We start from the raw sequence: 72,089 nt of genomic DNA on the forward strand, positions 1-72,089 counted from the left end.
GGTTAGGAACTGGCAGTCGACGTGGTTCTACTGCCAAGACGTTGCCTGCCAGAATGCCTCGACAGGGTTGCCTCCTTTTAGCTTAGATCATCCCGCTCCACCTAAGCAGCTTGCGCTCACGAAGGCGGAGAAGATCGACATCCAGTCCCTCATCGACGCACTCGTAGACGTCGTCAGAAGGGGAGTCACCGGCATAGATTTGCTGGAGACTTTCCTTGGTCGGCGCATACAACCACTGCAGGCTCGCGACCACGCCATGTGGCACTACACGGGGACCGCAGACTCCACTCGGACCAACGTCTTGAGCGTGACCGAGGAGAAGGTGGCGTCATGGGTGCTCCAGATCACAGGCGCCTGTGAGAACCCCAGAGGGTCTCGGCGAGTGAGGGCGTTCAGCGCGGACAATCCTCCTCCGAACCAGGTGAGTACCGTTTGTCGAGTGCACGTATCTGTTTTAGTTTCATTGCTTTCTTGAATCTCTGCCTGTCATTTGATGTCACCGACTGTATTTCACGCAGAAGTGGACCAACTGGTTTTCTCATGTCTCGAACGGGAACCCGGCCGAGGAGGAGGAAGAAGGGAGCCAGGAGGGCAGTGTGGAGAGCGGCGAGTATGTCTTCGATAGTGGGGAGACGGAGGAGGAGTCTGGCGAAGAAGAGGAGGAAGACGAACACCAGGACTCGCCGCCTCCGCTGCCAGAGCACCGGACCAAGCGCCGACATGAACCCGCGGTTCCCTCGGCCCCTCCGGCATCTTCGAGTGCTCCGCCTGCTGCTCCCGTGGTTCCGAGTGCTCGGAGCACCAAGAGGGCTAGGGACGTTGCTGTCGAGTCCATGGGTCAGCCTTCCAAGGTGGCCAAACCAAGTGGGTCTACACCTAGGAAGGCTTTGCCGCGGATAAGGGTCGTCGTTCCTGTCACCTCGACGTAAGTGTATTGTTCCTCTAACTTCCTCTGATATACGATTGGACTGCTGTTTTATTGGTCGAATGAATTTCACTCGAGAGGGTTGCCACCTCTACCACCTCTCCGGCGCATCAGGAGGGTGATCCCATGGACGCGGACAACGTCGTCTCGTCCCAGCCAGGTGCGTTGTAGCGATTCCGAGAGTTTTATATTATCGCATCGCGGATTCTGTCTTTGGCCTTGCCCCTTTATTTTTCTGATATCCCGCACCGTTCGGTCTGGCAGGGGCGATTTATGTTTATGAGGGTGACCAGGGGAGACCTGAGCAAGCTGCAGAGCCTGTCCTTGAGGCTGCCCCGCCAGTTACTGCTCTCGCCGCGGTCGTGCCGCCGACTGAGGCGATGCCACCGACTGAGGAGGCGCTGGTGGTTGCTGAACCGACTGGAACGGGCCTTGGGATTCCTAAGGAGCCTCCAACGATGTCGGGCCCGTCAAATGTCGAGTTCAACATCGAACACCTCCCGGAGGTTCAGGTGGGAGCGGCCAAGGGAGCCATGGTGTGGGCAGAGCTGATGGCAGGAGAAGCCAAGAAGGCGTACGACTCCATCGCCTCTCTGTACCAACGAAGTTTGGAGCTGCGGGACGATATCCGAGTAAGTAGTCTAGTAAGTATTTGTTTTTCTCTTGTTTCTCTTGTAACCCAGTGGGTGTGCTCGGAGACCGTATGATGTTTACAATGGGTTCGCTCTGAGTGAACCCAGTGGGTGTAGTCCCCGAGACTTCTGTCAAGTGCTTGCACCGGCAGTTGTCTTTATGCATATTGTCTCTGACTTAGTCATATTCGTAAATAATATGGTCGACTGCTAACAGTTGGAGCACTCGGAGTGCACCTACTGTAAGAGTCTCCGAGAGTAATTTTACTCAGGTCGGGTGGTATTAGCCTTGTAGGTGTAGGTGTTGTCATGAATCTCAATAGGGCGGACCTGTTTGAGTTGCATGCCAGTGGGGTCACTCTCAGTGAACCCACTTGGTGTAGTCCCCGAGACCGCTGTCGACTGCTTGCGTTGGCAGGGGTCTGAAGAACTTAGACTTGGTATTGTTGGATTTGTCTGATCGTCTCTTGGCGCTGACTGGCAGAAAACTTGCGAGATGGGGACAGCATATGAGACTCTGAGGGCAGAAAAGGTGCAATTTGCTCGTGAGCTGGATGCGGCACTGATTGCAATGGCTGGAATGAAGGAAGTGCTGGCGGAACGAGAGAAGTCGTTGGAGCAGGCTCGTGAAGAGAACAAAGCGCTGACTGCTGAAGTTGAGAAGATGGGGAAGCAAAGGTCCACGCTGATGGGACAAATGGATGTGCTGAACAAACGGTATATAGTGCAGGAGAAATACGTCAGTGACTCGGCTCGGCAGATGAAGACGCGTCTGGGTGGTAAGTCCTGTTTTTCTGAGTGCTTGTGGTACGTGCATTACACTCGGTGCTGATTGTTTGCTTGCCCTGTGTTTGCAGATTTTTGCATGGACGCTGAAGCTGAAGCAGCTGACGTGGAGCGGTCGATTTGTGAGAACATTCCACTCAGCGAGGATGCCAATCGAGACTTGCTCGCAGCGCATATTCGCGTGGGCAAAGTTGGTCCTTTCATCGGTCGACTGAGAGAAGTCGTCTGCCGGATCGACAAGGAGCTTTGGCCGGAAGATGAGTCGCGGCAGGAGATGGAAAACTTGATGAGTCGACTAGAGGAGGTCCCCAACCGAGTGCAGTCATGGAAGAAATCTGCGGCTCGCTGTGGTGCAGACGTTGCTTTGTCCTTGGTCCGAGTGCATTGCAAGGAGGTGCACGAGGAGAAACTGAAAGCGTTGAAGGTCGCCAACACGAAGAAACTTCGATTCGAAGACTTCATGGAAACCTTCCTTGAAAGTGCCACCCGCATCGCCGACGGAATCGACCTGGACACCTTCGTGGAGCCCTCCAGTCCTGGCGCCAATCCAGATGACGCGTAAGAAAACTTTATCCTCGGTATGCCGAGTGTTGATTTGTAAGAAACTTTGGCCACTGCTGTTGGCCGTGACGTTCTTTTTTCGGTGTGGGTAAGCTTGATCCACACCGAGCCACTATCTTTGTTTCAACCTTGAATTGAATCCTTTGCTCTTCTGTTGCAATTTTGACTTGAGTTTTTGTTTGGCGTTTCTTGGTGAAGCCAAAGGCAAAACATTCGGAACATGTCAGTTGTCTTGACATCTGCATGAGCCTCATTGAGGGTCCGTAGAGGTTCCGATTGGATCTGTATGATCACCAAGTAGATTGGTAGGATCGCCGAGTGGATCGAGAGGACGTACTCGGAGGTCAAAGAGTACTTGGGCGATACGGGATCGCAGCTACGTTGTCGAGTGCGACTATCAGGTTGCACTCGGGGCGAGTTGGTACTGATGTAGTTGTCAGTTGTTTTGACGTCCACATGAGCCTCAATGAGGGTCTGCAACTCATGTAGTTGTCAGTTGTTTTGACCTCCACATGAGCCTCAATGAGGGTCTGCAACTCATGTAGTTGTCAGTTGTTTTGACATCCACATGAACCTCAATGAGGGTCTGCAACTCATGTAGTTGTCAGTTGTTTTGACATCCACATGAGCCTCAATGAGGGTCTGTTGAGTTCCCGAGTGTACCTGTAGGATACAGTCAAGGGCATGCGGGTGCTTAGGTGATTCTGGATCGCAGCTAAGTCCCCGAGTGTGACGTTAAGTGCACACTCGGAGAAAGTTAATACTTAGGCGATTCTGGATCGCAACTAAGTCCCCGAGTGTGACGTTAAGTGCACACTCGGAGAAAGTTAATACTTAGGCGATTCTGGATCGCAGCAAAGTCCTCGAGTGTGACATTAAGTGCACACTCGGATGAAGTTAATACTTAGGCGATTCTTGATCGCAGCTAAGTCCTCGAGTGTGACGTTAAGTGCACACTCGGATGAAGTTAATACTTAGGCGATTCTGGATCGCAGCTAAGTCCCCGAGTGTGACGTTAAGTGCACACTCGGAGACAGTTAATACTTAGGCGATTCTGGATCGCAGCTAAGTCCCCGAGTGTGACGTTAAGTGCACACTCGGATAAAGTTAATACTTAGGTGATTCTGGATCGCAGCTAAGTCCCCGAGTGTGACGCTAAGTGCACACTCGGAGAAAGTTAATACTTAGGCGATTCTGGATCGCAGCTAAGTCTCCGAGTGTGACGTTAAGTGCACACTCGGAGAAAGTTAATACTTAGGCGATTCTGGATCGCAGCTAAGTCCCCGAGTGTGACGTTAAGTGCACACTCGGAGAAAGTTAATACTTAGGCGATTCTGGATCGCGGCTAAGTCCCCGAGTGTGACGTTAAGTGCACACTCGGAGAAAGTTAATACTTAGGCGATTCTGGATCGCAGCTAAGTCTCCGAGTGCGACGTTTAGTGCACACTCGGAGAAAGTTAATACTTAGGCGATTCTGGATCGCAGCTAAATCCCCGAGTGTGATGTTAAGTGCACACTCGGAGAAAGTTAATACTTAGGCGATTCTGGATCACGGCTAAGTCCCCGAGTGTGACGTTAAGTGCACACTCGGAGAAAGTTAATACTTAGGCGATTCTGGATCGCGGCTAAGTCCCCGAGTGTGACGTTAAGTGCACACTCAGAGAAAGTTAATACTTAGGCGATTCTGGATCACAGCTAAGTCCCCGAGTGTAACGTTAAGTGCACACTCGGATAAAGTTAATACTTAGGCGATTCTGGATCGCAGGTAAGTTTTCTTTTTCTTTTTTGAGACCGGAGTCCACTACCGCGGAAGAACTTTGAACCTGCAGAAAACTCAATCTACTTTATATTATTTCGCCAATACTTGTTCTTTACATTGCTTCAGCCAACGGTCACGTGTAGAAGCGCTTCAGGAGATCTCCGTTCCATGATCGCGGCTCGTCTGTCTCCCTGTCGATGTTGTAGAGTCTGTATGCTCCATTGTTCAGCACCTTGGAGATGATGAAGGGTCCTTCCCAGGCAGGAGCCAACTTGTGAGGTCGTTGCTGATCAACTCGGAGCACCAGGTCGCCTGCTTGAAACGTACGACTCCTGACGTGTCGCGCGAGAAAACACCGCAGATCTTTTTGATAAATGGCTGAGCGAGTCAGTGCCATCTCGCGCTCCTCCTCTAGAAGGTCCACTCCGTCTTGCCTTGCTTGTTCTGCTTCAGCTTCGGAGAAGAGTTCGACTCGTGGAGCATTGTGAAGTAAGTCACTCGGAAGGACTCCTTCTGCTCCATAGACGAGGAAGAACGGTGATCGCCCTGTAGATCTGTTCGGGGTTGTGCGAAGACCCCAAAGCACTGAAGGTAGCTCGGTGACCCATGCGCCAGCGGCATGTCCCACCTCTCACAGGAGTCGGGGCTTCAAACCTTGCAGAATAAGTCCATTCGCCCGCTCTGCTTGTCCATTGGACTGAGGATGCGCCACGGAAGCAAAACCCACTCGAATACCTTGGCTTCTACAGAAACCTTTGAATCTGTCCGAGTCAAAGTTTGTCCCTTTGTCCGTGATTATGCTGTGAGGTACACCGAATCCGGAGATGATGTCCCTGACAAACTTGACGGCTGTTGAGGCGTCGAGCTTCTTGATGGGCTTGGCTTCGATCCATTTCGCGAACTTGTCGACTGCCACCAACAGATGTGTGTATCCCCCTTGGCCTGTCCTAAATGGACTGACTGTATCTAATCCCCACACTGCGAACGGCCAGACAAGAGGGATTGTCTTCAACGTAGATGTTGGCTTGTGTGACTTGTTGGAGTAGAACTGACAGCCCTCACATCGGTCGACCATATCTTTAGCCATCTCGTTTGCCTGCAGCCAGAAGAGACCAGCCCTGAATGCCTTGGCGACGATTGCTCTCGAAGAGGTGTGATGACCGCAGGTTCCTGGGTGAATATCTTCCAGGATTAGCTGCCCCTCTTCTGGGGAGATGCATCGTTGAAGAACGCCTGAAACGCTTTCCTTGTACAATTGGCCATCATTGACAGTGAATGACTTCGACCTGCAAACTATCTGCCTGGCCTGGACTTCGTCTTCTGGTAGTTCATGCCTCAGGATATATGCAATGATCGGCACAGTCCAATCGGGGATGACAGCAAGAATCTCCATGACCAGATCAACCACAGCAGGTACATCGACTTTAGTCAGATCTGTTGAACTCTTTGGTTGTACTGGTTCCTCTGTAAAAGGATCTTCTTTGACTGAGGGAAGGTGAAGGTTCTCGAGGCAGACTTCACTCGGGACTGGTCTCCGAGTGGATCCGAGTTTTGCCAACTCATCAGCTGCTTGGTTCTTCAGTCTCGGAACATGGTGAAGTTCTAGACCTTCAAACTTCTTCTCAAGCTTCCTCACTGCATTGCAGTATGTGGTCATGGTGGGGTTCCTGACGTCCCACTCTTTCATCACTTGATTGACCACCAAATCCGAATCACCGTAGACCATCAGGCGACGGACGCCGAGTGAGATGGCCATGCGCAACCCGTAGAGGAGAGCTTCATACTTTGCCTCGTTGTTGGAGGAATCGAAGTGTATCTGTAGCATGTACTTGAGTTTGTCGCCCTTTGGCGATATGATCACAACGCCAGCGCCGGAGCCATTCAACATCTTGGACCCATCGAAGAACATTGTCCAATGGGCCGAGTAGATGTGGGTCGGTTGCTGTTGTTCTACCCATTCTGCTATGAAGTCAGCCAGAGCTTGAGACTTAATAGCTTTCTTGGCCTCGAACTTGATATCGCAGTACAACATCTCCATTGCCCACTTCGCCACTCGGCCTGACGCGTCTCGATTGTGGAGAATTTCCGACAATGGAGCATCAGAAACGACAGACACCGAGTGGTCTTAGAAATAATGGGCCAGCTTCTTCGCAGTCATGTAGATCCCGTAGATAAGTTTTTGATAGTGGGGATACCTCTGCTTGGAAGGAGTCAAGACTTCGGAGACGTAGTACACTGGCCGCTGAAGTTTGTATGCTTTGCCTTCTTCTTCTCATTCGACTGTAAGAACAGTACTGACGACTTGATTTGTAGCCGCGATATACAGAAGAAGGGGCTCTTTACTGAGCAGAGCTGTAAGAACCGGCTGGGCCGAAAGTAGGACTTTGAGGTCGTCGAATGCGACTTGGTCTTCGTCTGTCCACTCGAAGGTATCTGATTTCTTCATGAGTCGGTACAGAGGAAGTGCTTTCTCGCCAAGTCGACTGATGAACCTGCTCAAAGCCGCTAGGCCACCTGTGAGCCGTTGAACATCGTGTATTCTGACCGGCCTCTCCATTCGGACGATGGTCCCGATCTTTTCGGGGTTGACATCGATCCCTCGTTCGTAAACGAAGAAACCGAGTAACTTCCCGCTGGGAACGCCGAATGAACATTTGGCGGGGTTGAGCTTGATATCGTACCTACGAAGGTTTATCGAATGTTTCTGCCAAGTCAGTCAGCAGGTCGGAACCTTTGCGTGACTTGACTCGATATCGTCCATATATGCCTCCACATTCCGACCGATCTGGTCGAGAAGGCATTTTTGGATCATGCGCATAAAGGTAGCTCCTGGATTCTTCAAACCGAATGGCATAGTGATGTAGCAGAAGCACCCGAATGGGGTGATGATGGCTGTTTATAATTCATCGGGGCCATACAGACGGATCTGATGATAGCCCGAGTAGGCATCAAGAAATGACAAGCGCTCGCAACCCGCAGTCGAATCGACAATTTGATCTATGCGGGGGAGCGGAAAATGGTCTTTCGGGCAGACCTTATTGAGATGCTTGAAGTCGATGCACATTCGGAGCGACTTGTCCTTCTTGGGCACCATGACAACATTGGCGAGCCACTCGGAGTGGTGAACCTCGCGAATGAAGTTGGCTGTCAGCAACTTGGCCACCTCTTCCCGGATTGCCTTCCTCTTGTGCGCGGCGGACCGGCGCAGGAGCTCTCGGACGGGCCGAGCGGTGGAATCCACATGCAGTCAGTGCCCAGGCAACTCCCTGGGTACACCTGGCATGTCAGAGGGTTTCCATGTGAAGATGTCCCAGTTCTCACGGAGGAATTGGGTGAGCTCGGCTTCCTATTTAGGATCGAGGGTGGTGGAGATGTTTGTCGGGGCAGCAGTGTCGTCCGTCGGGTGGATGCCGACCTTCTTCGTTCCTCCCACCGACTGGAATGCAGACTCTGAAGCTGGCTTCTTCGAGCGCATCAGGTCGGCGGGGTCGACTGTTTTCTTGTACTCGTCGAGCTCGAGGACGGCCATCTGCTGATCGGCGATTCTTGATCCCTGCTACAGACACTCTTCAGCTCGTTGTTGATTGCCCGTGATGGTGATCACGCCTTCCGGGCCTGGCATCTTCAGCTTCAGGTATACGTAACATGGACGGGCCATGAAACGCGCATACGCTGGGCGGCCCAGAATTGCGTGGTAAGCGCTCTGGAAGTCCACCACTTCAAACGTCAGCTTTTCCTTGCGGAAGTTCTTGTCGGAGCCGAAAGCGACGTCCAACATGATCTGGCCGAGTGACTTGGGCTTCCGTCCAGGGACGACTCCATGGAACTGCATGCTGCTCTCGCTGAGTTTGGACATCGGAATGCCCATTCCCTTGAGAGTGTCAGCGTACATGATGTTCAAGACGTTGTCGCCGTCCATGAGGACTTTGCGCAGTCAGACTCCTTCCACCACCGGGTCGACGACCAGAGTCTGTCTCCCCGGGGTGGGTACATGTGCCGGATGATCCGACTGGTCGAAGGTGATCGCAGTCTGAGACCATTTGAGGAACTTGGGGTTGGTAGGGGTGGCCATGTTCACCTCCCTGTTCACCAGCTTCAGTCGACTCTTGCTCTCAATGTCAGCAAAAATCAAGTGTTGCATGGACTTGGGGGAACGGATCCTCCTTATCCTCTTCATCATGTTCATGGTCCTTCTCACTCGGTTGCCCTTTGCTGAACCCCTGGATCAGGAGGCGACACTGTCGAGTGGTATGCTTCGCATGTATGGGGTTGCCCTCTTCATCCATCTTCGTATGAACCGGACATGGCTGGTCCAGGATGGGGTTATTGAACTGCTTCTTCTTGGGGGTGAACTGAGCCTTCCCTTTGCCCTTTAACTTGGCATTGGTTACGGCTGCAGCTTCTGCTTGCGGAGCGGTCGGAGCTTTCTGCTTCTGCTTCCGAGTGTTGCCCCCATCTCCATCAGCGACTGTTTTGTGCTTGCCGCTTCGGATGCGGTCTTCTTCTTCGCCATTTGCATAGCGTGTTGCTATCTCCATCATCTTTCTCATGGAGATGTTGCCTGTTTGGCCGAACTTCAGGTATAGATCCTTGTACCGCACGCCTGCCTTGAAGGCGCAGACTGCTTGATGCTCCGTGACGTTCTCCACCGTGTGGTATAGAGTTGTCCAACGCTGAATGAAATCTCGCAGGGGCTCATTCTGTTTCTGGACGCAGTGCTAGAGCTCCACGAGGCCAGCAGGGCGCTTGCACGTCCCTTCAAAGGTCCTGATGAACACTCGGGCCAGATCTGCCCAGCTGTAGATGCTTGAGGGGGCCAACTGGTTCAGCCACGCTCGCGCCGAGCCGTCGAGCATCAGAGGGAGGTGCTTCATGGCGACATGGTCGTCTCCTCCTCCGATCTGGACTGCTACTCAGTAATCATCCAGCCACGTTTCTGGCTTGGACTCCCCTGTAAACTTGCTAATTCCCGTCGCCAATCGGAAGTTGGGAGGGATGTCAGCCGAACGGATGGCTCGGCTGAAACACTCGGGACCAGAAACGATGTCCCTGCTTCCACTCGGATGGTCAATATCGTAACCATCGCGGTGGGCTCAGCCCCTGTCGACCCTCCGCTGGGCGATATGCCCTCTTGCATCGGGCCTTGGGTCGGAAGTGCCGCCGACTGAACGCCAATCATCATGATGTCGGGGCCCGTAGGGCCCACCCCGCGGAGGGGTGCGTGAACGGTGACGATCTTCGGGATTTATGGAACAACTGCCTCCTCTATGTCGCTGATGAGAACCAGGGCTATGAACTGACCGATGCGTATTCGCATGAACAGAACTATTGTAGATCCCGTTGTGCGACTGGGAGACCGCCGAATTTTGCTGTTGCACCGTATGCAATATGGCGCGGATTTGCTCGATTCCCCTGCTAGCCTCCGAATCAGTCGGCTGAAGGGAATCGGCTATCTTAGCAGCCGCGGCCAAGTTGAGGAGAGGTGTGCGGAACAGCTCCACGTTGCTCCATTGAGTGTGCCGACTGGCAGAACGGCGAGGCGGACGACGCGCGCCGGACGTTTCGCCAATCTCGTGCTCGTTCCGGCCAGCTTGACGGGGATTTTCATGGGAATTGGCCATGTGTACTTCTGCTGCAGGCCCGCGACCCGCGTACTCGGAAGGAAACTCAGTCGGAACCGAGCCCGAGCGCTGTTACGGCGGGGCAACCACAACTAACTCTAGAACCGCCACTTGTGAAGATGCGTTCTGGCGCGCCTGGGCGTGTTGCACCCAACGCTGGAGCCGCGGACGGCGGGACCGCTTGTTGCGGCGCGTGACGGCGGTGTAGGTCGACACCAGAGCCGACTGCTGGAGAAGAAGAATGCCGCGGGCGCTGGCACGGAAGTGTGTAGCCCCGCGACGGGGAAGCGCCTCGACATCGAGAGGGGCGTCCCGAAGCCATGTCGAATCATCGACGATGAAGGAGAGAGCGCCGAAGAGGATCTCGCGACCCATGCTCAAATCTCCACCGGACGACATGACGAAGTGATGTAGTCGCAAACTCGCCGGAAGTCGCTTAGACGCCTGCCCCATGGTGGGCGCCAACTGTCGTGGGTATAAGCCTGACAGTAGATGTGTAGGGTACGAAAAGGATGGGCAGAGTCCCAGCTACGGCAAGGTTGTATGAGTTCAGGCCCCTCTACGGTGGAGGTAATAGCCCTACGTCTCAGTGCTCTGGGAGCTTGTTGTCGAGTAGAATATGGAATACAATGATTTTCTAACCGCTGCACCAGCGGGGGAGGGTGGCTTATATAGACTGCGCTGCCCTCCACAACGGTTCTCGTATAGGGGTGGAGTAGTGGCGATTGAATGCGTACGCTACAGGTAACGTACGTCCTAAATGCTAATAAATGCACCGGGAAACGTATGACCGTTTCCCTCCAGGGGGGTTACGATGTTCCAAGTGGCATCCAGTCGGTTAGTTGGATATTCTCCGAATGATAGTCTCCGACTCGATGGTCGAAGACCTGTTACCGACTGGACGATGGGGACTCCTTAATTCAGTCGAAACTGACTAAGGGCCTTGTCCCTTATGAGGGGTATTCCTTGGGTAGGACTTACAGGGCAGGCCTATGACCCTACCCTAGGACTATAACCCCATCAGCAACTGCTAACATAATTCCAACAGACTTTCAGCATCACTACGATTGAGAAAGTCTCATCATAGTCAACTCTTTGAACTTTGTCGGAAACATCTTCGCGATAAGTCGAGCATTCTTAATGTTGACTTTTCACCATCACCGTATGTCTTCCTTTTAAAGATCCATTCATAGTTAATAGTCTTATGGCCATCAAGTGGTTCTTCCAAAGTCTATACTTTGTTTTTCATACATGGATCCTCTCTAGGATTTCATGGCCTCCAGCCATTAGTCAGAATCCGGGCCCACCATCGCTTCTCCATAGCTCGTAGGTTCATTGTTGTCCAGCAACATGACTTTCAAGACAGGGTTACTACACCACTGTGTGGCAGCAGTACGTGACCTTGTCGACCTACGAGGTTTCTAGTAACTTGATCTGAAGTCTAATGATCACTATCATTAGCTTCCACTTCAATTGGTGTAGGCGCCACAGGAACAACTTCCTATGCCCTGCTACACACACTGGTTGAAGTGATGGTTCACATAACCTCATCAAGTTTCCATCAAAACTCCCACTCAATTCTTTCGAGAGAAACTTTTCCTCGAGAAAGGACCCGTTTCTTGAAACAAACACATTTGCTTCCGGATCTGAGATAGGAGGTATACCCAACTGTTTTGGGTGTCCTATGAAGGTGCATTTATCCGCTTTGGGTTCAATCTTATCCGGCTGAAACTCTTTCACATAAGCATCGCAGCCCCAAACTCTTATGAAATGATAGCTTAGGTTTCTCTAAACCATAGTTCATATGGTGTCATCTTAACGGAATTACGTTGTGCCCTATTTAAAGTGAATGTGGTTGTCTCTAATGCCTAACCCATAAACGATAGTGGTAATTTGATAAGAAATGTCATATTATGCACTATGTCTAATAGTGCATGATTATGACATACGGACACACCATCAGACTATGGTGTTTGTAGCGACCCGACTCAAGACGAGTCAAGCCTCTGTGTTTCTGTGCCATCCCTGGATCAGTATGCTGGCACACACAGTACATCAATGTATATATCAATGTGCAATCACATGTAAATAGCGTAAAACTGATATATACCTTAAATATCTCAGCGGAAGCAGTCAAGGGACTGGAGTCCCAATAAACACCAACGGCAAGTTGAGTGTAGACCGTAACCCTGAATCGTACTCTTACTCGTCGAGGAAAAATATCTGCAACATAAGCGTTGCAGCCGTGTAGGTCAGCATATTGAATATGCCGGCAAGTCACATAAGAGAGGGGGAAAAATATAATCATCTATCTTTACATGCATATATGGCAGGTGGGGCTATAAGTTTTTAGCGAAAAGCAAGTTTTCTCCTACATCAAGAGAGGGCTAAAAGCAAAATGTTACTACTTTGTTGGTTGTTAACGAGATGGTTCCGCCAACCAATTCTCGTACCCGAGTTGTCAATAATTACCCTCATCAAATATATTTAATGGTGTGGAGAAATCCAGATAACTTCAGTTCCTTTGGCTCAAGTTGTCCATGACCGTGGACACGGCTAATCGATTAGGTTTGAATACTCTGCAGAGTTTTGCACACGTTCCCCACAAGATTTGATCGCCTCCGAGTATGTCCTCGCACTTCAGGGTGTTTGAAGACCGGATGATCAAAACATGGTCTTTCAACGGGTCCCTCTGAATCCTTGTCGGTGCCCATCCATTCCTACCGTTCTTCTATATCTGCTAGCACCGCCTGTCCAGAGTCGCCGCGTTGTCCAACCAAGCTAGAGCCCATAATGACTTGTGGCTATGCAGGTAAGCCTTGGGTCTTGAAAATATCCGTCCGTCTCTTTGAGCCTGGGTGAAGTTTTCCGCAGGATGTCATGGCCTCTCCAGCTTCCCGGGTCATCCACTGGGTTCTCCAGGGAGCCGATCAACCGTCCTTCACCCAGAGTTGCATTGCGTCCAAGGTCTTGAAAATCTTGTCTTAACCGGTCTTGATTATTTAATCAACCTCGCATCACTCGTGTTATGCACTCAACCGAAATCCCGTCTACTCAAGCATAGCAATATGAAATTTGTCGTCCCGGGGCCAAGTATCGGGGTTGTTGTGTGCCTACCACATGATACTACAATCTATACTAGAATTTCCAAGTACCTACTCAGCATGCAATTGGGCATAGGATGGTAGAACTACGATGCATAAAACATAGGTGATAGTATGATCAAAGTGACTTGCCTGGTGATGTTGACGAAGAAGAATTTCTCGAGAAATAACTTGATAGACTACTCGTCACTCTCCGATGAAATCTATATAACAAACATATCATTTACACAAGCACTCCTACTAGCAATCATTCTAGCAATCAAAACAAAAGAGAGAGCCAATAGGAATCCGAAAGAAACTTCAAATAAGACTAGGGAGTCTTCTACTACATCAAACACTAAATAGTTTTTGTCTGACAGAAAATAATAACAAGGAACTAAGATACAAATTTAACTAAGATAAAATAAATTATTTTTCACAAAACTATTTGAGAGTATTTCCAAACGGGATTTGAAACAGTAGAGAAATCAATTGCAAGTTATTAGGGAACTAGAATTGATTTCATGATAACAAATAAAATAAAAATAAAAACTTGTTGAGAACATACTGTTATCTAACAGAACACCAAATATAAATTTCTCAAATATAAAAGAAACTAATTTAAAAACAAATATAGAAAAAGAAATAGCTATAATCCTAAAAGAACTAAAACAGAATCTGTTTTGGTAAAAACCCCAATTAAAAAAAATGAAACTTAAAGTACTGAAAATATGATCAATAGGAAGCAGCACCAAAAAGAATCAAATTAAAAGCAATTTTTAAACTCCCGGAATAAGCAAAACAAGATTTAATTCAAATCTGATCTAACTCAATTTTTATAAATCCAAACATAGACGAATTATATATCTACAGAAACTGCATAAAATTTGTGATCCAACGCAAAAAGAATCATCTAATTTGGAGTTACACACTAATAGATATGAATTTTCTAAGATTGCAATTTTCTGAAAAAACTGCAATATGGGATTTCGTGGATCTCACCATGGGTGACACAGAGGAAGAACTCCGGCGAGGTAGCTGCTCCGGCGAGTTGGGGAGGTCGCCGGCAGGATGGGGAATCGGCGGAGGAGTAGCACGGCAGGGGGTGGGGCGTTGGAGAGGCTCGGCAGGGGTGATGGGGAAGCGCCACGAGACCTATTGTACTCCGTTCTTGACAGGAAGATGAGGATGGTGGCGCCGTGGCTTCGAGCATGGGAACGGGGCGTTTCCCGAGGGGAATGGAACGAGGAGGACGAGGGGATCCTTTATAGGTGGTGAGGAGGTGCTGGGAGGGAAGGAGATTCGCGAATTCTGGAAGGGGAGGATCTCTTGGTTCCTACCATGGAAGTTCCTGGTAACGTGAATGACTAGAGGAAGGAGAAGATACTAAACGGGCCAGATTTGGAAACTCCTTAATGGGCCACCTCTTTATTTCCTATTAAACGCGATTTCTTTCCTTTTTTTCAAAATTAGGAAACTAAAACGATAAAAGGGAAATCAAATCAATTCGGAATATAGAGTTTCTATACACTTAAAATTATCAGAAAAATAAAATCTAAATGATGGAAATTTTGCCACGGCCAAAATAAAAACTTAAAAAAAATATTTTTCAGAAAATCCCCTAAATGCTTTATTTCTTTTTGCAAATAATTACTCAAATAAATCTTGGGTGTCATGGCTCAAATATTTCAAGGAATATCCCCGGGTTTGGAGGGTCATGTTTCTCCTCTCTTTTTCTTGCTTGACAAGAAATGGTTCCCGACATTCCGTGAGTGAGGAAGAAACAAAATGCAAAACAAAATCGAAAGGAACTCCAATGCCACCTTGATTCAAATTCTTTATAGTTGAAGAAGTCATGCTATCTCCTCTCGCTGATTTTAAAAAAGATGAATTTGAATTCACAGGGAAAAGGGGAAAGTCATTTTATTCCCTCTCATTCAAAAGTTTTTGAAAAGTTTCAAATTTCACACAAGTTTCAATCACTCAAGAAAACAAACAAACAATCTAATAATTATTTTAACATTCCAAAATTTGGGATGTTACAAATCTGCCACACTTAAAATGAATCTCGTCCTTGAGATTCGAAGAGGCTAGAAAGAAAAGGTTAGGGTTTGGGGGTCTTCTAGCAATCCAATCTCCTGCAGAGTGGGATGCTACCACACTTAAAATGAGAGGTACTAGTCTCTCAAAATGCTTTAACGATCCTCTAGGGTTTTGGCAACTGACATCGCACAGTCTTCATATTAAATCCTTTGGTGATGCTCTCCCGTTGATATAAGTTTCTTCCGTCACTGGGTCTTCTTAACTAACAGTCTCGTGGTCAATTCTAAATAACAATTCGATGGTTCTCATGGTGGTCTACCATTTGTGGTTATCCTGCAGAGAGAGGGGTCTTGGTTTCATTCTCACCGTCAAATTTCCTACGCGTGACAACAAGTGCCATGTACATGGGGCGTTCCTTGTACCATTCTAAGGCTTAAACAAAAGCTTCAAAGAGCGTCGTCTCTCTATATGGGTAAGTCTCTCAGATTTACCATTCCGAATAGCAAGATAAATGATAGAGTAAGTCGTCATGGTGATCAATCCATTCCGCACCCAAATCATTTCTCTGTATAAGGTTTAGCGAATCTCGCATTCTAACACTTGGGCACCCTCACAAGCATTGCAGGATTTCTCTTGTCCACGAACGAAGTTCGGATAATCCATTGGTTCTCCAAGCTGAACGAAACATCTATCGTATCTTCACAACTCTCAGGTTTTCATATGCTCCTAAGAAAAAGTTTGCTGATCCATCATAGCTTCTTTCCATAAATCATATTCATTTAATAATCAATCCTTTATTACATCCTTAATTTATCCTCAAAAACTCCAATTCAAGAGTACTTTATTACAAATGCTGCCATCCACATGGTTCGGTATGGTCGAGCATTTCTGCCAACTTTATTCATCTGCCTCTCTTGGAGGTACTTTAGTTCCACTCGAACTTTTCGAGGTGTTCCTTGAAATCGTCCATCTTTTGCTTCATCATGGTGGTCATGAGCTTCATCTCCATCATCTCCGCACATACCTCACTCAGGTATTCCTGGGTATGACGGAGTCTTGCTTCAAGTATTTCTCCGATCTGACGTATGGCTTCCATGGCAGCTTCACGAACAGCATCAAAGAAGGTTGCTCGTGGTACATGTGAAATGAAAAGGTATTGCCCCCATAGTATTTGAACAAACTCCTTTCACATGGTGGAGGTGTACTTCCACGTACCAAAGTTCCACTCCATTTTCCACAAATGGGTAGCCTTTGTAGACTGCATCTCCTTCAAGATGAATGTGCTTCATCATGTCCTTCAGGATTTTCGGGTAATCATGATCACTGGTCAGGGTCATGATCGTTTCTGGGCCCTTGAGGAATGACTCGTAGAGGGTTGCCATCTGCAGGTGTCAGTAAGTAGGTACTCAGAGGAATGTATATGTCTCCTTGGTAATCATGGTACATTCCTACTCAGTGGATCCTGTGGGTTTACTGATTACTACCACACTTAAATGAATTATACTCATGCCTGCATAGACCGTATTTTCTCATATCCTCATAATTGTTCAGAGATCTTTGTTCGAAGAGAAACAATGCATACAGTTTCAACATAGACAATCATGAGACAATAAATTCCATTTATTCATGATGTTATTGCAATCTCAGGGACTTCTGTTACAAAAGAAATTCACTCCATGATCTCATGAAAAACAAGAGTGCTTGAGGTTCCACTTATTTCCACTGTCAAAACTTATCTACTCCATTTTAGCTTTCTTCCCTTGTGGACAATCACTAGCATAATGTCCTGCTTCCTTGCAACGAAAGCAAATGAGTTCTGACAAGTCTCGAGGCGTCTTAGTGTTTGCCTTTGCTCCGTGGGTTCCCGGCTTCCTTCCTGAGCACATGTATTTGTGGTGGCCAAATTTCATACACTTGTAACATCTGACATGACTCAGGTCTATGTCTGCAGAGATTTGGTTCTTCCGAGGGTACTTGTTCTTCTTTTCGGACTCCTTTATTTTGGCCAGTTCTTCTATTTCAAGTGGATCAAACTCCACTTCTTCCATCGGGAAGTTTCCCAGATACTCTTGGCTTCTCTTCGTGCAGTCCTGTGAATAATGTCCTTCTTCTCCACATGAGTAGCATGCATTGGAGAAAAATCTGTTCAGACCTTGTCCATCAGGGTCTTCAATATTTTTGTTCATCACAGGTTCTTCTAGAATCTTCCTCTTGAGGGTTTCCTTCACTGCATCTTTCTGCTGCTTGACAACTTGTTGCACCTTGGGGTAAATGTGACACTGAGCTGGGTAGTGGGTGGTTCCTTCACAAAGGAAACAAGTCACCTGACTGCTTGGGCACTCCTCAGCTGGGTGATTTTCTTCACAATGAGTGCATCCATCCTTGTGTTTTTCCTGGGTGTGTCGTATTTCTCCATGGATCTTGCATGCACAAGTCTTCTCCTTCGGATTATCATAGCACTTCTGAATAAGTCGGGATCTTAATAGAGTCTTCTTGAATTCGTCGCAAGTTTCTGCTCCACTAAATCCTTGTATGGCATGGTGCATTTTCCACCAGATTGCAGCACTTTGTGTAAAGTACTGAAGAGCGTGTTCCACTTCATACTTCCTTGAGATCAAGTTGCTCCCGAAGTGGTTCTCCATGTTCTGAATCCATATCTCAGCTTCCAGCTGGGTCATTGGTCCAGAGACTACAAGTCCAGCTTCATACTCCATCTGGTAGGGTTGAGGTTTTGGGGATGAGACGGGTAAGAGAGGGAGGGAGATACACACAATATTTTTGAGAATAGGTTTTATTTGTGGCCATTGGAAAACACACACCAATGACGGCTCACAAATCATCGCATCTAAGGTGGGTATACAACAGGGGTTTGGACTTCTAATGGTCATATAAATATTCGAACATTTCAGGGTCTTTGAATGCTTCGGGTCTTGGGAGTCTTCAATTTGTGTAGCTTCAAGTCCATGATGAAATCCTCGTTACTTTGAAGTGGGAGTCAGTTGATCCTTCACGAGGTCAAAGGGGTAAGGGGATTGTATAACTAGTGGAGGTGAGAGAGAATATTTGATGAAATCAGAAGAGATGAGAAGTAAAAGGTGTTGTTGAAAATAAAATTTTTGAGAGATCCTTTCCTAAGAAATTTCCAGTTTCTAGGGTCACGTCCTACAGTCAACATGGGCTCTGATACCATTTCTGTAGCGACCCGACTCAAGACGAGTCAAGCCTCTGTGTTTCTGTGCCATCCCTGGATCAGTATGCTGGCACACACAGTACATCAATGTATATATCAAAGTGCAATCACATGTAAATAGCGTAAAACTGATATATACCTTAAATATCTCAGCGGAAGCAGTCAAGGGAGTGGAGTCCCAATAAACACCAACGACAAGTTGAGTGTAGACCGTAACCCTAAATCGTACTCTTACTCGTCGAGGAAAAATATCTGCAACATAAGACGTTGCAGCCGTGTAGGTCAGCATATTGAATATGCCGGCAAGTCACATAAGAGAGGGGGAAAATATAATCATCTATCTCTACATGCATATATGGCAGGTGGGGCTATAAGTTTTTAGCGAAAAGCAAGTTTTCTCCTACATCAAGAGAGGGCTAAAAGCAAAATGTTACTACTTTGTTGGTTGTTAACGAGATGGTTCCGCCAACCAATTCTCGTACCCGAGTTGTCAATAATTACCCTCATCAAATATATTTAATGGTGTGCAGAAATCCAGATAACTTCAGTTCCTTTGGCTCAAGTTGTCCATGACCGTGGACACGGCTAATCGATTAGGTTTGAATACTCTGCAGAGTTTTGCACACGTTCCCCACAAGATTTGATCGCCTCCGAGTATGTCCTCGCACTTCAGGGTGTTTGAAGACCGGATGATCAAAACATGGTCTTTCAACGGGTCCCTCTGAATCCTTGTTGGTGCCCATCCATTCCTACCGTTCTTCTACATCTGCTAGCACCGCCTGTCTAGAGTCGCCGCCTTGTCCAACCAAGCCAGAGCCCATAATGACTTGTGGCTGTGCAGGTAAGCCTTGGGTCTTGAAAATATCCGTCCGTCTCATTGAGCCTTGGTGAAGCTTTCCGCAGGATGTCATGGCCTCTCCAGCATCCCGGGTCATCCACTGGGTTCTCTAGGAAGCCGATCAACCGTCCTTCACCCAAAGTTGCATTGCGTCCAAGGTCTTGAAAATCTTGTCTTAACCGGTCTTGATTATTTAATCAACCTCGCATCACTCGTGTTATGCACTCAACCGAAATCCCGTCTACTCAAGCATAGCAATATGAAATTTGTCGTCCCGGGGCCACGTATCGGGGTTGTTGTGTGCCTACCACATGATACTACAATCTATACTAGAATTTCCAAGTACCTACTCAGCATGCAATTGGGCATAGGATGGTAGAACTACGATGCATAAAACATAGGTGATAGTATGATCAAAGTGACTTGCCTGGTGATGTTCACGAAGAAGAATTTCTCGAGAAATAACTTGATAGACTACTCGTCACTCTCCGATGAAATCTATATAACAAACATATCATTTACACAAGCACTCCTACTAGCAATCATTCTATCAATCAAAACAAAAGAGAGAGCCAATAGGAATCCGAAAGAAACTTCAAATAAGACTAGGGAGTCTTCTACTACGTCAAACACTAAATAGTTTTTGTCTGACAGAAAATAATAACAAGGAACTAAGACATAAATTTAACTAAGATAAAATAAATTATTTTTCACAAAACTATTTGAAAGTATTTCCAAACGGGATTTGAAATAGTAGAGAAATCAATTGCAAGTTATTAGGGAACTAAAATTGATTTCATGATAACAAATAAAATAAAAATAAAACTTGTTGAGAACCTATTGTTATCTAACAGAAAACCAAATATAAACTTTCTCAAATATAAAAGAAACTAATTTAAAAACAAATATGTTTTGGTAAAAACCCCAATTAAAAATAAGAAATAGCTATAATCCTAAAAGAACTAAAACAAAATATGTTTTGGTAAAAACCCCAATTAAAAATATTTTAAAAAAAATTGAAACTTAAAGTACTGAAAGATATGATTAATAGGAAGGAGCAGCAAAAAGAATCAAATTAAAAGCTATTTTTAAACTCCCGGAATAAGCAAAATAAGCTTTAATTCAAATCTGATCTAACTCAATTTTTATAAATCCAAACATAGACAAATTATATATCTACAGAAACTGCATAAAATTTGTGATCCAACGCAAAAAGAATCATCTAATTTGGAGTAACACACTAATAGATATGAATTTTCTAAGATTGCAATTTTTTGAAAAAACTGCAATACGGGATTTCGTGGATCTCACCATGGGTGACAGAGAGGAAGAACTCCGACGAGGTAGCTGCTCCGGCGAGGTGGGGAGGTCGCCGGCGGGGTGGGGAATCAGCGGAGGAGTAGCACGGCAGGGGGTGGGGCGCTGGAGAGGCTTGGCAGGGGTGATGGGGAAGCGCCACGAGACCTATTGTACTCCGTTCTGGACAGGAAGATGAGGATGGTGGCGCCGTGGCTTCGAGCATGGGAACGGGGCGTTTCTCGAGGGGAATGGAACGAGGAGGACGAGGGGATCCTTTATAGGTGGTGTGGAGGTGCTGGGAGGGAAGGAGATTCGCGAATTCCGGAAGGGGAGGATCTCTTGGTTCCTGCCATGGAAGTTCCTGGTAACGTGAATGACTAGAGGAAGGAGAAGATACTAAACGGGCCAGATTTGGAAACTCCTTAATGGGTCAGCTCTTTATTTCCTATTAAACGCGATTTCTATGCTTTTTTTCAAAATTAGGAAACTAAAACGATAAAAAGGAAATCAAATCAATTCGGAATATAGAGTTTCTATACACTTAAAATTATCAGAAAAATAAAATCTAAATGATGGAAATTTTGCCACGGCCAAAATAAAAACTTTAAAAAAATATTTTTATAAAATCCCCTAAATGCTTTATTTCTTTTTGCAAATAATTACTCAAATAAATCTTGGGTGTCATGGCTCAAATATTTCAAGGAATATCCCCGGGTTTGGAGGGTCATGTTTCTCCTCTCTTTTCTTGCTTGACAAGATATGGTTCCCGACATTGCGTGAGTGAGGAAGAAACAAAATGCAAAACAAAATCGAAAGGAATTCCAATGTCACCTTGATTCAAATTCATTATAGTTGAAGAAGTCATGCTATCTCCTCTCGCTGATTTTAAAAAAGATGAATTTGAATTCACAGGGAAAAGGGGAAAGTCATTTTATTCCCTCTCATTCAAAAGTTTTTGAAAAGTTTCAAATTTCACACAAGTTGCAATCACTCAAGAAAACAAACAAACAATCTAATAATTATTTTAACATTCCAAAATTTGGGATGTTACAGTGTTCCAGGTGGCATGAGATGTGAAACATTTTTCACGTGAAACAATTTTCACTTTGTCTTAAACGTTTACCAAACTCGTAACTCAGATATATATGATTATCTCCACGATCACATTGTAGACATATTATCCTCTTGTCACGATGATCTACAACTTCACTCTGAAATTACTTGAACCTTTTTCAATAATTCAGACCTGTGTTTCATCAAGTAAATACACTAGTATCTACTCAAATCATTTGTGAAGTATGAACATAATGATATCAACTGCATGCCTCAGTACTCATTGGACTGCACACATCAAAATGTATTACTTCCAACAAGTTATATTCGTGTGCCATCTCACTGGAAAAAGAGGTCTTCAGTCATCTTGCCCATGTGGTATGATTTGCATGGCTCAAGTGATTCAAAAATCAAGTGAGTCAAACGATCCATCCGTATGGAGTTTATTCATGCGTTTATACCAACACGCATGGTTTGCATGTATTAAACGTTTCAAAATGAGTGAGTACAAAGATCCATTAGCATGGAGCTTCTTCATGCATTTTATACCAATATGACTCAAGCAGCAGCGCCACAAGTAAGTGGTACTATCATTACTACTTTGTATCTTTTGGCAACAACATTATGAACATGTGTATCACTACGATCGAGATTCAATAAACCATTCATTCTAGGTGCAAGACCATTTAAGGTATCATTCAAGTAAACAGAATAACCATTATTCCCATTAGACGAATAATCGTTTTGCCATTAACATAATCCAATCATGTCCATGCTCAACGCAAACACCAAATAAAAATTATTTAGGTTTAACACTAATCTCGATGGTAGAGGGAGCGTGCGATATGTGATCAACCTTGGAAACACACATATCGTCACCTCGCCTTTAACTAGTCTATGTTTATTCCGTAGCTTTTATTTCGCGTTACTAACACTTAGCAACCGAACCGGTATCTTATACCCTGGTGCTACTAGGAGTACTAGTAAAGTACACGTCGATATCATGTATATCCAATATTCTTCTTGTTGACTTTGCCATCCTTCTTATCTACCAAGTGTCTAGAGTAGTTCCTCTTTAGTGACTGTTCCCCTTATTACAGAAGCACTTAGTCTCGGGTTTGGGGTTCAACCTTGGGTCTCTTCACTAGAGCAGCAATTTGTTTGCCATTCAATGAAGTATCCCTTCATGAAACTAGCGGTTTCATAAACCATCAACAATTGATGCTCCCTTTTTGATTTCTACATTCGTGGTGTCAAACATCGCGAATAGCTCAAGGATCATCATATCCATCCTTGATATGTTATAGTTCATCACGAAGCTCTAGTAGCTTGGTGTCAGTGACTTTGGAGAACTATCCCTATCTGATCTGGAAGATCAACTCCCACTTGATTCAAGCAATTGTAGTACTCACATAATCTGAGCACATGCTCTACGATTGAGCTCTTCTCCTTTACTTTGTAGACAAACAACCTCGTCGGAGGTCTCATACCTCTCAAGAAGGGCACGAGCATGAAATCACAATTTCATCTCTTGGATCATCACGTATGTCCCGCAACGTTCGAAACGTCTTTAATGCCTTAATTCTAAGTTGTTCAAGCAACACGCACTGAACTATCATGTAGTTATCAAAAACATGTATGTCGGATGTTCACAACATCTACAAACCATGCTTGAGGTTCAACACACTAAGCGGTGCATTAAAGACATAAGCCTTTTGCGTAGCAATGAGGACAGTCCTCACTTAACGGACCCAGTCCGCACAATTGCTATTTCTATCTTTCAACTAAGATTTCTCTAGGAAGATATCAAATACCGTAGAGCTATAGCGCAAGTTACATAATTTGCAAAGACCTATTTGACTATGTTCATGATAATTAAGTTCATCTGATGAACTCCCACTTAAATCGACATCCCTCTAGTCATCTAAGTGATACATGATCCATGTCGACTAACCCGTGTCCGATCATCACGTGAGACGGACTAGTCGTCATGGTGAGCAACTTCATGCTGATCGTATTCAACCATACGATTCATGTTTGACCTTTCGGTCTCTTGTATTCGAGGTCATGTCTGTACATGCTAAGCTCATCGAGTCAACCTATGTGTTTCACGTGTGTAAATCTGGCTTACACCTGTTGTATGTGAACGTTAGAATCTATCACACCCGATCATCACGTGGTGCTTCGAGACAAGGATCCTTCGCAACGGTGCACACTTAGGGGAATAAGTTCTTGAAATTTTATGATGGATCATCTTATTATGCTACCGTAGTTCTAAGAAATAAGATGAAAAACATGATAAACATCACATGCAATCATATAGTGACATGACATAGCCATTATCATCTTTGCTCTTTCGATCTCCATCTTCGGGCATCGCATGATCATTATTGTCACCGGCGTGACACCATGATCTCCATCATCATGATCTCCGTCATCGTGTCTCCGTGAATTCGTCACGCCAACCACTATTACTACTACTATAGCTAACCGTTAGCAATGACGTAAAAGTAGTAAACACATGGCGTTCCATCTCATACAATAAATTAAGACAACTCCTATGGCTCCTGCCGGTTGTCATACTCAACGACATGAAAGTCGTGAATCCTATTACAAGAACATGATCATCTCATACATCACACATGTAACATCACAACTTTGGCCATATCACTTCACATGTCAAACCCTGCAAAAACAAGTTAGACGTCCTCTAATTGTTGCTGCAAGTTTTACGTGGCTGATTCGGGTTTCTAGCAAGAACGCCTTCTTACCTACGTGACAACCACAACGATGATATGCCAAAGCTATTTACCCTTCATAAGGACCCTTTTCATCAAATCCAATCTGACTAGAGTGGGAGAGACAGACACCCGCTAGCCAACTTTATGCACGGTGTGCATGTCGGCCGGTGGAACCTGTCTCACGTAAGCGTACGTGTAAGGTCGGTCCAGGCCGCTTCATCCCACAATACCGCCGGAAAAGAATAAGACTAGTAGCGGCAAGAAATTGACAAATCAGTGCCCACAACCTTTTGTGTTCTACTCGTGCATGGAATCCACGCATAGAAAACTTGGCTTGGATGCCACTGTTGGGGAACGTAGCATAAATTCAAAATTTTCCTACACCATATTCAGATCTTCCTATGGAGACACCAGCACCGAGAGAGGGGAGAGTGCATCTTCATACCTTTGAAGATCGCTAAGCGAAAGCGTCGCTAGAACACGGTTGATGGAGTCGTACTCGCGGCGATTCAGATCGCGGTGTGATTCCGATCTAGTGCCGAATCACGGCACCTCCGCGTTCAACACACGTGCAGCCCGGTGATGTCTGCCGCACCTTGATCCAGCAAGGAGGAGGAAGAGGTTGGGGATGACTTCCGCAGCACGACGGCTTGGTGTCGATGGAGAGACGAGGTCTCCCGGCAGGGCTTCGCCAAGCACCGTGGGAGAGAAGGAAGAAGAAGAGCAGGGTTGCGCCGAGAGAGATGGAAAACCGTGTTCTCAAAGGCCAAAAACCCCCGCTATATATAGGGGGAAGGGAGGGTGGCGCCCCCTTTAGGGTTTCCCACCCTAAAGGGGGGGCGGCAGCCCTAGATGGGACTGGAGGTGTCGGCCAGGAGGGGGAGAGGGGGGTGGCGCACCCATTGTGGGCCTTAGGCCCACCTGACTTAGGGCTTCCCCCCTTTCCCTCTCTAGGTGCCTTGGGCCCCTAGTGGGAGGCGCAACAACCCACTCTGGGCTGGTTCCCTTCCACCTTTTGGCCCATGTAACCTTTTGTGGCTGGTGGCCCCTCCCGGTGGACCTCCGGAACCCTTACGGTGGTCCCGGTACGCTACGAGTGACGCCCGAAACATTTCGGGCTTCCAAACCCATCCAACCTATATATCAATCTTTACCTCCGGACCATTCCGGAGCTCCTTGTGATGTCTGGGATCTCATCCGGGACACCGAACAACCTTTGGTAACCTCGTATAACAATTCCCTATAACCCTAGCGTCATCGAAGCTTAAGTGTGTACACCATACGGGTTCGGGAATCATGCAGACATGACCGAGACACTCTCCAGCCAATAACCATCAGCGGGATCTGGATACCCATGGTGGCTCCCACATGTTCCACGATGATCTCATCGGATGAACCACGATGTCAAGGATTCAATCAATCCCGTATACAGTTCCCTTTGTCTGTCGGCATAGAACTTGCCCGAGATTCGATCGTCGGTATACCTATACCTTGTTCAATCTCGTTACCGGTAAGTCTCTTTACTCGTTCCGTAGCACATCATCTCGTGACTAACTACTTAGTCACACTAAGCTCATTATGATGACGTTCTACCGAGTGGGCCCTGAGATACCTCTCCGTCACACGGAGTGACAAATCTCGATCTTGATTCGTACCAACCCAACAGACACTTTCGGAGATACCCGTAGTGCACCTTTATAGTCACCCAATTACGTTGTGACGTTTGATACACCCAAAGCACTCCTACGGTATCCGGGAGTTGCACAATCTCACGGTCAAAGGAAAAGACACTTGACATTAGAAAAGCTTTAGCAGACGAACAACACGAGCTAGTGCTATGCATAGGATTGGGTCTTGTCCATCACATCATTCTCCCAATGATGTGATCCCGTTATCAATGACATCTAATGTCCATGATCAGGAAACCATGATCATCTATTGATCAATGAGCTATCCAACTAGAGGCTTGCTAGGGACACGTTGTGATTTATTTATTCACATATGTATTACTGTTTCCTCTTAATACAATTATAGCATGAACAATAGACGATTATCATGAACAAGGAAATATGATAATAACCATTTTATTATTGCCTCTAGGGCATATTTCCAACATCTTTGTCTATGTATTTGAAGGAGGGTAAGTCATTGGCAGCCGAACTATCATCGGTTAAAGAAAGAGAAGAACTCGCCTCGCAAGCCAGAGTCCCTATGAGGTAACCAAAAGAAGAAGGTTTCGGCATTGGAGGCCAGTTCGGGGGCTACCGAGGGAGTACGGGACTAGGGGGTCCTTGGACCGCCTGCCTATTCTCATGGGCCGGCCTACCGGGCCTCTTCGGCCATCATTAGAAGTATCAGAATCAAGATGGACTCTTCTGAAGACTTCGTGTACAATCCAAAGCGACGTAGTGATTGACATATTCCTTCCCTATTGTAACCGACTTTGTGTAACCCTAGCACCCCTGGTATCTATATAGGCGAGGGTGCCATTGTTCGTAGGATACATTAAGCTCATTACGATTAGGGTTTAGACCACAACATACGATCTCAAAATAGATCAACTATGTACTCTATAGTACTCCATCATCAATACCAACAAGAGAAGGATGTAGGGTTTTACCTCCATCAAGAGGGCCCGAACCTGCGTAAAACACCGTCTTCTTCGTCTCTTGTTAGCCATCAACTGTAGATCCACAGTTCGGACCCCCTACTCGAGATCAGCCGATTTGACACTGGGAAAGAGCACTTGGGAATTATCTGATGAATGAATGGTGGAGCACACGATGCTCGACTTTTAATGCGTAATGCAAGAAACTGGCTATTTGCCATGCCCACAAGTCCACCCGATGTTGAGTTCACAAACATGTTAGTCACTCTTTGGGCTGTCTAGAGTGCTCGTCGAATGCTATTCATGAAGACATGTTCCCAAGCCGAGCCGCCGTTCATGGTTTTGTGAATTCTTTCCTAGCAGAGATGGAGGTTTTGCATAAAACAGAGATCACACGGCCTGCTACAACGTTCATAAGTCCGAGACTGGTTGGAACCTCCTGATGAGGATGCAAAGGTCAATTTCGACGGAGCTACGCTGCGGAAAGGAGGATTCGGGGCGGTTGGTGTTGTTTGTGACGGTAAGGATGGTGTTTTGGGCTTCGGCGGTGGTCTTCTCCAACATCTATGATCCCCAAACCCTCGAAGCATTAGCGTGAAGCTCCGAAACTGGGGGAGGACCTATACATCCAACACATTTTCGTCGCTTCTGATTGCAAGGAGGTAGTAGAAGCAATCAGCAAGGGAAGTTCTTCATCATATGGGGCTATTTTCCATGAAATAACATCACGTGCATCGTCTTTTCTTTCTTGTAGTTTTAATCATGAGTCGAGAACCTTGAACTTCGATGCACACAACTTAGCAAAGCATGCTCTTATGCTTGGGATATATATTTTTTTTGCAAGAACTCTTACGCTGAGAATTGGCTATCATGTTTGGTTAGATTTTTATTCATCCCTGTAAACATTATGATACATCAGTAAAACTTTGCAGGGATGTCTAAAAGATGTAACTGAAGAATAAAAATGCGAACCTCAAAACAGTGTCCGCTTCATCTTGGGCTTCACGGTACCTCAAAACGTTGTGCCATGCACGAACAGATTGGGGGTGCTTCCGAACATCCGATCAATCTAAAAGCATCCTGAACAAAAGCGTTAAATAAAATGCGCACGAAAAGCAATGATTTTAACGCGCGGGTGTTCGCGTGACGCGCTCCAGCGGACGCGGTAAAAGATGGCGCTTAAAAAAGCTGGGGCTTACCGGAAAAGCGGGGGCGCGCGTGGTAATTTTGACGCATATCGACGAGCGCGGCCAGCGCCACTCCACCGCTCTCCCTCGCCACACGTCCTCTCCCCGCTCTGCCTCATCACACGTCCTCTCCGCCGCTCTTCTTTACGCCTCATTGTCGTCACGCCATCATGCCGCCACGCCTCGGGCTACCGCGGCGTCCGCGTGTGCCCCTCCGGCACCTTCTTCGTCGAGATCTGCTCCGACGAGATGCGCCTCGGCCTCGGCACATTCGACAATCCCGAAGACGGCGCCCGCGCGTACGACCCGATAGCGTGGCGCCTCCGACGACCTCGTAGGGAGATGAATTTCCTCGAGGTGATGACGCGGGAGTGGACGCAGCGGCTCACGCCTCCCTTGTGGCTTGTCACCGAAGAGGACCATCGCCAGAACCGGAGGCGGGAGCGTCGCCTCGGCATCGCTGAGATGGACGAGCATGCCATGACGGCGTGGCGCCAACAGTTCCCGCAAGACGTCCTCGACGAGCGCGCATTCTTCACGCAAAAGAGGGCGGAGCGAGCCCTCTATCGGGAGGACATGCGTATGCGAAAGCAGGCCACGTTCTTCAACATCGAGCTCAAAGAAGCGTCGACTTGGGACCTCGATGATGAGCGGTTGGCTCACGCCTCCATCGCGACGGAGGAGTGGGACACCAACGAGTCGGAGGAAGACGACGAGGAGTAGTTTTAATCATTTTTTATTATGTATGAACTATATTTTTATCTATGAACTATCGATGAAGACTGGTTTTTATCTATAATGAACTATGGTTGAAATATGAGCGGCACGCTGTATTTTTAACGCGCCTGCTGAAATGATACAGCGACGCGTTAAAATTTGTAGTGTTTGTTGAAGCAACTGTCTACTCGGACGTAAAATAAATCTTTACGTGTGTTGTAAATTTTTTTTTGCGCACGAAACTCCGAAAAGATTGTCCGCTTCATCTTGGTCTTCACAATGCCTCAAAACATTGCGCCATGGACCAACAGATTTGGGGTTGCTTCCGAACATCCGATCAATCTAAAAACCCCGAAAAGAGAGCGAATCCCGCGTATGCCTTGCTTTGGCGATACGTAGCCGACCGAGGAGGCAACGACACTGGATTAGATTCCGGAAATGGGTAAAGAAGACACTAATATGCCCCCAGCAAAGCAAAAGCTCAGAGGCTCAAAGCGAAAAGTAAAAGAAAAAAAAAGCCTAACCACAAGCGAGCTAACAACCATCACTCTTTAGCTTTTTCTCCATTGTTGAGGCAAAGATAGAAGCTAGCTCCTCTCAGTATCCTCGCCATCCCAAATCTGCGCTGCGTCACTCAACTCCAGTCAGATGGCGATGCGTCTCCGCTTCCATGCGTTGGCGATCCTTCTGGTCATCTCGGCACGACATCCCTCCGTCGCCGGCGGGCTCTGCCGCGACAGCTGCGGCGACGTCCCGGTGCGCTACCCGCTGGGCATCGACGACGGGTGCGGCAGCCCGTACTACCGCAACATGCTGACCTGCGCCGACAACACCACGCTCCGCCTTCGCACCCCGTCCGGCACGTACCCGGTGTCCGGCGCCGACTACGCGGACCCGCACCTGGTGGTGACGGACCCGTCCATGTGGACGTGCGCGCGGCCCTTCACCTCCATCCACGCCGCGCCCTTCAGCCTGGACACCAGCACCCGCTTCTCGCTGTCCCCGAGGAACGACCACCTCTTCTTCAACTGCGACGAGGACCGCGTCATCGTGGCGCCGCGGCCGGCGATCTGCGACCGGTACCCGGACCGGTGCGACTCGGCGTGCGACAGCGCCGGGTACCTCTGCCGGAACCTGCCGGGCTGCCGCGGCGCGCTGGAGGAAGGGAACATGAGCTGCTGCGCGTACCGGCCACGCGCGGCGGAGTCGCTCAGGACCATGCTGCGGCACTGCGAGGCCTACACCACCGTGTACTGGCGCGCGATGGGCGACAAGTTCCCGCCCTACGACCAGGAGCCGGACTACGGGGTCCGGGTGGACTTCGAGATCCCCGTCACCACGCGATGCCTGCAGTGCCAGGACCGTCGCCGCGGCGCCAACGGCACCTGCGGCTTCGACCCCGTAACCAGGGACTTCGTCTGCATCTGCGACGGCGGCCGGAACTCCACCACGGACTGTGCAGGTGCGCTCTCTTTGCCTCTGCTCTGGCTCTCGGTTTTGTTTGGTAGCTGCATTGGGAGACGTTCAAGTAAAAGACATAGGATTTGATGAGACTTCAGACGTTCAATGCCAAAATTATGCATGCCAAACCCCACCATTTGATGGGGCATACGAGTCTGATCAATTGATCATGTTTTTTTACACAGATGGTCGCGTGACAGGGCATGGAGCATCAGCCGGAGTGGTAGCTGGTGCGAACTGTGAACTACTACTCAAAACCTCACCCACAAACTTTCGATTATTTGAAGAAACAATGTCGTTAATTCTGGCCATTTCTTCATGCAGCAACCGTCGTGTTCTCAGTTTCGGCAGCTATCGGCATTGGGGGGCTCGTGATGTACATACGCAAGTTGAGATCCAGCAAAGTGGTCACCTGCGGCGTCCAGAGTAACGAAAATAGATTCTTCTAAGCCGACCGCAAAGAATTCCCATGAACAATCTTCCGCATGTGCAAAGAAGAAAGGACCCACGTACGTCAGATGGACAGAGTCCCGGTGTGTATACAACACGAAGCCATGAGATATTTTTATTGGTAGTTTTGGGCGATATGTATACATATATGATGGGCATGTGAACCATACTACATTTCAAACATAACGAGGGCGGCATACTCAGTTGAACGAAAGATAGCCGAATTTACGTTTTGTGGTAGCTTGCAGTTATTTGTAATTAGCGAGACGTTTGTGGTGACTTTGCTAATTCATTTTCTAGCACTACAACTCTAGTCTCTTGTGGGCGGTCATGCTTGTGCATAAAGTAGTCTTTGGAAGAGACTGTCTGCTTCCTAGGGTTTCCTGCGCTCGTGCAACGGCGACTTAGGGTTTCTGGACTTCGTTGAGATCTCGATCGCGGTCGTTTTCTCTGGTTTCTTCCATCATTCCACTCACATTCGACTCCTCTCTCTGCCTGCTACCACTCCTTGTCATTCCATTGCCTGGATTCGGGGCGATCACGGGGTTCTCGTGTAGAACTGCCTGCCCTTGGTCTTCGGTTGTGGTTTTGGCGATAATGGCGACAGGTAGTCAGGGGAAGGGACCGATCAGGGATGAGGTGGGGAAGGTTAATGTGCCCCTCACTGGGTCGGATGTTGCTGCGGATTCTCTCAGATCTGCGGCGGCAAACAAGGGCGCCGTCCGCGCAGGCCATGGTGCCGAATCTTCGGCGACGGGTGACGGAGTGGAGAATCTCATGGCCCGCCTGCGTCTTACAACGGCGGAGGCCACGGCTGTGGTCATTGATGATGTTGATGATCTAGAATTGGTTGATCCCAACCGGGCTTTTGTTGGCAAGGTGTTGTCTCCTAATGTTCTGCACATTGAGACGATCAAGTCGGCGATGAGGCCGGCCTGGGGTAACCCTAGAGGATTGAGCTTCAATCCAGCGGGGGACAATCTGTTCGTCGTTGAATTCGGATCACAGGCTGATCATGATAGAGTTATGGAGGGTTCACCGTGGAGAGTAGGTAAACATGCAGTATTGCTCAAGTACTTTGATGCTGATATATCCCCTGTGGATGTGGTGTTTGATCTTTTGGCCATCTGGGCTCAGATCACCAAGTTGCCGACGAGGCTTATGAGAGCTTCTCGGGGTATTGAGATCGCTAAGCCCATTCGTAATGTTATCAAGGTTGAGGCTGATGATTTGGGACGTTGTTGGGGTCCTTATATGCGAATCCGGGTGGAGGTGGATGTCTAGAAGCCCCTTCTTCGTTGTGTCACTGTGACCTCGAGTAGATTGCAGTCCAGCGCTACCTATGAGGTACAATATGAACGTCTTCCGCTATATTGTTTCTCTTGTGGATTGCTGGGCCATTCTGCTCTGGGGTGTGCTAACCCAGCTGAGCGTGATGAGAATGGGGTTCTTCCATACACGGCGAAACGTATTTCTGTGGATGATGGGTTGAAGGCGTCATGAGGATCAAATTCGGGATCATTTGCATCACCAGGGGGTAGCCATGTTCCCGGGTCACATGGCTCCGCTGGCTCGTCTGCTAGAGGAGGACGAGATGGAGGAAGAGGGGCAGGCAAAGGTCTGCGTGATGCTCAGGAAGTGTTTTCTTCTCAGAGGGGAGGGACCGGAAGAGGCCGGGGCCGGGTTGCCCGGGGTCGGGGGAGAGGGGCGGTGGAATGCCGTGACCTACCACTGACAAAACCGACAAAGAATACCGTGGGTCTTAAGAGGAAAGCAGCTAAAGTTCAGCCTACGACACCACTGCTTCTAGAGGACAATCCGGAGCGGGCGGTCGTCTTGGTGGGTACCTCTGCGTCTGCTCTTGCGGAAGGAGAGGATGATATTTGCAATGATTCAAACAAGAAGGTCCGGACTACTATTGATGGATCGGCAGATCAGGCGGCGACTGCATCGCAGTCCCGCCAGACGCAATGAGTATTATGTGCTGGAACTGTCGTGGGTTAGGGTCTAACGCGACAGTGGGTGAACTTCGCTGGTTGGTGAAGATGTACAGACCCGGTATCCTATTCTTGTCTGAGACGAAGATGCGGGATGCCAGAGCTAGGAATTTCATGTGGTCTTTGGGCTACACGGGGTCCTATGCTGTCAGTTGCGAGGGCCGGAGTGGCAGCCTTGCGCTCTTTTGGAAGCTGCCTTTCATAGTGTCTCCGCAGGGAGCTAATTCACACTTCATCGATGTGATGATCTCCTCTGCTGAGTCCGACGTGTGGCGTGCTACCTTTGTGTATGGGGAACCAAGACGTGAGTTGCGCCATTTCTTCTGGGACACTCTCGCTCGGCTGCGTCGGGAGTGGAATGGCCCCTGGTTATGTTGTGGGGATTTCAATGAAGTGTTACTCCAGGAGGAACATTTTGGCTCCATGGACAGGTCGGAGGTTCAAATGGCCCTATTTCAGAATTGTCTGGATATCTGCAACCTTTCTGATCTTGGCTATGTGAGTCCGAAGTTCACATGGTCAAATAAACAAGATGCTCAATGTAATGTTTGGGTTCGTCTTGATCGTGGAGTGGCGAATGTCGCCTTTTCGGAGCTGTTTTCGGAGTGTTCAGTGCAGAATGTTATTACTTCTTCATCGGACCATTATGCTCTCCATTTTGCCCTGACAAGATTTCCGTTGGGTGGGGAGGGGCCTTCGGTTCAGCAGGGGTTTCAGTATGAAGCTGCTTGGCGGCGGGCTGACGATTATCATGTTGTGGTTGATGCTGCTTGGGACGGCCACCGAGTGGGTGCAAATCCGATTCATTCGGCATGGACAAACTTGAATCAGATGGCGGGCAAGTTGAGGGTTTGGAGCAGAGCGTCTTTTGGGTCGGTTAGCCGCGAGATCAAACGATTGGAACGTGCCCTGTTCAATCTACGACGCGCTCCTAGTTGTGGGAGTAATATGCTGGAGGAGAAGCGGTTGGAGCGCCAGCTTTGCGAGCTGTTTGAACGTGAAGAGATTATGGCCAAGCAGCGTTCGCGGGTGGAGTGGCTTCGTGCAGGTGATTGAAATACGACTTTCTTCCATTCCAAGGCTACATCTCGCAGGAAAACCAACCGGATTTTGGCACTGTCAAGGGAAGATGGTTCGGTCTGTACAAGCCCAATAGAAATCAAGGGAATGGTACACAATTGGTGTGAGAATCTGTTCACTGCTGAACCCATTGCTTCCATGGAGGCTGTCTTGGAGGCCATTCCGGCTTGAGTTGATGATGCAATGAACAATGAACTGTGCAAAGTCTACTCTAATGAGGAGATCAAGGTGGCGCTGTTTCAAATGGGTCCAACTAAAGCTCCGGGTCCTGATGGCTTTCCAGCTATGTTTTACCAGGTTCATTGGGAACTTCTGAAGGATATGGTGTGTGATGCTGTTCGTAGTTTTCTGGGAGGAGATGAAATCCCCGAGGGGTTCTGTGACTCTATCATTGTCTTAATTCCTAAGGTGTCTAATGCCAAACACTTGTCTAAATTTAGACCAATAAGTTTGTGTAATGTCCTTTACAAGATTGCCTCCAAAGTTGTCACTAACAGGTTGAAGCTTGTGTTACCGGATGTTATCTCGGAGTTTCAAAGTGCTTTTGTCCCGGGGAGGATGATCACTGATAGTGCTCTCATTGCTTATGAGTGCTTACATACTATTCACCGTCAGAATGGTAAACAACCTTTCTTTGCTCTTAAACTTGACATGATGGAAGCATACGACCGCATCGAGTGGGAGTATCTCCATGCTTGTTTGATTAAGTTGGGTTTTGCTGATATTTGGGTTAATTCCGTTATGCGGTGTGTTACCTCAGCTAGATATGCAGTCAGGGTGAATGGAGAACTGACTTCTCATGTGGTTCCTTCGAGGGGGATTCGTCAAGGGGATCCTATTAGTCCATATCTGTTTGTTTTGTGTACTGAAGGGCTATCATGTTTAATGCAGAAGAAGGAGGGGCTTGGTGAGCTACAAGGAATTCGCAATGGTCGACAAGGCCACTCTATTTCACACCTACTTTTCGCTGATGATAGTATCTTCTTTGCTTGAAGTGACCATAGGATAGTGGAGGCCCTTAAATCAGTCGTCAATTTGTACTGTCAGGCTTCTCGTCAGAAGGTGAATTTGGAGAAGTCTTCCATTTTCTTTGGTAATAGTTGCCCGCCTGCAATCAAATCTGAAGTGATGCACCAGTTGGAGGTAACAAACGAAGGTATGCAGGATTATTATCTTGGGATGCCAACTGCTGTGGCTAGGGCGGCCACAACGTCCTTCAATTTTTTGACTGATCGGGTCTGGCGGAGTGTTACTAGCAATACAGGACGACCGCTTTCTTGAGCTGGAAAAGAGACATGGCTTAAGGCCGTCGTGCAGGCGATACCTAACTATATCATGAGCTGTTTTCAGGTTCCTGTTACGACATGTGATAAGATGGTTGGCAGTATTGCGGATCACTGGTGGGGTTTTGAGGATGGACGTAAAAAAATGCATTGGAAGTCTTGGGAGTGGCTTTCATCACCCAAAGCTCTTGGTGGTTTAGGCTTCCGGGACTTTGTGATCTTTAACCAAGCGATGCTTGGGAAACAAGCCTGGAGGTTAGCTACTGATCCCACCTCGTTGTGTGCTCGGGTTCTCAAGGGCCGCTATTACCCGGATGCTGATTTTCTGTCTACGGGGAAACCGAGATCATCTTCGTTCACTTGGCGATCCATTCTTTTTGGGCGACAGTTGCTTAACGCTGGTATGAGATGGAGTATTGGAAATGGGGAGAACGTCTCTATTATGAGAGATAATTGGATTCCGGGATTCCAACAGGGTACTAGAAACTCGTTGTTTCCCATTCCTGATACTGCCAAGGTTTGTTATCTTATGAATGATGAGGGGAATGCTTGGGAAGAAGACACTGTCCGGGGGTTTTTTCATGGCGATTTGGCTGAGTCTATATTGCAGCTCCCTATCAGTCGCCGTGGGGGAGAGGACTTCATTTCTTGGCCGCATGATCGTTGTGGTCAATACGCTGTACGTTCTACATACAATTTGGCTCGCATGGCTAGCTTCTTCTCAACACATCACACTGCAGGAAGGGGGTCAGGATCGGATGTGGAGAAGAGATGGAAAACACTCTGGTCCATTGTGGCGCCTGGCAAAATGAAAGTTGTCCTTTGGCGAATGGCCCACGATTGTTTACCAACTGGATATCAATTGGTTCATCGTCATATTCTAGCGGATGATCGTTGTATTTTCTGTGGTGACACCGAGGGTTGAACATGTGTTCTTGTTCTGTCCATTTGCAAGAAGGATCTGGGAAGGAGTTAAATCGGTATACCCCCTTCATCTTCTCAGGAAGGACTTGCACAATATGAAACAATGGTTATTCGAGTTCATCAACCGTGAGCCATAGCTTCATTCCATGGTTCTTGCTGTTACCGCTTGGCATATTTGGGAAGCCCGCAATGACTGTCGCAATAATGAGGGGCAGCTCAGTGTATCAAGGGTAGTGGCTCGCGTGTTGGCTTCTGTTGATATGATTGTGCAGCATCTGTGGAAAGATTCAGCACCCCAGGCACAATCGATGGTTACTGCTCCACAGCGCTGGCCTACACCCCCATGGGCTATGTTTGTGTTAATGTCGATGCAACTCTCTTCTCGTTGTTTCCCATTCCTGATACTGCCAAGGTTTGTTATCTTATGAATGATGAGGGGAATACTTGGGAAGAAGACACTGTCCGGGGGTTTTTTCATGGCGATTTGGCTGAGTCTATATTGCAGCTCCCTATCAGTCGCCGTGGGGGAGAGGACTTCATTTCTTGGCCGCATGATCGTTGTGGTCAATACGCTATACGTTCTACATACAATTTGGCTCGCATGGCTAGCTTCTTCTCAACACATCACACTGCAGGAAGGGGGTCAGGATCGGATGTGGAGAAGAGATGGAAAACACTCTGGTCCATTGTGGCGCCTGGCAAAATGAAAGTTGTCCTTTGGCGAATGGCCCACGATTGTTTACCAACTGGATATCAATTGGTTCATCGTCATATTCTAGCGGATGATCGTTGTATTTTCTGTGGTGACACCGAGAGGGTTGAACATGTGTTCTTGTTATGTCCATTTGCAAGAAGGATCTGGGAAGGAGTTAAATCGGTATACCCCCTTCATCTTCTCAGGAAGGACTTGCACAATATGAAACAATGGTTATTCGAGTTCATCAACCGTGAGCCATAGCTTCATTCCATGGTTCTTGCTGTTACCGCTTGGCATATTTGGGAAGCCCGCAATGACTATCGCAATAATGAGGGGCAGCTCAGTGTACCAAGGGTAGTGCCTCGCGTGTTGGCTTCTGTTGATATGATTGTGCAGCATCTGTGGAAAGATTCAGCACCCCAGGCACAATCGATGGTTACTGCTCCACAGCGCTGGCCTACACCCCCATGGGCTATGTTTGTGTTAATGTCGATGCAGCTCTCTTCTCGTTGTTTCCCATTCCTGATACTGCCAAGGTTTGTTATCTTATGAATGATGAGGGGAACGCTTGGGAAGAAGACACTGTCCGGGGTTTTTTTCATGGCGATTTGGCCGAGTCTATATTGCAGCTCCCTATCAGTCGCTGTGGGGGAGAGGACTTCATTTCTTGGCCGCATGATCGTTGTGGTTAATACGCTGTACGTTCTACATACAATTTGGCTCGCACGGCTAGCTTCTTCTCAACACATCACACTGTAGGAAGGGGGTCAGGATCGGATGTGGAGAAGAGATGGAAAACACTCTGGTCCATTGTGGTGCCTGGCAAAATGAAAGTTGTCCTTTGGCGAATGGCCCACGATTGTTTACCAACTGGATATCAATTGGTTCATCGTCATATTCTAGCGGATGATCGTTGTATTTTCTGTGGTGACACCGAGAGGGTTGAACATGTGTTCTTGTTCTGTCCATTTGCAAGAAGGATCTGGGAAGGAGTTAAATCGGTATACCCCCTTCATCTTCTCAGGAAGGACTTGGACAATATGAAACAATGGTTATTCGAGTTCATCAACCGTGAGCCATAGCTTCATTCCATGGTTCTTGCTGTTACCGCTTGGCATATTTGGGAAGCCCGCAATGACTGTCGCAATAATGAGGGGCAGCTCAGTGTACGAAGGGTAGTGGCTCGCGTGTTGGCTTCTGTTGATATGATTGTGCAGCATCTGTGGAAAGATTCAGCACCCCAAGCACAATCGATGGTTACTGCTCCACAGCGCTGGCCTACACCCCCATGGGCTATGTTTGTGTTAATGTCGATGCAGCTCTCTTCTCGTTGTTTCCCATTCCTGATACTGCCAAGGTTTGTTATCTTATGAATAATGAGGGGAATGCTTGGGAAGAAGACACTGTCCGGGGGGTTTTTTCATGGCGATTTGGCTGAGTCTATATTGCAGCTCCCTATCAGTCGCCATGGGGGAGAGGACTTCATTTCTTGGCGGCATGATCGTTGTGGTCAATACGCTGTACGTTCTACATACAATTTGGCTCGCACGGCTAGCTTCTTCTCAACACATCACACTGCAGGAAGGGGGTCAGGATCGGATGTTTGTGTTAATGTCGATGCAGCTCTCTTCTCTGACACTCGTTGCATGGGGTGTGGAATTGTTTTGAGAGATCACTCCGGGGCTTTCATCATGTCTGTGAGCGAAGGGCTGTCGGTATTCCCTTCTCCGGAGTTGGCCGAAGCAATGGCTGTTCGTCGGGGTTTATTGGAAGCTCAGAGCACGGGTGTTCATCGGGTTATTTTGGCGTCGGATTGCATCTCAGTGATTCAGCGCCTGTCCTCACCTGGGAAGGATCGTTCCCTGTTGGGAACGGTGATCGCGGATATCAGATCGATAGCGTAAGACTTCCAGTCTTGTACGTTTCAATTTCATCGTCATAATTTGAATGTGGTCGCACATAAATCGGCTCGGAATGTCGAGCTGTCATCTTGTAATATTTCTGTTGGTGTTATTCCGAGCTTGATTTGGGACGAACTTTGTAATGACATTACTTGATCAATAAAGATCATATTATCTCAAAAAAAAGTAGTCTTTGTTGCAATGTGTCAAAGAGGAGTGTACGAAGAATAGCAAACACGGTTATCAATCACCGATGCGCTCTACAACCAGTGACAAAGTATGCAACATATGTGATATGCAAGATTTGTAATCAAATGAAATGCTTCTGACTCATTGCACGACATGACACAAGGATAATGCCGACGACACAATAAAATTTTGCAACTTAAAGTAGACATCCAAGTAACAAAGGGTAGGGGATAACAATTGCATTTGTAGGTTCATTATTACAACCAACCATTGTACAAAGGTTTAGGTGTTGGCTATCTGTAGTGTTAAAGTTTGAGTCGTTCATCAATGTGAACAAAATTATTCAAGTAGATTATACACTATGCAAAGATGCATGATTTTATCTATAGGACATGGTTCCTTCGTGTTTTGAGACATGCATACCCCCAAACCACACTCCTTGTAGCGAGTTAGCGGAAGAAAGGTGACAAGAAATTTCACGTTGCCTGCTAAACACATGTATTCGTCCATAGAGCCGATAAGTTGCGTGCAGGTGTATCTTCTAAGTTCTAAGTGCACATGCATGAAAGGTCGTACTCTATGCTGGTGCTTCTTTTTAGGTGGTGCGAGACTGTGTGTGATAACCCACAAATATAGAGGATCGCACCAATCTTCGAGGGTAGCATTTTACTCAAATTTATTGTTTCGACACAAGGGGAGCCAAACAATATTTATGAGTCTTAACAGTAGAGTTGTCAATTCAACCACACCTGGAATAGCTTTTGGCAGCAAAGTGTTGTTAGCACCAGAGTTTGATAGTTTTGATTGTTTGGTAACGGTAGCAATAGTAACAAGAACAAAAACATTAGTTGTTTGTAACACCCGTAACAACAATAGTAACTTAGCAAGATCAATACGAGAGAAGCGTAGGCATTGGATCATCGATGAATAACTATGTTGGATGACATTCATCATGTAACAGTCACAACCTAGAAAGACAAAGAACTAGATCCAATTAATCAATATAATGTAGGCATGTATTCCGTATATAGTCATACATGCATATAGTAAGAAGTTGCAAGACATGTTTTTTCATACCCTCCTGTGGCAGCGTGGTCCATAAGGAAATCTAAGGGATATTCACGCCTCCTCTTAATAGAGAGAGCGAACAAGGCATTAAACATGGTGAATGTATGAACTCCTTATACTACGGTCATCACCGCAGATGATCCCAATTTGTGTCACTTTGGGGTCTACGATCACAACACATAATAGGTGCATATAACTTGCAAGATAGGATCTGAAACAATCTCATATCCACATAATCAAAATATGTTCGGATCTGAAATCAGTTCGCTCGGGTCCTAGTGACAAGCATTAAGCATATCAAAGTCATAGCAAAATCAATCTCAGAACATAGTGGATACCAAGGATCAAACTCTAAAAAATTGACTCGACTACATGACAAATCTCATCCAACCCCATAACTATATAGCATGACTATGAAGGAATTACTCACTTGTGGCGGTGAGCATCATGTCATTGTTTATGGAGAAGGGTTGTTGACGATGACGACGACAAACCCCCCTCTCCAGAGCTCCATACAGACTCCAGATCAGCCCTCTCGAGGAAGAACGGGAGGTGGCGGAGGCTTCGTCTCATAAAACGTGATGAGAGTTTCTCCTTGATTTTTTTTCTCCGTGGTATGGTACTTATGGCGTTGGGTTTAGGTCAGCCGGAGTCCCAAGGGACCTGCAAACTCGGTCGACGAAGCCACCAATCTTGTGGCTCCTAGGTGGACCCTCTCCGATAGATCTTGATGCTAGTATTTTTCATTAATTCCAAAAATATTCTTCGTAAAAGTTCAGCTCAATCAGAGAACTTTTATTTCTGCACAAAAACAACACTATGGTAGTTCTTCTGAAAACAACACCAGTCCGGATTAGATTCATTCAAATCGTGCAAATTAGGGCCCAAAACAAGAGCACCGGTGTTTGTAAAAGTACATATGTTTGGGACATATCTACTACCCCAAGCTTAAGTCATTGCTTGTCCTCATGCAATTCAGTTGACAAACTGAAAGTGATACAGAAAACTTATATAATCTCTTTTGTTATCGTTGATGTACATATGCTTAGCTAGTGTACAACTTTTAAATAAATATTATACCTAATCATGTCAATGATGATACTTAGGTATTAGATTTACTCATGACAATAACATAACCAGCTGGCGAGCAATAATAATATATCCCAAATGCCAATAATTTGTGAAAACAATCATGATATAATATGATAATATGGTATCTCGCTAGCCCTTTCTCATACCGCAAAACATAAATGCAGAACACGTCTGAGGTTCATGCAGTAACTAAACATTATAATTCAGGGTAGAAAAGATCCAGTCATGCTCACATCCAACATTAACTAGACTCAATGCATACAAATTATAATAGTGCTCTTAGGTCCGGTGCTTTGATAAGGCGATGACTAAAAAGTAAAGATAAATGACATGAAAGTAAATAGAAAGGCTCTTCGCACAGGGAAACATTGATTTGCAGCGATGCCAGAGCTCATGGTTTAAAACGGAGATGGAATTGTAATTTTGGGTAGTGTCCTTTATTTGTCAACGTCGTGACAAAGGATTTCGGTATCTTCCATGCTAAACACATTATTAGTGGTTCCCAAGAGGAATTGTAAATTATACTCCCCTCCACCATACATACACAAACTATGGCTAGCCGAATTCACACGTGCCCTCCAACAATCAACTTTCGAGGGGAGTATGTTTAATTTATTTTTTATTATGCAGGATTGTGCATCCTTTTTATCAGCGTCTCTCGTGCAATGACAAACGAATAAATGCACATCTCGAGAATAGACCACTTAGCATGGAAGATACTGACCTCCCCATCGCTCCATGAGTAGTACGAGCACACAAAACAGATGTTCAATTGAATGATTAGAGGTGGGACATGCAATTTACCTTGGGGCATCAGGGTAATACCTCATATAGGTAGATGTGGTGGACTCATTTGGAACAAACTGGGGTTAAGGATTTTGGATGCACAAGCGTTATTCCCGCCTTGTACACGTAAAGGGCTAGCAAATAGATTGAGAAACGACCAGCTAGAGAGCGAAAACGGTCATAGTCGTGTATTGAGAATACTTAACATTGAACACTAGCATGAGTAGGATATAAACACTCTGAATATAAATATCATGAAGGCTGCATTGGTTTTGAGTCAACTACATGTTGGCACATGTGCGAAGTCAAGCTACTCAAATAACTCAGAGGATAATACCATACTAACATAATCCATCACAACCATTTTAATGCATGTTGACACACAAGATAAATCATTATCCACTCCTAGCTATCTAAGCATGGTATGAACATCTATAATCTCTAATTGTCATCACAAACATATATACTCATGATATGTTAAATCAAGATCAACCAAACTAAACATGTTTACAAAAACTAACAACAAGAAGATTTCATACGAGCTTCCTTTATCGCAATCACTTCATCGAATTATCATCATTATTTCTTTTCACTTGGATGACCGGATGATCCAAAAATGATAGTAGTGCAAGTGTGTCATGGAGTAAGTTGGAATTTGCAAAACAATTCATTCAAAGAAGAAGACAAGATAACATTGGCTCTTTGTTGGATCAACAATATTGCATATGAGAGCCATTCAACAATTTTAGCATAGTCTTCTCCTCACGACGACTCACAAAAAATAAAATAATTTCAAAGAAACATACTGAAATGTTTTGGAGTTTTTTGTTTTTCTGCTTGTTCCATAATCTTTCGGGTGACATTGTTATATGTTTTGCTACACTTTTATATCATTTTACACATATTTGGACTAACCTACTAACTCAGTGCACCCAGTGCCAGTTTCTGTCTGCTGATGTCTATTTTGCACGGGCTTTTACCGAATTTTCCGAAGCCCGAAAAAATCCAGAAAATATATATAAAAAATTAGCGAAACAGAAGCTTCCGGATCACCGAAGGAGGGCCAGAGGGGGGCCAGGGGCCTCCCAGGCGGATTGCTGGCGCGGCCAGGCCCTAGGAAGCGCGAGGAGGTCGCCTGGGTGGGTCCTACCTCCTCCGGTGCCCTCCTTTGGCCTACATTTAGAGTCTCGAGAGGAAACCCTTGCAGACTTTATGGAATCGTGAATTTCTCCATCGTTCCGCCTCCGCAGCGCTTCCGAGATTGGGAGCATCACGAGACCTCTTCCCGGCACCCTGCCGGAGGGAGGATTGACCTCCGGGAGCTTCTTCACCGCCATGGACGCTTCCCGGACGTGCCGTGAGTAGTCCTCCTTGGACCAGGAGTCCATGGCTAGTAGCTATGTGATGTATTCTCTCCAATCTTGTGCTTCAATGGTTAGTCCTTGTGAGCTGCCCTACATGATCAAGGCATCTATGTAATTATCTTGCTATTGCTATGCTCGGTTTGTTGGGATCCGATGGATTATGAAATTATGTTTAGATTGTTATGAGTTATACATTTAATTATCCTTTTATATTATGTTCCTTAGTGATTCATGCATGTTCTCCGTTGCTATTTATTGCTTTGGCCAAGTAGTAGATTGTGACTCCAAGAGGGAGCATCATGCATGATTGTGGGTTCATGCCCCTCGATGTCTAGCTTGAGTGACAGAAACATGAGACTAGGGGATGTGCTTGTTGCCACCAGGGAGAAAACAACGGTGCTTGTGACCGCGGTTGCAAGGATTGTTTACCTTACGCATAGTTCATTAATGCAGTTGTCCGTTGCTTTAAGTTTGCACTTCGGGTGGGGCTCGCAACTTAATACCGGAGAGATGTTCTGGATAGATATCTCAAGGTGGATGATTAGTAAGTAGATGCTGATGAATAAACGGTCTACTTGTCTTGCCGTACTGCCCAGTCCTATTGAACCTCTAACTATCAAGTAGCATAATTAGCATTGCAGTGCGATCATAATTCTGTCAATTGCCGAACTGTGATTTGTTTACCCGAGCATAGTTGTTTATCGTCTTTTGGGAGAGAGACATCACTAGTGAACATCATGTGACTCCAGTCCATATCACAATCATTGTTGACAGCTCCACCATTTACCACTTTCATTTACTTTTCCGTTACAATCACTATTAGCTTCCCGCTTGTGTTTTGCTCCTTTGCAAACTACAAGGCCGGAGAGATTGACAACCTCTCTGTACTCGCTGGGAGCAAAGTTATTTGTTGTGTGTGTAGGTCCACGTCTTCTGCTAGCGTCAGGGTGGAAGACACCTACTTGTTGAGCCTAGGAGTCCACCTGGTTCGATAAACCTTACAGTCTCCGTGTAAGGGAAATCTGCTGCTGACTACATCTCCACCTTCCACTGGGGGTAACCAACGAGGGGCGAGAAGTATATCCATCAACTCGTCATCAAGCAAATTTGTGGCGCCGTTGCCGGGGACTCCAGTCTTCAAGATAGGGGAGTTGTACACTATCTTTTACCGTTGCTTTTTAGTCTTGTTAGTTTGCTTTTTAGTTTTTTCCTTAGAGTCTTATACCAAAAACCACAAAAAAATTAGTTGCTTTGCTCTTGCTTAATGACGCTGCTATGGGTTCCATTGAAAACACCAAGTTGTGTGACTTCACTAGTCACAACAATAATGACTTTATCTCCACTCCTATTGCTGCTCCCGCCACTCGAGCCACATCCTATGAGATTTAACCTGCTTTACTGAACCTTGTTATGAAAGATCAATTCTCCGGTGCTGGAGATGATGCTGCCTTGCACTTGAACAATTTTGTTGAGCTCTGTGATATGCAAAAATATAAAGAAGTAGATGGTGATATTGTTAAACTTAAGCTTTTTCCTTTCTCCTTGAGAGAGGAGCTAAAGTGTGGCTTCAATCTTTGCCTAGGAATAGCATAGATTCTTGGGATAAGTGCAACGATGCTTTTATTGGGAAGCATTACCCGCCTACTAAGATTATCCAGTTGAGGAGTAACATTATGAATTTAAGCAATTGGATAATGAACATGTTGCTCAAGCTTGGGAACGTATGAAATCTCTTGTTAAGAATTGTCCTACACATGGTTTGACTACTTGGATGGTTATCCAAACTTTCTATGCGGGATTGAACTTTACCTCGCGGGATCTGTTAGACTCGTCCGCGGGAGGAACCTTTATGTCAAGTACAATTGGTGCTGCCACAAAGCTATTGGATGATATGATGACAAATTATTCTCAATGGCACACCGAGAGAGCTCTAACAGGTAGGAAGGTAAAATCTGTTGAGGAGATCTCCTCCCATAATGATAAGGTTGACATGGTCATGACTCTACTTACTAAGCAAGATCCTATTGATCCTCATGATGTTCCTTTAAATTCTTTGTTAGCTCAAGAGAGAGAGCAGGTGGATGTTAATTTTATTTCTAGGAACAACTTCAATAACAATGCTTATAGGAGTAATTTGGTAGCAATCCTTGACCGTTCCCATCCAATGACTATGGGAACAATAACAATTATCTTAGCACCAAAAAATCCACTTCTGAATTAGAGAGCATGCTTAAGGATTTTATCACTTCTCAAAAAGCCTTCAACAAGAGTGTAGAAGATAAACTCGAAAAATTAGACAGTCTCTCCTTGAAGGTGGACAACATAGCTCATGATGCGGAGATGCTTAAAATTAGAACTTCCCCACTTGAGGAGAGGAACACCACACCCATGAATGCTATCCAAGTCCAAATTAATGAGAACATAAGAATGATAGCCAAACTTAAAGATAGATGGGCTAGAGAGAAGGAAAAGGAAGATCGAATTAAGAGCCTTCGTACACACACTACCATTGCTACTATACAAGTTGTTGAGGATCCCAAAAGTTTTAGCACCCATCACACTCCTAGTCCCAATGGACCTATTAATGGTGATGCTAATACCTCAACTATAGGACAAGAAGGTCCTTTGAATTTAGAGACTACCAAAAGAATGAGCTTAGATGACATTACTACCACTTGAATTAATGGTAGTAACCTTGATTTTGACAATTGTAGTCTCTTCAAAGTTATCACCTTTTTTGCAAAGAATGGCTAAAGACCCCCACACTAGGACACTCAATATTGCCTTCACCGATCATATTACCAATGCTCTTATCAAAGCTAGGGAGGAGAAGCTCAAGCTAGAGACTTCTATTCCTAGGAAACTAGAAGATGGTTGGGATCCTATGGACAAAATTAAATTGAATAATATCTATTGCTTTGCATTGTGTGGTGTTGGAACTAGTGCTTCCGCTATGCCCAAAAGACTGTATGATATGCTTGATTGGAAACCTTATGATCCATGTTCTTTTGGTGTTCGCCTTGTTGATTCTTCCATAAAGAAACCTTTAGGGAGAACTGATGATGTTCTTATTATTGTCAATGATAATTATGTGCCCGTTGATTTTCTTATTATGGACATTGAATGTGATCTTTCATGTCCAATTATTTTGGGACGTCCTTTTCTTCGCACCGTTGGTGCTATCATTGACATGAAAGAGGGAATTATTAAATTCCAATTTCATCTTAAAAAGGGAATGTAACACTTCCCTAGAACGAAGATTAAGTTACCTTATGAGTTCGTCACTCAGGCAAGTTATTCTTTTGGAGTTGATAACACTTGATCTTCTTGCATTATGCCTAGCTCAAAGGCATAAAAGAAAGCGCTTGTTGGGAGGCAACCCAATTTGTTTTTACTTTCCGTTTTAGTGGTCTTGACGTGTGTTACTACTTTAGCAACATCATTGTATCTTTATTTTTAAGCTTTGTGCCAAGTTATAGCCTCCGATTGCAATAAAGTCCAAAAATTGCGACATGCTGTCGAGAAACAGATTCTGTCTGCTTGACGGAAAAATTCGCCAAAAATCACCAGGGCATATTTTTGATATGAATATTTTTGACAGAATGCTATAGAAATTTCCTTTCCGGCATCTGTTCTGAGTTTTTTTATTTGAGTTGCAGAAGTGTCCTCAATAAATTATTTACTACGTGTTGTTCTGTTTTTCACAGTTTCTGCCATGCATTGCGTTTTCATTGTTTTGCAAGTCCTAAGCTTGCTTTTTATTTGCAAAAACCTTTTGGCATTCATAAGAAGCAGTAGATTTTCATGAAAATCTTTATTTCCAGCAGGTAATGAATTATTTTATTAAGGGTACTAACCACTCTAATCAGCTTATGATGAGTTTGTATGAAGGGAGTTTTCAAGTATGCGATGGGAGAGATGATGAAAGAAGATACAGGAGTGTCAAGCGCTCAAGCTTGGGGATGCCCCCATGCACCCCAAGAAATATTCAAAGGAGACTCAAGCGTCTAAGCTTAGGGATGCCCCCCGTGCATTCCCTTCTCTATCAACAATCATGAGTTCGTCCATCTCCATGCTATATTTTTATCACTTCATATGTTATGTGCTATGCTTGGAGCATCTCACTCTTTACTTTTTAGTTTTTAAGTATTTTCTTGCTGTTCATAACGAGTCGGAACCTAGCCTACCTTGTTTGGGAGAGACACATGCTCCATTCCACTCTAGAACACAACATAGGTTTTCATGCTTATCTTTTTTGTGTGTTCTCTATCTTTTCGTAGCTACTGTCATGCTTAGCTCTTAGTTTTCATGTTTATCTTTTTAAGAGCTTTTATTTAGGTTGTTTTTGGAACTCTCTTGAGTTATCATGCTTATCTTGTTTAGAGAGTTGGCTTGTTGCACTGAGTTGTGTGTCTTGCATGAGTAGGTAACTGAGGTTGCTATTTAAGTATAGTAGTAACTTGCAATAGTTTTGAGGTATTGATTTGAGTAATGTTTGGACTATTGGTGCCAAGAGCTTGAGCCTATTAGTGATAAGTGTCGTATTTTGGGAAATCCGTGTGTTTTCAAAAACTAAAAATTAGTTGAGAACTCTAGCTACTAAGAGCCTGTTTGGTTCATGACTAACTTTGCCACAACTAATCTTAGGCAAAGTGTGGCTGCCACAAAAAGTGTCGCTAACAAAATGGACACCACAAGTGTGGCAAGATTTGGCAAAAAAATTGAGTCTATGACATGTGGACCATATAACTATAAAAGTGTGGCAAGCCACAAGTGTAGTAAGGATCTAAGCACATGCCTAAAGTATTGTGGCATGACTACAGTTAGGCGTGGCAACCTTAGGCTGGGAACCGAACAACCCCTGAATTGATCGCTAACCTCTGGAGGGTTTGGAATATATAGAGTACCCTCACGTTACCATTAGTCAAGGATGCACAAGGATAACCAAACCCCCAAACAGTCCTCCTCGGGGTACTTGTCTCTTTGTGAATTTCCTAACTAGATAGAGAGTTACCAATAATAAGTGTATGAGTTCTTCGGACTAATGTGAGTATTCGATTGTTGGCACTTCCACCATCCATATTTTGCTAGCCTCTTCGGTACCGTGCATTGCCCTTTCTCACATTGAGAGTTGGTGCAAACTCCGCCGGTGCATCTAAACCCATGACATGATACGCTCTGTCATACATAAGCCTCCTTATATCTTTCCTCAAAACAGCCACCATACCGACCTATTAAGGCATTTTCATAGCCTTTCCGAGATACATTGCCATGCAACATCCACTATCTCATGACTTGATCTTCATGTTATACATGCTTTTGCTTGATCATAGAGCCGCATGCTAGTTGGACTTGCCCTTATTACTGCTACATGACGCGCTAGTATCATTGCATATCCTGCTACACTGGCAGAGGCATACATTTGCATACATCATGATAGTTTTCACTTGTCTTTATGTTGAGTACTTCTTATAAAGTGTGATGATTTTTCTTTTTATTCATGTAAAACATAGAGTGTTGCCCTTAAGTTAGGAAAAGATCCCAAAGAGGACAAAACAAAAGATCCCAAAGAGGATAAATGAGAGATAAAAAGAAAGAGCCAAAGAGGCCACAAAATAAAAAAAGGAAAAATAAAAAGAAATAAAAAGAGAGAAGGGGGCAACACTACTATTCCTTTTGAAAGATCCACACTCGTACCCCATTGCTATATTGGTACTACATAGAGATTATGATTCATGCATAACTATGTGGGGACCCTTACACTATAGAACTTGGTTTGCATATTCCAATGATGAGCCTCCTCAAATGAGCTCTAGGTCTTCATGAGCAAACAAGTTGGATGCACCCCCACTAGTTCCATTGGAGAGCTTATGTTAGCTCTTATGTAAATCCCTTACATGGCAATCCCTATTCCTCACATCATATCTATCATTTGGCTTTCTCTCACCTATGGTTGTCCTCATTGATGTGAGCCTTTCACACCTTTTTGTCTTCCTTCCACATCATTATTCTATTTGCCATCCTAAGTGCCAACATATCTTGCTTACGCTCATCCATTGCATGAGTGCTCAAAGTCGAAAGGGAGAGGATCATTTTGACTCGTGCCTGGCTAGTGGTCTGGGGATGAGTCAAAATAATATTTCGAAGGAGACTAAGTGTGAGGTTTAGTAGATTGAGTTGTCAATTAAAAATATATTTTATGATCTCAACCCATCTCCCACTTCTTGCACGCAAACACCATTTGGAGACATTCGAGTCACGAAGAGCGAGAGCTCTTGCACCTTTATGTTCTTACTTTGCTAAACTCAATACTAGATATAGATTCTTGCTTGTTATTGTCTTGACTTGAATTGCATATCTCACTCGCTTTACTTTGAAGTTCTTATATGTGTGTTAGCATGTCACCATAGAAATTATTGTGTTATCATTTATCTACTCGAGGACGAGCAAAAATTAAGCTTGGGGATGTTGATACGTCCCAAACGTATCTACAATTTCTTCTTGTTCCATGATCTTTTGCGTGAAAGTGTTATATGTTTTGCTACACTTTTATATCATTTTACACATATTTGTACTAACCTACTAACTCAGTGCACCCAGTGCCAGTTTCTGCCTGCTGATGTCTGTTTGCAGGGGTTTTACCAATTTTCCGAAGCCCAAAAAAATCATGAAAAATATATATAAACAATTAGCGAAACAGAAGCTTCCAGATCACCGAAGGAGGGCCAGAGTGGGGCCAGGGCCTCCCAGGCGGCCTGCTGGCACGGCCAGGCCTTAGGCCGTGCCAGGAGGTCGCCTGGGTGGGTCCCACATCCTACGGTGCCCTCCTTTGGCCTATATTTAGAGTCCCGAGAGGAAACCCTCGCAGACTTTCTGGAATCGCGAATTTCTCCATCGTTCCGCCACCACAGCGCTTCCGAGATCGGGAGCGTCAGGAGACCTCTTCCCGGCACCCTACCGGAGGGAGGATTGACCTTCGGGAGTTTCTCCACCGCAATGGACGCATCCCGGACGTGTCGTGAGTAGTCCTCCTTGGACCGTGAGTCAATGACTAGTAGCTATGTGATGTCTTTTCTCCAATCTTGTGCTTCAATGGTTAGTCCTTGTGAGCTGCCCTACATGATCAAGGCATCTATGTAATTCTCTTGCTATTGCTATGCTCGGTTTGTTGGGAACCGATGGATTATGAGATTATGTTCAGATTGTTATGAGTTATATATTTGATTATCCTTTTATATTATGTTCCTTAGTGATTCATGCATGTTCTTCGTTGCTATTTATTGCTTTGGCCAAGTAGTAGATTGTGACTCCAAGAGGGAGCGTTATGCATGATTGTGGGTTCATGCCCCTCGATGTCTAGCTTGAGTGACAGAAACATGAGACTATGGGATGTGCTTGTTGCCACCAAGGAGAAAACAACAATGCTTGTGACCACGGTTGCAAGGATTGTTTATGTTACGCATAGTTCATTAATGTACTTGTCCGTTGCTTTGAGTTTACACTTTGGGTGGGGCTCGCAACTTAATACCAGAGAGATGTTCTTGATAGATATCCCAAGGTGGATGATTAGTAAGTAGATGCTGATGAATAAACGGTCTACTTGTCTTGGCGTCCTGCCCATTACTATTGAACCTCTAACTATCAAGTAGCATAATTAGCATTGCGGTGCGATCATAATTCTCTCAATTGCCCAACTGTGATTTGTTTACCCAAGCATAGTTGTTTATCTTCTTTTGGTAGAGAGACCTCACTAGTGAACATTATGTGACTCCGGTCCATATCACCATCATTGTTTACACCTCCACCATTTATTGCTTTCATTTACTTTTCTGTTGCAATCACTATTACCTTCCCGCTTGTGTTCTGATCCTTTGCAAACTACAATGCCACAGAGATTGACAACCTCTCTGTACTCGTTGGGAGCAAAGTTATTTGTTGTGTCTGCAGGTCCACGTCTTCTGCTAGCGCCAAGGTGGAAGCACTACTAGAAAAATGGCTATTAGTGGCGGACCACTTTTTGCTATTAATGGCGCACTATAGGTGCGCCACTATTACCACGCCACTAGTAGAGGTGCGCCATTAGTATTGCAGGTAACAGTGGCGCACCTTGTAGTGCGCTATTACTAGTAACAAATAGCAATGGCGCACCTCTGGTGTGCCACTGGTAACTTTTTTTTTGAATTTTTTTGATTTTTTTGAATTTTGAAGGTGGGAAAATAGTAATGGCGCTCCGTTTAACCCCCACCGTGCGCCATTGCTATTTTTGAATTTTGAATTTGGATCTGGATCTAGATCCGGCAGATTTTTTGGCTTGTTTTTTGCTCTTTTTTGTTGCTTGAATTTTTTCAAATTTCATTCTCGACCTGGATCTGGTACGTTCTTTGTGCCGGGGGAGCTCCACATGTGGCCGGAAGTAGAGGAGGAGGAGATGAGGGAGGAGGAGGTCGCCGGAGAGGAGGAGGAGGACCGTGAGCAGTAGAGGAACGAGGAGCACCGTGAGGAGGAGAGGAGGGAGGAGGAGGTCGCCAGAGGAGCAACAACTTGAGGAGGAGAGGTGGAGAGGAGGAGGTCGCCGGAGGATGAGGTCATCGGAGGAGGAGGTCACCGTGAGGAGGAGAGGAGGAGGTCGCTGGAAGAGGAGGTCACCGTGAGGAGGAGAGGAGGAGGTCGCTGGAGGAGGAGGTCACCGGAGGAGGAGCACCGTGAGGAGGAAGAGATGGAGTGGAGGAGAGGAGGAGATGGAGTGGAGGAGAGGAGGAGAGGAGTGGAAGAGAGGAGGAGATGGAGTGGAGGAGAGGAGGAGAAGAATGAAGGTGTAAGTGGCTGGCCGGCCCTTTTGAACTTCTGTCCCAACTTAGCAGTGGCGCACCTTGCACTGGTGTGCCATTGCTATTTTTTTGAATTGTGAAGGCGGGAAAATAGCAGTGGCGCACCTTGCACTGGTGCGCCATTTCTATGCTACATAGTAGTGGCGCACCTAGGCGTGGTGCGCCATTACTATGTATTTATTTTTTGCATTTTTTTTAAATTTTTTGCTTCCAGTTCTTAAAAGCATCATAAATTTTTTTCTGTTAGGTTTTTGGGGATTCTAAAAATCTTCATCGGAGGTCGTATGCAAAAGTTATGGTCATTTTACCGAAACACGGACGACCTTTTGCAAAATACTTCAAAATTCATGTTTGTTAATTTTCCTAACAACTAGAACCCATAACACATGTGCATCTATTTTTTGGAATTTTTTTATCATTTTCTTTTATTTTTAAAAAACCTAAAAGGCGATCCACACGGGGGGTGGGTGTTTGTGTGTGTGTGACGTTAGTAATGGCGCACCACACCCAGGTGTGCCACTACTATGTAGCATAGCTGTGGTGCGCCATTGCTATGTTTGGTGGGGGGGGGGGGGGATGGACCAAAAAATAGCAATGGCGCACCACGCCTAGGTGCGCCACTACTATGTAGCATAGCAATGACGCACCTAGGTGTGGGGCGCCATTGCTATGTCTGGTGAGGGAGGGGGGGATGGACCAAAAAATAGCAATGGCGCACCACGCCTAGGTGCGCCACTACTAAGTAGGATAGCAATGGCGCACCTAGGTGTGGTGCACCATTGCTATGTCTGGTGAGGGGTGGGGGATGGACCAAAAAATAGCAATGGCGCACTGCTCATGTGGTGCCCCATTAGTAAAAACATAGCAATGGCGCACCTGATTCTGGTGCGCCACTGCTATATAGCAGTGGCGCACCACCATCATGGTGCGCCACTAATAGTGATATTGGGGATAAGCCTTTTCTAGTAGTGAAGACAACTACTTGTTGAGCCTAGGAGTCCTCCTGGTTCGATAAACCTTACAGTCTCCGTGTAAGGGAAATCTGCTGCTGACTACATCTCCACCTTCCACTTGAGGTAACCAACGAGGGGCGAGAAGTATATCCATCAACTCGTCATCACAAGTCTCTTTACTCGTTCCGTAATACAAGATCCCGTGACTAATTCCTTAGTCGCATTTCTTGCAAGGCTCATTGTGATGTTGTATTACCAAGAGGGCCCCGAGAAACCTCTCCGTCACACAGAGTGACAAATCCCAGTCTTGATTCATGCCAACCCAACAGACGCCTTCGGAGATACATGTAGAGCACATTTATAGTCACCCAGGTACATTGCGACGTTTCATGCACCCAAGGTATTCCTCCGGTGTCCGGGAGTTGGATGATCTCATGGTCATAGGAATAGATACATTGACATGTAGTAAACAGTAGTAACAAACTGACACGATCATATACTACATTCATAGTTTGGGTCTTGTCCATCACATCATTCCCCTAAGGATGTGATCCCGTTATCAACTCACAACACTTGTCTATGTCCAGGAAACCTTAACCATCTTTGATGAACGAGCTAGTCAACTAGAGGCTCACTAGGGACATTGTTTTGTCTATATATCCACACATGCATTTGTGTTTCCATTCAGTACAATTATAGCATGGATAATAAACGATTATCATGAAGCAGGAAATATAATAATAACTATTTTACTATTACCTCTAGGGCATATTTCCAACACTCTCCCACTTGCACTAGAGTCAATAATATAGCTCACATTGCTATGTGATTTACAATGTAACGAATCTAACAACCATACAGTTCTGGTGTTGATCATGTTTTGCTCGTGGAAGAGGATTAGTCAATGGGTCTGCAACATTCAGATCCGTGTGCACTTTGCAATATTTATGTCCTCCTCCTTGATGTATTCACGAATGGGATTGAGGCGTCGCTTTATGTGTCTGGTCCACTTGTGAAACCTTGGTTCCTTGGCTAGAGCAATGGTACAAGTGTTATCATAGAAAATATTTACTGGATCCAGTGCACTTGGCACAACTCCAAGATCTGTAATGAACCGCTTCATCGATACACCCTCCTTAGTCGCCTCCGAGGCAGCTATGTACTCCGCTTCGCATGTAGAATCAACTACGATGCTTTGCTTGGAACTGCACCAGCTTACCGCACCCCCATTATCCGGTTAGTGACTTAGAGTCATCCGGATCAGTGTCGCAGCTTGCATCGACGTAACCCTTTACGATGAGCTCTTCGTCACTTACATAAACAAGAAACATTTCCTTAGTCCTTTTCAGGTACTTTAGAATATTCTTGACCGCTGTCGAGTACTCCATTCCAGGATTACTTTGAAACCTGCCTACCATACTTATGGCAAGGCTCACATCCGGTCTTGTGCACAACATTGCATACATGATAGACCCTATGGCTCAAGCATTGGGGACGACACTCATCGATTCTGTATCTTCTGCAGTCACTAGGCATTGAGTCTTACTCAACTTTATACCTTGTAACATAGGCAAGAACCCCTTCTTGGATTATTACATGTTGAACTTCTTCAAAATCTTATCAAGGTATGTGCTTTGTGAAAGTCCTATCAGGCGCCTTGATCTAGCTCTATATATCTTAATGCCGAATATGTAAGCAGCTTCTCCCAGGTCCTTCGTTGAAAAGAATTTATTCAAGTAATCCTTTACGCTTTCCAAAAGTTCTACATTGTTTCCAATCAGCAATATGTCATCCACATATAATATCAGAAATGCTATATAGCTCCCACTCACTTTCTTGTAAATACAAGCTTCTCAAAAAACTTGTATAAACTCGAACGCCTTGATCACCTGATCAAAGCACTTATCCCAATTCCAAGATGCTTGCACCAGTCCATAAATGGATCGCTGGAGCTTGCGTACTTTTTCATCTTTCCCTGGATCGACAAAACCTTCCTTAACAAACTCGTTAAGGAAAGCTGTTTTGACATCCATCTGCCAGATTTCATAATCAAAAAATGCAGCTATTACTAACATGATTCACACGGACTTAAGCTTCGCTATGGGTGAGAATGTCTCATTGTAGTCAAGTCCTTCAACTTGTGAAAAAACCTTTGCCACAAGTCAAGATTTATAAAGGAAACATTACCGTGGGCATCCGTCTTCTTCTTAAAGATCCATTTGTTCTGAATGGCCTTCCGGCCTTCAGGTAATACTTCCAAAGTCCATACTTTGTTTTCATACATAGATCCTATCTCAGATTTCATGGCCTCTAACCATTTGTTGGAATCAGGGCCCACCATTGCTTCTCTATAGTTTGCAGGTTCACTGTTGTCCAATAACATGATTGATAAGACAGGATTCTCGACCATTCTCGAGCAGTACCTGCCATTGTCGACCTACGAGGCTTGATAGCAACTTGATGTGAAGTGTCATGATCATCATCATTAGCTTCCTCTTTAACTAGTGTAGCTTCGACATAAACTTCTTTCTGTCCTGCACCACCTTCTGCTTGAAGCAAAGGTTCTACAACCACATCAAGTTCTATCTTTTTCCCACTCAATTCTTTCGAGAGAACCTCTTTCTCAAGAAAAGCTCGATTCTTAGCTCCAAACACTTTGCCCTCGAATTTGAGATAGAAGGTATACCCAAGTGCCTCTTTTCCGTAACCAATGAAGATGCACTTTTTCGCTTTGGGTTCCAGCTTTTCAGGCTGAAGCTTTTTGACATAATCATCACATCCCCAAACTTTTAGAAACGACAACTTTGGATTCTTGCCATACCACAATTAATATGGTGTCGTCTCAACCGATTTTGATGGTGCCCTATTTAAAGTGAATGTAGCTGTCTCCAATGCATAGCGCCAAAATGATAGGGAGGGTTGGCTTGGCTCCTACTCCAAGGAGGAACTTCGACCGAGCCCAAGAGGGAGGAGTCCTGCTCCAATTCGGTTTGGTGGAGGACTCCTTCCCAACTTGTCCACCTCCTTCCTTTTTTTCTTTTCCTTTTATTTTTTCTTTCAGCCGAAATAGACTTATTGGGCTGGCCTCAACCGCCCACAAAGGGCTGGTGCGCCACCCATGGGCCTATTAGGTCCTCTCCCGGGTGGGTGGCCCCTCCCGGTAAAACCCCGGAACCCATTCGTCACTCCGAGTACTTTACTGGTAATGCCCGAAATCTTTCCAGAAGCCAGATGCAACATTCCTATATATCAACCTTCATTTCTGACCCATTCCGGAGACACTCGTGATGTCCGAGATCTCATCCGGGACTCCGAACAACCTTCGGTCCCCAACACATATAACTCAACTATACCAAAACTTCACCAAACCTTAAGTGTGCAGACCCTGCGAGTTCGAGTACTATGCAGATATGACCTGAGACACTCTCGAGTCAATAACCAACAGCGTGACCTGGATGCCCATATTGGATCCAACATATTCTATGAAGATCTTATCGGTCGAACCTCTATGTCAAGGATTCACTTAATCCCGTATGTTGTTCCCTTTGTCCTTCAGTATGTTACTTGCCCGGGATTCGATCGTCTGTATCTGTATACCTAGTTCAATCCGGTTATCGTCAATTCTCTTTACTCATTTCGTAATACAAAATCCCGTGACTAACTCCTTAGACACATTTCTTGCAAGGCTTATTCTGATGTTGTATTACCAAGTGGGCCCCGAGATACCTCTCCGTCACACGGAGTGACAAATCCCAGTCTTGATTCATGCCAACCCAACAGACTCCTTCGGAGATACCTGTACAACACCTTTATATTCACCTAGTTACGTTGCAATGTTTGATGCACACAAGGTATTCCTCCGTTGTCCTGGAGTTGCATGACCTCATGGTGATAGGAACAGATACATTAAAATGAAGTAAACAACAGTAACAAACTGACACGATCTTATACTACGTTCATAGTTTGGGTCTTGTCCATCACATCATTCCCCTAATGATGTGATCCAATTCTCAACTGACAACACTTGTCTATGACCAGGAAACCTTAACCATCTTTGATCAACGAGCTAGTCAACTAGAGGCTCACTAGGGACATTATTTTCTCTATATATCCACACATGCATTTGAGTTTCCATTCAATAGAATTATAGCACGGATAATCAACGATTAACTTGAAACAGGAAATATAATAATAACTATTTTATTGTTGCCTCTAGGGCATATTTCAAACAGTCTCCCACTTGCACTAGAGTCAATAATCTAGCTCACATCGCTATGTGATTTACAATGTAACCAATGTAACAACCATACAGTTCTGGTGTTGATCATGTTGTCCTCATGGAAGAGGTTTAGGCAACGGGCCTGCAACATTCAGATCCATGTGCACCTTGCAAATATTGATTTCCTCCTCCTTGATGTAATCGCGGATGGCACTGAAGCGTCGCTTTATGTGTTTGGTCCGCTTGTGAAACCTTGGTTCCTTGGCTAGAGCAATGTCACCAGTGTTGTCACAGAACAAATTTATTGGATCCGGTGCACTTGGCATAACTCCATGACCTGTCATGAACTGCTTCATCCAAACACCCTCCTTAGCCGCCCCCGAGGCAGCTATGTACTCTGCTTCGCATGTAGAATCAACTACGACGCTTTGCTTGGAACTGCACGAGCTTACCGCTCCCCCAGTAAGAATAAATACATATCCAGTCTTAGAGTCATCCGGATCGGTGTCGAAACATACATCAACGCAACCCTTTACAACGAGCTCTGCGTCACCTTCATAAACGAGAAATATTTCCTTAGTACTTTTCAGGTACTTCAGAATATTCTTGATCTCTATGCAGTGCTCCATTCCTAGATTACTTTGAAACCTGTCTGCCATACCTATGGAAAGGCTGATATCCGGTCTTGTGCACAACATTGCATACATGATAGACACTATGGCTGAAGCATAGGGGGCGACACTCATCGTTTCTCTATCTTCTGCAGTCACTAGGCATTGAGTCTTACTCAACTTTATACCTTGAAACATAGGCAAGAACCCCTTCTTGGATTGTTCAATGTTGAACTTCATCAAAATCTTATCAAGGTATGTGCTTTGTGAAAGTCCTATTAGGCGCCTTGATCTAGCTCTATATATCTTAATGCCCAATATGTAAGCAGCTTCTCCCAGGTCCTTCATTGAAAATAATTTATTCAAGTAATCCTTTACGCTTTCCAAGAGTTCTACATTGTTTCTAATCAGCAATATGTCATCCACATAAAATATTAGAAACGCTATAGAGCTCCCACTCACTTTCTTGTATATATAAGCTTCTCCAAAAACTTGTATAAACTCGAACGCCTTGATCACCTCATCAAAGCACTGATCCCAATTCCGAGATGCTTGCACCAGTCCATAAATGGATCGTTGGAGCTTGCGTACTTTTTCATCTTTCTCTGGATCGACAAAACCTTCCTTAACAAACTCGTTAAGGAACACTGTTTTGACATCCATTTGCCAGATTTCATAACCGAAAAAATGCAGCTATTGCTAACATGATTCAGACGGACTTAAGCGTCGCTATGGGTGAGAATGTCTCATTGTAGTCAACTCCTTGAACTTGTGAAAAACTCTTTGCCACAAGTCGAGCTTTATAAAGGAAACATTACCGTGGGCGTCCGTCTTCTTCTTAAAGATCCATTTGTTCTGAATGGCCTTCCGGCCTTCAGGTAATACTTCCAAAGTCCATACTTTGTTTTCATACATAGATCCTATCTCAGATTTCATGGCCTCTAACCATTTGTTGGAATCAGGGCCCACCATTGCTTCTCTATAGTTTGCAGGTTCACTGTTGTCCAATAACATGATTGATAAGACAGGATTCTCGACCATTCTCGAGCAGTACCTGCCATTGTCGACCTACGAGGCTTGATAGCAACTTGATGTGAAGTGTCATGATCATCATCATTAGCTTCCTCTTTAACTAGTGTAGCTTCGACATAAACTTCTTTCTGTCCTGCACCACCTTCTGCTTGAAGCAAAGGTTCTACAACCACATCAAGTTCTATCTTTTTCCCACTCAATTCTTTCGAGAGAACCTCTTTCTCAAGAAAAGCTCGATTCTTAGCTCGAAACACTTTGCCCAAGTGCCTCTTTTCCGTAACCAATGAAGATGCACTTTCTCGCTTTGGGTTCCAGCTTTTCAGGCTGAAGCTTTTTGACATAATCATCACATCCCCAAACTTTTAGAAACGACAACTTTGACTTTTTGCCATACCACAATTCATATGGTGTCGTCTCAACGGATTTTGATGGTGCCCTATTTAAAGTGCATGTAGCTGTCTCCAATGCATAGCGCCAAAACGATAAAGCCAAATCGGTAAGAGACATCATAGAACACACCATATCTAATAAAGTACAATTACAATGTTCGGACACACCATTACGTTGTGGTGTTCCAGGCGGTGTCAACTGTGAAACAATTCCACATTGTCTTAAGTGAGCCCCAAGCTCGTAACTCAGATACTCACCTCCTCGATTAGATCATAGGAATTTGATATTCTTGTTATGATGATTTTAAACTTCCCTCTGAAATTTCTTGAACTTTTCAAACATTTCAAACTTGTGCTTCATCAAGTAAATATAACAATATCTACTCAAATCGTCAGTGAAGGTGAGAAAATAAAGATATCCACCATGCGCCTTTATGCTCATCGGTCCACACACTTTAGTATGTATGATCGCCAACAAGTCACTTGCACGCTCGATTGTTTCGGAGAAAGGAGTTATTGTCATCTTGCCCATGAGGCATGGTTCACATGTGTCAAGTGATTCGAAATCAAGTGACTCCAAAAGTCCATCATCATGGAGCTTCTTCATGCGTTTTACACCAATATGACCTAAGTTGCAGTGCCACAAGAAAGTGGAGCTATCATGACTAACTCTACATATTTTGGTCTCAATGTTATGGACATGAGTTTCATCACTATGGAGATTGAACATGAACATACCCCTCACATTGGGTGCATGACCATAAAAGATATTACTTATATAAATAGAAAAACCATTATTCCCTGACTTAAATGAGTATTCGTCTTGCAATAAACAAGATCTAGATATAATGTTCATGCTCAATGAAGGCACTAAATAACAATTATTTAAGTTCCTCACTAATCCCGATGGTAACTGAAGTGAGATCATGCCGACAGCGATCGCATCAACCTTGGAACCATTTCCCACGCGCATCGTCAGTTCATCCTTCGCCAGCCTTCATTTATTCCATAGTTCTATTTCGAGTTGCAAATGTGAGCAACAGAACCGGTATCAAATACCTAGCCACTACTACGAGAGTTGGTGAGGAACACATCAATAACATGTATATCAAATATACCTTGTTTGGTGTTGGCCACCTTCTTATTGGCTAGATACTTGGGACAGTTTCGGATCTAGTGACCAGTCCCCTTGCAATAATAACACTCAGTTTTCGGCTTGGGTCCAGCCTTGGGTTTCTTCATCGGAGGGGCAAAAACTTTGCGACTCTTCTTGGAGTTACCCTTCTTGCCCTTACCGTTTTTCTTGAAACTAGTGGTTTTATTGACCATCAATACCTGATGTTCTTTCTGGATTTCTGACTCGGCGACATTCAGCATCGCAAACAGATCGGTGAGTGACTTATTCATCACTTGCATGTTATAGTTCAACACGAAGCTCTTATAGCTAGGTGGCAGTGATTGAAGAACTCTGTCAGTGATAGCTTCTTGTGGGACGTCAATCCCCAGCTCAGCTAGACGGTTAGAGTACCCAAACATTCTGAGTATGTGTTCACTGACAGATGCGTTGTCCTCCATTTTGCAAGCATAGAACTTATCGGAGGTTTCATACCTCTCGATCCGGGAATTCTTCTCAAAGATAAACTTCAACTCCTGGAACATCTCATATGCTCCATGATGTTCAAACCGTCTTTAAAGTCCCGGTCTAAACCATAGAAAACTACACATTGAACTAATGAGTAGTCATCCTTACGCGACTCCCAAGCGTTCAAAACATCTTGGGTTGCCGTATCGGGTGGTGCATCACCTAGCGCTGCATCAAGGACATACTACTTTTGGCCAGCCGTGAGGATAAGCCTCAGATTGCGAGCCCAGTCAACAAAGTTGCTTCCATCATCTTTCATCTTAGCTTTCTCTAGGAACGTATTTAAAACTCAGAGTTGCTACTACGCGAACCATTGATCTACAACATAAAATTTTGCAAAGATTACTTAGACTATGTTTAATATAATAGAGTTTAGCTAATTATATTACTAATAAACTCCCACCCAAATTGACATCCCTCTAGTCATTTGAGTGTCGCATCATCCAAATTCACTAATTCAAGTCTGATCATCACGTGAGTTGAGTATAGTTTCAATGGTGAATATCTCCATGTTGATCATATCAACTATATGATTCATGCTCGACCTTTCGGTCTCTCGTGTTCCGAGGCCATGTCTGTACAGGCTAGTCTCATCAAGTTTAACCCAATTTTTCTGCATATGCAACTATTTTGCACCCGTTGTATGTGAACGTTGAGTCTATCATACCCGATCATCACGTGGTGTCTCCAAACAACGAACTGTCGCAAAGGTGCGCTGTCGGGGACAACACAATTTTATCTTGAAATTTTAGTGAGAGATCACCTTATAATGCTACCGTCGTTCTAAGAAAAATAAGGTGCATAAAAGGATTAACATCACATTCAAATCATAAGTGACATGATATGGCCATGAACTTGTGCTTCTTGATCTCCATCACCAAAGCACCGGCATGATTTCCATCGTCATCAGCGCCACACCATGATCTCATTCATCATCCTACCATCGAGGTTGTCGCGCTAACTATGCTGTTACTACTAAAGCTACTACTAGAGATAAAGCAAAGCATCACCAGGCGCAAAAATAATTAAAGAAAACCCTACGGCTCCTGCCGGTTGCCGTAGCAGCGACGCGAAAGTCGATATTTAACTATTACAGCATGATCATCTCATACATCCAATATATCATATCATGTCTTTGGCCATATCACATTACTTGCATACCGTGCAAAAACAAGTTAGACGTCCTCTAATTTGTTGTTGCAAATTTTATGTGGCTGCTATGGGTATCTAGTATGATCACATCTTACTTATGCAAAGCCACAAAGGAGATATGCAAATTGCTATTTAACCTCCTCCAAGGACCGCCTCGGTCAAATCCAATTCAACTAAAGTTGAAGAAACTGACATGCACCAGTCATCTTTATGCAACAACTTTCATGTTAGTCGATGAAACCGGTTTCTCGTAAACGTACGAGTAATGTTGGCCCGGGCCGCTTCAATCCAACAATACCACTAAATCAACAAAAGACTAAGGAGGGCAGAAAATTGAACATCAACACCCACAAACTCTTTTGTGTTCTACTTGAGATATCATCTACGCATGAACCTAGCTCATGATGCTACTGTTGGGGAATGTTGCATGGGAAACAAAAAAATTCCTACACACACAAGAGACCTATCATGGTGATGATCATCTACGATAAGGGAGATTGGATTAAAATACCCTTGTAGATCCCTAAGCGGGAAGCATTAAGAAACGCGGTTGATGTAGTCGAACGTCTTCGCGATCCGAATCGCATGCGTCCCACTAACTCCGTCCCGATCAAGTACCGAACGGACGGTAACTCCGCGTTCAGCACACGTGCATCTCGAAGATGATCTCCGCCTTCTTGATCTAGCAAGAGAGACGAAGAGGTAGCTGAATTCTTTGACAACACGATGGCGTGGCATTGATGGTGGTGGACCTACTCCGGCAGGGCTTCGCTGTACCGTACCAAACTAGCTACAAGATGTCACGAAGTGGTGGAGGGAGAGAGGGCTGCACTATGGCTTGGGGTGCCAAAAGCCTCTCAAACCTCCATTATATATAGGAGGAACAATAGGGAGGGTTGGCTTGGCTCCTACTCCAAGGAGGAACTTCGGCCGAGCCCAAGAGGGAGAGGAGTCCTGCTCCAATTCGGTTTGGTGGAGGATTCCGTCCCAACTTGTCCACCTCCTTCCTTTTTTTCTTTTCCTTTTATTTTTTCTTTCAGCCGAAATAGGCTTATTGTGCTGGCCTCACCAGCCCACAAATGGCTGGTGCGCCACCCATGGGCCTATTAGGTCCTCTCCCGGGTGGGTGGCCCCTCCCGGTAAAACCCCGGAACCCATTCGTCACTCCGAGTACTTTACCGGTAATGCCCGAAATCTTTCCAGAAGCCAGATGCAACATTCCTATATATCAACCTTCATTTCTGACCCATTCCGGAGACACTCGTGATGTCCGAGATCTCATCCGGGACTCCGAACAACCTTCGGTCCCCAACACATATAACTCAACTATACCGAAACGTCATCGAACCTTAAGTGTGCAGACCCTGCGGGTCCGAGCACTATGCAGACATGACCTCAGACACTCTCCAGTCAATAACCAATAGCGTGACCTGGATGCCCATATTGGATCCAACATATCATATGAAGATCTTATCGGTCAAACCTCTATGTCAATGATTCAATTAATCACGTATGTTGTTCCCTTTGTCCTTCGGTATGTTACTTGCCCGGGATTCGATCGTCTGTATCTCTATACCTAGTTCAGTCCCATAATCGTCAATTCTCTTTACTCATTTCGTAATACAAAATCCCGTGACTAACTCCTTAGTCACATTTCTTGCAAGGCTTATTGTGATGTTGTATTACCGAGTGGGCCTCGAGATACCTCTCCGTCACATGGAGTGGCAAATCCCAGTCTTGATTCATGCCAACCCAATAGAATCCTTCGAAGATACCTGTATAGCACCTTTATAGTCACCCAGTTATGTTGGAACGTTTGATGCACACAAGGTATTCCTCCTTTGTTCGGGAGTTGCATGATCTCATGGTCAAAGGAACAGATGCATTAAAATGAAGTAAACAGTAGTAACAAACTAACACGATCTTATACTACGTTCATAGTTTGGGTCTTGTCCATCACATCATTCCCCTAATGATGTGATCCAATTATCAACTGACAACAATTTTCTATTACCAGGAAACCTTAACCATCTTTGATCAATGAGCTAGTCAACTAGAGGCTCACTAGGGACATTGTTTTGTCTATATATCCACACATGCATTTGTGTTTCCATTCAATAGAATTATAGCATGGATAATCAACGATTATCTTGAAACAGGAAATATAATAATAACTATTTTATTGTTGCCTCTAGGGCATATTTCCAACAGTCTCCCACTTGCACTAGAGTCAATAATCTAGCTCACATCGCTATGTGATTTACAATGTAACCTATCTAACAACCGTACAGTTCTGGTGTTGATCATGTTTTCCTCATGGAAGAGGTTTAGGCAACGGGCCTGCAACATTCAGATCCACGTGCACCTTGTAAATATTGATGTCCTCCTCCTTGATGTAATCGCGGATGGCACTGAAGCATCGCTTTATGTGTTTGGTCTGCTTGTGAAACCTTGGGTCCTTGGCTAGAGCAATGTCACCAGTGTTGTCACAGAATATATTTATTGGATCCGGTGCACTTGGCACAACTCTATGACCTATCATGAACTGCTTCATCCAGACACCCTCCTTAGCCGCCCCCGAGGCAGCTATGTACTCCGCTTCGCATGTAGAATCAGCTATGACGCTTTGCTTGGAACTGCACGAGCTTACCACACCCCCATTAAGAATAAATACATATCCGGTCTTAGAGTCATTCAGATCAGTGTCGAAACATACATCAATGTAACCCTTTACGACGAGCTCTTCGTCACCTTCATAAACGAGAAATATTTTCTTAGTCCTTTTTAGGTACTTCAGAATATTCTTGACCGCTGTCCAGTGCTCCATTCCTGGATTACTTTGAAACCTGTCCGCCATACTTATGGAAAGGCTGATATCCGGTCTTGTGCACAACATTGCATACATGATAGACCCTATGGTTGAAGCATAGGGGATGACCCTCATTGTTTCTCTATCTTCTGCAGTCACTGGGCATTGAGTCTTACACAACTTTATACCTTGTAACACAGGGAAGAACCCCTTCTTGGATTGTTCCATTTTGAACTTCTTCAAAATCTTATCAAGGTATGTGCTTTGTGAAACTGCTATTAGGCGCCTTGATCTATCTTTATGGATCTTAATGCCCAATATGTAAGCAACTTCTCTAAGGTCCTTCATTGAAAAACTTCTATTCAAATAATCCTTTACGCTTTCCAAAAGTTCTACATTGTTTCCAATCAGCAATATGCCATCCACATATAATATCAGAAATACTATAGAACTCCCACTCACTTTCTTGTAAATACGAGCTTCTCCAAAAACTTGTATAAACCCGAACGCCTTGATCATCTCATCAAAGCGCCGATTCCAACTCCGAGATGCTTGCACCAGTCCATATATGGATCGCTGGAGCTTGCATACTTTGTTAGCATTATCAGGATCGACAAAATCTTCGGGTTGCATCATATACAACTCTTCCTTAAGAAACCCGTTAAGGAACACCATTTTGACATCCATCTACCAGATTTCATAATTGAAAAATGCAGCTATTGCTAACATGATTCGGACGGACTTAAGCATTGCTACGGGTGAGAATATCTCATCGTAGTCAACTCCTTGAACTTGTGAAAAACCCTTTGCCACAAGTCGAGCTTTGTAGACCGCCACATTACCGTTGGCGTCCGTCTTCTTCTTAAAGATCTATTTGTTATGAATGGCCCTCCGGCCTTCAGGTAATACTTCCAAAGTCCATACTTTCTTTTCATACATAGATCCTATCTCGATTTCATGGCCTCTAACCATCTGTTTGAATCCGGGCCCACCATTGCTTCTCCATAGTTCGCACGTTCATTGTTTTCCAACAATATGATTGATAAGACAGAATTCTCATACCACTCTGGAGAAGTACGTGCCCTTGTCGACCTACGAGGCCCGATAGCAACTTGATCTCAAGTTTCATGATCATCATGATTAGCTTCCTCTTCAACTAGTATAGCCTCGACAAAAGCTTCTTTCTGTCCCCCGCCACCTTCTGGTTGAAGCAAAGGTTCTACAACCTCATCAACTTCTATCTTCTTCCCACTCAATTCTTTCGAGAGAAACTCTTTCCCAAGAAAAGCTCCATTCTTAGCAAAAAACACTTTGCCCTCGGATCTGAGATAGAAGGTATACCCAACTATCTCTTTTGGGTAACCTATGAAGACACAATTTTTACGCTTTGGGTTCCAGCTTTTTAGGCTAAAGCTTTTTGACATAAACATCACATCCCCAAACTTTGAGAAACGAGAACTTTGGCTTCTTACCATACCACAGTTCATATGGTGTCCCCTCGACGAATTTTGATGGTGCCCTAATTAAATTGAATGCAGCTGTCTCCAATGCATAGCCCCAAAATGATAACGGCAAATTGGTAAGAGACATCATAGAACGCACCATATCTAATAAAGTAGAATTACAACGTTAGCACACACCATTACGATGTGGTGTTCCACGCGGTATAAAATGTGAAACAATTCCACCTTGTCTTAAGTGAGCACCAAACTCGTAACTCAGATACTGACCTCCTCGATCAGATCGTAGGAATTTGATCTTCTTGTTATGATGATTTTCAACTTAACTCTAAAATTGCTTGAACTTTTCAAACGTTTCAGGCTTGTGCTTCATCAAGTAAACATAACCATATCTACTCAAATCATAAGTGAAGGTGAGAAAATAACGATATCCATCGCGCGCCTCTATGCTCATCGTCTCGCGATAAATTACTATGGAGATTCAACATGAACATACCCCTCACATTGGGTGCATGACCATAAAAGATATTACTCATATAAATAGAGAAATCATTATTCCCTGACTTAAATGAGTATTCGTCTCGCAATAAACAAGATCTAGATATAACGTTCATGCTCAATGAAGGCACTAAATAACAATTATTTAAGTTCATCACTAATCCCGATGGTAGCTGAAGTGATATCGTGCCGACGGCGATCGCATCAACCTTGGAACCATTTCCCACGCGCATCGTCACTTCATCTTTCGCCAGCCCTCGTTTATTCCGTAACTCCTATTTCGAGTTGCAAATGTGAGCAACAGAACCGATATCAAATACCCAGGCACTACTACGAGAGTTGGTAAGGTAGACATCAATAACATGTATATCCAATATACCTTGTTTGGCATTGGCTGCCTTCTTATCGGCTAGATACTTGGGGCAGTTTCTCTTCCAGTGACCAGTCCCCTTGAAATAATAACACTCTGTTTCCGGCTTGGGTCCAACCTTGGGTTTCTTCTTTGGAGGGGCAACAGCTTTGCCACTCTTCTTGGAGTTACCCTTCTTGCCCTTGCCATTTTCTTGGAACTAGTGGTTTTATTGACCATCAACACTTGATGTTCTTTCTGGATTTCTAACTCAGCGACTTTCAGCATCGCAAACAGCTCGACGAGTGATTTATTAATCACTTGCATGTTATTGTTCAACACGAAGATCTTGTAGCTAGGTGGCAGTGACTGAAGAACTCTATCAGTGATAGCTTCTTATGGGAGAGAAATCCCCAGCTCACCTAGACGGTTAGAGGACCCAGACATTCTGAGTATGTGTTCACTGACATACGCGCTCTTCTCCATTTTGCAAGCATGGAACTTATCGGAGGTTTCATACCTCTCGATCCGGGAATTCTTCTGAAAGATAAACTTCAACTCCTGGAACATCTCATATGCCCCATGATGTTCAAAACGTCTTTGAAGTCCCGGTTCTAAGCCATACAAAACTGCACATTGAACTAATGAGTAGTCATCCTTACGCAACTACCAAGCGTTCAAAACATCTTGGTTCGTCGTATCGGGTGGTGCATCACCTAGTGTTGTATCAAGGACATATTGCTTTTGGCCAGCCGTGAGAATAAGCCTCAGATTACGAGCCCAATCAACAAAGTTGCTTCCATCATCTTTCAGCTTAGCTTTCTCTAGGAACATATAAAAATTCAGGGTTGCTACTACGCGAGCCATTGATCTACAACATAAAATTTCGCAAATATTACTTAGACTATGTTCAAGATAAAAGAGTTTAGCTAATCATATTACTAATAAACTCCCACTCAAATTGACATCCCTCTAGTCATTTTAGTGTCGCATGATCCAAATTAACTAACTCAAGTCCGGTCATCACGTGAGTTGAGTATAGTTTCAATGGTGAACATCTCCATGTTGATCATATCAACTATATGATTCATGCTCGACCTTTTGGTCACTTGTGTTCCGAGGCCATGTCTGTACATGCTAGGCTCGTCAAGTTTAACCCAAGTGTTCCGCGTGTGCAACTGTTTTGCACCCGTTGTATGTGAATGTTTAGTCTATCACGCTCGATCATCACGTGGTGTCTCGAAACAATGAACTGTCACAACGGTGCACAGTCGGGGGGAACACAACTTGATCTTGAAATTTTAGTGAGAGATCACCTTATAATGCTACCGTCGTTCTAAGCAAAATAAGGCGCATAAAAGGATTAACATCAATTGCAAATCATAAGTGACATGATATGGCCATGAACTTGTGCTTCTTGATATCCATCACCGAAGCACCAGCATGATCTCCATCTTCACCGGCGCCAATCCATGATCTCAATTCTCATGATCTCCATCATCGTGCTGCCATCGAGGTTGTCGCGCTAACTATGTTGTTACTACTAAAGCTAGTACTAGCGATAAAGACAACCCTATGGCTCCTGCCGGTTGCCATAGCATCGACGTGAAAGTCGATATTTAACTATTATACCATGATCATCTCATACATCCAATATATCATATCATCTCTTTAGCAATATCACATCTCATGCACACCCTGCAAAAACAAGTTAGACGTCCTCTAATTTGTTGTTGCAAATTTTGTGTGGCTGCTATGGGTATCTAGTATGATCGCTTCTTACTTAGGCAAAGCCACAATGGTGATATGCAAGTTGCTATTTAACCTTCTCCAAGGACCGCCTCGGTCAAATCCAATTCAACTAAAGTTGACGAAACAGACACCCGCGAGTCATCTTTAGGCAACAAGTTGCATGTTAGTCGATGAAACCGGTCTCTCGTAAGCGTACGAGTAATGTTGGTCCAGCCGCTTCAATCCAACAATACCGCTGAATCAAGAAAAGACTAAGGAGGGAAGCAAATTGAACATCAACACCCACAAATCTTTGTACACGGAAAGGCTAGCAAATAGATTGAAAAGCGACCAGCTAGAGAGGGAAAACAGTCATAGTCGTGTATTGAGAATACTTAACATTGAACACAAGCATGAGTAGGATATAAACAATCTGAATATAAATATCATGAAGGCTGCATTGGTTTTGAGTCAACTACATGTTTGTACATGTGCGAAGTCAAGCTACTCAAATAACTCAGAGGAGAATACCATACTAACATTATCCATCACAATCATTTTAATGCATGTTGACACACAAGATAAATCATTATCCACTCCTAGCTATTTAAGCATGGCATGAGCAGCTATAATCTCTAATTGTCCTCACGAACATATTTACTCATAATATGTTAAATCAAGATGAACCAAGCTAAACATGTTTACAAAAACTGAAAACAAGAAGATTTCTTACGAGCTTCCTTTATCGCAATCGCTTCATCGAATTATCATCATTATTTCCTTTCACTTGGATGACTGGATGATCCGAAAATGATAGTAGTGCAAGGGTGTCATGGACTAAGTTGGAATTTGTGAAAAAATTCATTCAAAGGAGAAGAGAAGATAACATTGGCTCTTTGTTGGATCAACAATATTATATATAAGAGATATTCAACAATTTTAGCATAGTCTTCTCCTCACGACGACTCACAAAAAATAAAATAATTTCAGAGAAACATACTGAAATGTTTTGTAGTATTTTGTTTTTGTAAAGAAAGCGAAAAGAGTAAAACAATAACGTGAAAGACTATTGACACGGGAAAGCTCCCATCAAGCAAAAAAGAAAAGGAAATCTTTTTGGGTTTTCCCTTTGTAACACTACAAACTAGAAAAGTAAGAAAGAACAACCGAAAAGATTCAAGAAATATTTTTGGATTTTTGAAAGTTTACCAGGCACACAAAAGACGAACGAAAATAAAACTGAACATAGATATACAATGAAAAAGTATGAACACCGAAAAGTGGAATGAAAGTTTGATGCATGGATGTAATGTTGGTGAGAAATACATACTCGGGTCTGATACTCAGGTCTGAGATATACAATGTTGATGCATGAAAATAATGTTGTGAGAAATACCAAGTTCTATACAAATTTTCTGTCCCAGAGTCAATTAAGTTATGCCCAACCATGCTTGCATAATCAAGGTATTTTTTATCTAAAATGTCATTCTCCCCATGTCTGATAGGAATCTCAAAATGTTTACCGAGGTGAAAAGCATAAATGTCAACGTAAATGGCACCCATTGACCGGTTTGTTTGCAACCATCGAGCAACAATATCCTTCAAACTGAACAATCCATTACCATAAAGAGCATGGCATAAAATAGTAAGGTCACGCGAGCTAAGCGTTCTCTCCCATCTACGGGTTATACGCCTCCCCACAAAAATGCATAATAACATAGAATGGGAAAATGTAAACTAACAACTCTAGCTTCTAAACTCCTCTCGTCTACCCCACAGTCACTTCAAATATAAAGTCCTCAGTGTCTCTAGGTCGTGGATAATGATGGTTTCCCTTGTTAGGAATAAGCAAACTTGTGCAAAATCCTCAAGTGTCATTTCTTTTGGTACATCATATAGGTTGAAGGTTGCGGTGGCTCGTTCATTCCTAGCATGAAAATGTATTTTTTGTATGAAATTATTAGTAAGTAGGAGACACTGATCACACTTACTTGCGAGAAATGGGATGAGTCCGTCTATGTCGGCCAACAAATAGGAGTCATCATAAATTCCCGCGTCCCTCAAGAACTTGTTGCATGGGTGACACGTCCATTTTGCATCATGTTTTACTATGGATATTTATTATGTTTTCAATCATTATTTGACCTGACAATGCAATCCTAATACCTTTTATCTCTTATTTTACAAGATTTATACAAAGAGGGAAGTTATCGGTAGCTGGAATATTGGACATGAAAGGGCTAGAGAATTTCGATATTTGATGGAACTTCAAATGACCTGAAAACTGATGGACACTCAATTTAAAATATATGAAAATTATGGGCGAAAGAATAAACAGAGGGGGACCCACCAGGTGACGACAAGCCTGATGGGTGTGCCCTACCTCCTAGGGCGCGCTTACCGAGCTTGTGTACCCCCTGGCAGGACTGCGGTACCCCTTGATATGTTTCCAATGTATCTATAATTTTTGCTTGTTCCATGCTATTATATTATCATTTTAGTATGATTTTTATGCATTTACTTGCTATTTCATATTATTTATGAGGACTAAACTATTAACCCAGTGCCAAGGTTTATAGTACCAAATGATGTCGAAATACTCCAGAACTTTCTCATGAATTTTTCTAGACCAAAGGAAGACTTGGAAGCTTCGGGAGAAGACCGTAGGCCGCACGAGGGGCCCACAAGATAATAGGGCATGCCTAGGGGGTGGTCGTGCACTGATGGATTATGGATGCCTCCCTCGGGCCCAATGCCCCTCTCTGTCCTATAAATTCTAATAAATCCCAAAAACCCTAGAGAGCCTCCCAAAACACTTTTTCCGCCACCGCAAGTCTCTGTTCCTCCGTGTGCCCATCTAGAACCATGTTCTGATGCCCTGCTGACAGGGGATCAATCATGGAGGGCAACTACATCAAGCTTACTCCTCCCATGGTGATCTGTGAGTAGTTCACCATAGACCTACGGGTCCATAGCTAGTACCAAGATGTCTCTCTCTCTCTCTTTGTCTCTCTATGTTCTTCATTGTCAATATCACCTCGATTCTCGCGGTTATCTATCTTATGTAATCACTTTGTGTAG

The 72,089-nt window shown here is 44.9% G+C and overlaps 2 protein-coding genes across 2 annotated transcripts; both read left to right on the plus strand.

Moving 5' to 3' along the window:
• The first annotated feature begins 28,575 nt into the window (after nt 1-28,575).
• Nucleotides 28,576-29,049, plus strand: LOC123409119. The gene has a single exon (XM_045102101.1). It carries the CDS (start codon nt 28,576-28,578, stop codon nt 29,047-29,049), a length of 474 nt encoding a protein of 157 aa, XP_044958036.1.
• Nucleotides 29,050-29,514: 465 nt separating this feature from the next.
• LOC123409884 lies at nt 29,515-31,259 on the plus strand. The gene is made up of 3 exons (XM_045102756.1): nt 29,515-30,505; nt 30,690-30,734; nt 30,829-31,259. The coding sequence occupies exons 1-3, from the start codon at nt 29,692-29,694 to the stop codon at nt 30,951-30,953; spliced, it is 984 nt and encodes a 327-aa protein (XP_044958691.1). The 5' UTR covers nt 29,515-29,691; the 3' UTR covers nt 30,954-31,259.
• Nucleotides 31,260-72,089: the final 40,830 nt, after the last annotated feature.

The sequence above is a fragment of the Hordeum vulgare genome, chromosome 7H (genome assembly GCF_904849725.1).
Source record: "Hordeum vulgare subsp. vulgare chromosome 7H, MorexV3_pseudomolecules_assembly, whole genome shotgun sequence".
Lineage (NCBI taxonomy): Eukaryota > Viridiplantae > Streptophyta > Magnoliopsida > Poales > Poaceae > Hordeum > Hordeum vulgare.

Excerpts from the sequence above, each read along its gene's own strand:
- LOC123409119 (XM_045102101.1), top strand. The coding sequence starts at position 28,576 with ATGCGCCTCGGCCTCGGCACATTCGACAATCCCGAAGACGGCGCCCGC.
- LOC123409884 (XM_045102756.1), top strand. The coding sequence starts at position 29,692 with ATGGCGATGCGTCTCCGCTTCCATGCGTTGGCGATCCTTCTGGTCATC. Across the intron at positions 30,506-30,689 it reads CTCCACCACGGACTGTGCAG|ATGGTCGCGTGACAGGGCAT; the intron begins GTGCGCTCTCTT and ends TTTTTTACACAG. Across the intron at positions 30,735-30,828 it reads ATCAGCCGGAGTGGTAGCTG|CAACCGTCGTGTTCTCAGTT; the intron begins GTGCGAACTGTG and ends TTCTTCATGCAG.